This window comes from Nannobrachium achirus (genome assembly GCF_963921795.1).
Source record: "Nannobrachium achirus genome assembly, chromosome: 15".
Classification (NCBI taxonomy): domain Eukaryota; kingdom Metazoa; phylum Chordata; class Actinopteri; order Myctophiformes; family Myctophidae; genus Nannobrachium; species Nannobrachium achirus.
In genome coordinates this window covers 10,353,964-10,415,549 of record NC_137822.1, presented here as the reverse complement: position 1 = coordinate 10,415,549, position 61,586 = coordinate 10,353,964, and the positions used below count along the sequence as shown (strand labels likewise).

Sequence of the window (61,586 nt, the reverse complement as noted above, 5' to 3'; positions counted from 1 at the left end):
GTGGTCTGCCATTATACTGTAAAAAAGTTAATTTGACTCTGAGGTCATACAAATGGAACCAAATGGACCTGTGGTTCCATTTGTATGACCAGAGATTGACAGACCCAGGAGGGGTCCATTTGGTACACTGTCAGAATTAAATGATCTCTCAGGGTTTTACTGTGTATTACTCTACAACACAACAAGGCTGTCGCAACTTGGCACACTTTTACATTTGTTGTTGGTCCACTCCTGTTGCAGGTGTCTCCCTGGGAGCTTAATGAGAAGCATTTACTGGATTGCGAGAAGGAAAAAAGTTGACCACCTGTACTGTCAGTACATTAAAGCACAGATGAATACTATAGTAGAAATGAGTGTTAACACCTGAGATTCAAACTCCTATCTTCCGTGCGGGAAGGGTTCACTAAAGCAAACAATCTCAACCACTAGCCTAAGAGGGAATCCCCCTTAGCTAGACAAAATATTAGTCTTTTGGTCTCCGGCAGAGGCTATATGAGCTACACCGGCCCCCCATGCACCCACTCCTCCTCTGGGAAATTCAATCCGGTGTCGCCCGAGATTCAAACCTGGGCCCAAACATCATATCCACTACTGCAGTGTTTCCCAAACGTATCGCCCGGGACCCAAACTAGTGAAAATAGCAGATCTTCAAGCACAACGGTGCACTAGGGCAAGGGGGAGATATTACTAGGCTTTTGCTCCTCAGGCTCTGAGACACTTTAATTGTGTCTTTGTGGTGATACTGTGTGTGTATTGTCATATAAAACCATAAACAGATGATAGTGTTCGAGTCCAAAACCCATTGTCACATTATGTGTGCGCAGCAGGCACACCCAAACATTGGACAGATGCCACAACCATGCAAACACACTTTAACTTGCAGCACACAAAGTGGCATAAAAGGACAGAGACTGATACATGCACGCACGCGCACACACACACACACACACACGCACACGCACACGCACACGCACACGCACACAATGCAGCATACATTGATTTGGTACTGAGACAAATATATCCATGATGTACAATCTCATTGTGCTATTTTCGAATAGCCGGAACATAAAATATGGCTTAAATGTATAAACTGATCCTCATTTTGCCTACAGGACCGGGCACTGGAACCCCCATAAGGACTCCTGGGGCCTGGGGGGGTCCCCGTACGGCCGCACCCCACTTTGAGAACCAGTGCACTACAACTCCCGGTGGCATTCATTGACAGTCAGAGTGAACCGAGGGCCTGCCTGTCTCTGCATGGCTGATGGCTCACAGTGAGTTATGATTCAAGATAAGATAAGATAACCTTTATTCATCCCCAGAGGCAAATGAAAGATGTCACAGCATCTAACAGCTGCAGTGAAACACAGTTCAGCTTGACTGCAGCTGGCAGAATATTTTATTTTATTTGACACAGTGAGTGTGCCCCACATGAAGCAGATAACATTAGTGTTAATATATAAGGTGATAAGTCATGATGGCTGAGGAAGAAATGCCTCTTGAACATTTTCAAATTAGCCTCATGGTGGCGCTAGAAAAGGTTGATAAGTGTGATCCGTGTAAAACTTTGTAAAATGGGAACTCTCTAGAAGCCAAAGAAAAGAAATGTCTATGCAGTTTTCACATCTGCCATTTAATTACTCCTTCAGATTTTATCCAAATTTCCCGCAAATCGGTACACAGGATCTCTATAGGCATGTGATCAACGCACTGAACGCAGATCTGTTACATTTTTCATATTTCATCCTGATTGGCGAAGATTGACATTTGAATTGTTTGCAGGAGTGGCCCGTTGTGAACCAAATGTTGCAAATCATGAACGCGCCGATTGCGATGAAACTGCATGCGCATTTCCAGTAGCTTGAGGAACAAATGCCATCCTTTTCACATTTACCTGTTATTGACCACCAGCAGATCGCCTTTTGCAAAACATATTTTTGGATCAAAATGCCTGAAAACACGAATGCACTGTCCTATTGCCGTGAAAGGCAGAAGAAGACATGGCACCCCATTCACATTGGACTATTACTGTATATAACGCCACCAGGAGGCCACAATAACCTACCTGACCTGGCGGAGATCTGTGCTCGGAAGTGCACTGCTTCTAGTTATTTTTATTTGACATAAGACCCAGTGAGTGTGTCCCACACGAAGCAGATAACACTAGTGTTAATATATAAGGACATACATCATTCCCTGCCGATGCATTTGAAATCGACAGAACAACTTAATATCCCCCAAGCTGCAACAACCCCTGATGCCAAATGTGAGTACATTACCTCATTGGCCAATTAACCCATGATTGATGGTTTGTGACAGTTATCCACTTGAGCCTATTTAACCTGTCAGTCACCCCAGAGTTTATCATGTCACATAAAAATGATTTCACTAATACATTCTGAACTCTTGCTCCCTGTGTGTGTGTGTGTGTGTGTGTGTGTGTGTGTGTGTGTGTGTGTGTGTGCGTGCGTGCGTGCGTGCGTGCGTGCGTGCGTGCGTGCGTGCGTGCGTGTGTTTACACCTCTGCATGCAACATCCTGCGTTTTACTCTAGAGTGTAAAGATTGAACATGTTTTCCACTTTTGAGTGCGAAATGAGCCCTCGGGACTTTGTAGTACTGTACATTACACTAGTAAGACACCTCAGGGCGACATGCGACCTCGCCCGTGGCCATCTGGCCAGTGATGTATATCGGACCAGTTACCCATATATGGAGACCCCTGGTACCCAGATATGCTGTGAGAGCCCAAACATGCTTACTCAGTTATTCGTTATGTGAAAGTCCTATGATGTCATTGACATCTGACATCATACCCCTTTCTGCCCATACATGGAGATCCCTGTCTGTAGAACCAGCCATTAGTGTGGTATGTGGCCGATGGGGCCTCCATATATGGGCATTCCCATATGAAGTCCTTTTGGATATGGGCTTAATATTGATGACATCAGGGAACTCCATGTATGGGCATTGGGCATAAAAGGGATTTTGTTAGTGTGACATCCCAGTGAAGCCAGAGCGTGATGTCAGAGCGTGATGTCAATGTTTATTGTACAGTCAACAGTGCGTTAGGCTTTTGGGGCTTGTTAAGTGAGATTCGCATTCAATTGCTCCCTGCATTTTACTGTGCAGGATCATTTGTCACATGGACAGAACATGCAAAAGAGGTCCCCGAACCCAAAATGCAGGTTCAATTTGTAACAACACCACCCTATAAGAAGCCTATTCTTCCACAAATAGCCGACCTACAGGCTCACACTATGTCATGATGTACCGCATTGTTAGCTTGTAGTTTAGTTATTTTTAAAAGACACATTTTGACAAATGTGTACCCAAAATATAGGGACATTGGGTTAACATACATTTGTATTTAAATTGTTAACTTGTGACATCAAACTTAAATACCAAACATAACAGACAGTCTACATGTCCCTGAAAAAAAAGAAAAAGAAGTGGAATATTATCAAGATTGCTACACAAGCACAAACTGCATAAAAACAGATTATTACTCTTGCATGAATGCACTTTTCTGTTTTAATTCTGTAAAGCAGTTTATAGTCTGCTTCAAAGCTCCACAGAACAGCCATTCCAATCAAAAATTCCCTCAGCAAATAAAACCATTCATTCATTCATTCATTCATTCAGATCTGATTAAATGGACACATTGTACATCTAAACATCTCAGTGATATGCAAGTGTTTAAGTATACAGTTTGTGCACATTATGGCCTTTTGTCAAGTGCTCTAATAATAAATAATAAATCAACTATAGAACGAACTTACCATAATCACTTGTACGTAGTTGCAGTCTGTCTTCTTTCATATGTAGGTTACCTCATGGGTGTACCTCAAGTCACACCGACATGTTGACTGCTTTCTCCTGGAACCAAAATGCCAAATGCAGGATGGAGCTAAGATAAAAGTAGAAGAAGCGCTGCGTGGATCCGTAGGTATGTTAAAAAGTTGTAGTGTAGACAGGTGCTCTTTGGAAAGGGTACTATAAAGCTATAAAGACAGAAAAATCCAGTTCCATTCCAGTGTCAAAAAACATGTAAAAGGATAAGGTTGGGGAACTTAGAAAAAATCCAAGGCAGCTCTGTTATTATCAAAGTAGAAAAATGTTTATTAAATCATGGCAGCAAGATTAAAAAACGACCTACGCGTTTCAGCCAACATGTGGCCTTCATCAGGGTCCGCTAGAAATGACAGTGACAAACGTCATTAAATAGCGCCCAGTCATTGAACAAGACTTCACCCATCAATCAGTGATTAGTTGACAATATCCCAATTGAGTCATGACAACACCAATTCACATGAAATACAAAAAGAAACTACAAAAACAAAACAAAAATACAGTACATAAGGTTAAGCTATGGGGCCCCATAGACAAAATAAAAGGAAAAAAATATACCAAATGCATAATTGGAAGGATGGAGCTAGACTGACTTCTTTGTCAGCTTGTAGATCGGCTATTTGGCACGCGACACCACCACCGCAAAGAAGAATAAATCAGGGTTGAAGTTGACGCCTTGTGATCAGGCGACAATTTGACAAGTTGACATAGCGTCGTTTGTGCATTACTGTAACTGAAAAACAATTCAAAGGACAGTTTGTTTGTCTGTCCTACACTGATACAAAGCAGCCCTTTCAGTGCTGGCTCTGTGTGTAGGAAAGCCATGTTTTTTCTCCCTCCTTTTTCTCTCTCTACTGTTTCTGTCTCTTCCGGTAGGTTTTCTGTGTCAAAGTCTAACATTATGGTACACACAAACATGTTTATGTGGGTGAAAACTGGTTGCTGTAATTGGCATGGATCTGATGGCTAGAGAGTGGCAGTAAGATAGTAGTAGGTGAAAGAACAGCTGCATGCTTTTGATTGTTTCAACGGTTGGGAAAATCCCAATCAAGATAATAAATGACAAAGGTTCCTTTCAACACCTGTAGCACTGCAAATATTGTATTGAAAAGAGTTACCAGCACTGAGGGGGTCCATGCATTGGTGTAATGCAACTAAACTGTACAATGTACATGTACTCAAGTACTGTACAGTTTATAAATAACATTTTGAGGTACTTTTACTTTAGTATTTCCAAGTTTCTACTTTTACTTCTGCTCCACTACATCTTATAGACAAATATAATACTTTTACGCCGCTGCAATTGTTTAAAATGTAATTATAAGTTACTTTGTATATTTAGATTATTATTACAAAACACACATAACCTACTTCAGCCCTATATACATTTCAGCCATTTGAAAATAGCCGATCTACCGCATTGTGAGCTTGTAGAGCTGCTATTTTCAAAAGATGTTTATACATTTGAAAACTTGTGAAATGGGACATTCTGCACATTCTACATTCTACTTTCTATACTTTAAGTACATTTTAATGCAAATACATTTGACCTTTACTCAAGTACATTTTGAATTCTGGACTTCAGAGTATATCTACATTGCAGTAGGCTATTGATACTTTGACTTAAGTAAAACATGTGAGTACTTTTCCCAACACTGGGTGCATGTGAGTAAATACAGTATTCAAAATAAAATAAAAACAACAGACACACAAAGGAGAAAAACGCTTAGGTTAACACAGCTTCCCTGTATTAACTCCAGTTCGAAAACGAAAATATACAATCCTCATATTACACAGAATGCAGGAACTTAATCTCTCTCGATGGTGCAATGTAGAGAGGATGCTGTGTAGTCTATTCTACACAGTGCAGAATCTACAGTGAGATGAACAAGCTGTCAGATGGCCAGCAGATGTCACAATTGGTTTAATTTCCTGTAGCATAATATATAAAAAGGCAATCGGAAAGACAGAAAATTGTATGAATATCTTTCAACAAATAGGCTACACAAATGATTTTGATTTTGGTAAAATAATAATAGGCTAATGATCATCATCATCATCATCAAATAATAATAATAATAATAATGATCATATTGTCTTGAATCATAATCACAAGCTTTATATTGTAAAAAGCTATGATTTATGAGTTGTGCAAATCGTTCTCATATCATGACAAATGTTATTTGAATGTTTGTCATGTCACGTCATATCACGAGATTCACGACTGCTGAATTTTGTTTAGTATTATCTTTGGAATAGGAAGGCTAGGAACTCCCCTTATCTCCTGTCTCCTCGTTCTTCTCCCTCACTGCCCGGAGCTCAACACCTCCACAGGACACATTGCTTCTCTCTGAATTCCCTGGACACTATGGCATTCCACCAAGTCATATAGAACTCGTTGGTGTCTCAAAATCTAAGCTAGACTCCTGGGCAGCCGATTGGACCTCAAAACACAGAGACACTTTGTTGATTTCGATCTCTGAGCAGGAGGCCACCATAAAGCAGGCGATGAGTCAAATGCTCCAGTTAACACTGTCTGTTTTGCTGGCAGGCCTCTGTCTGACGAGGCATACCTCCACTGAGGGGGCAGGCCGGGTGCCAGCGTCCCATTTGAAGATGCTGTCGCTGGGGCTGTCTCATTTGCTGCGGTCCCTGGAAGAGAAGGAGGATCATCTGGCAAAGCATGGACAGCAAGTGGAAGATGAGCTGGAGCTAGACAGCCGGGCACTGGAGAGCCTGCGCACGCAGCCATTACTCACAAACAGAATCCACAGGCAGGTGAGAAAATGATCCATGATCACACTCAATGGAACAGGTATATGTTACCTGAGAGAGTACTCTCTATTACAGATCGTAAAGATAGAAATAAATGTTTGAGTTGCCTAATCAAGCTACAATTTGACCTGCATACTACACAGTAAAATCCTGAGTGTTAATTTCTCACTGAGCATGTCTAGCTAAGCCAACACTGATGGAAACCAGATGAATATACCATTGCAAAAATGCCTCGGTTTTACTATGTACAGCTCAAAACACAGAAACTGTGAACCCACAGGAAGGCAGAGACGATAAAATAGAGGTGAAAAGCAATGATGATTGCAAAGGCCTTGGCTTGGGCTGATACTGGCCCTCAAAGACGTCATCACCTCATGGACGCATTATGGACTAGGGCAAAGGGGCCACGCACTGCCCAGGGGCACTTGGCTACCAGTGGCCTTTTCATGTGGTTAAGCAGTAATGAAAAGACTATATAATCTTCCCCAGGTGCGGCGAGATCTCCAGATACTGAGCGCCAGAGGGGACCGTCTGGAGAAGGTGGCACAGGATCTGCAGCAGGGCCTGGGGGACCTAATGACAGGAGAAAAGGCCCTCGGGGCCCTGGAGAACAGAATGGGCCACATCCTCCAGAAAGAACCAGGTGTGACAGAACCAGGACTGAACATGAGCTTGATGAAGGTGGGACATAATCCTACGTTTACTGCAACGTGTCTCTGTGATGTAGGTCAGTCACTCACTCACTGACACCGTGACAAACTAGCTGCTTAGGACTAGATTTTGACACATGACTGAACAAAGTTGACAAGTCCTCATATGCATTACATACAACATATCGTCGTTGTCGGGTGGAAACCTTGTATGTCCGAAACCGTTCGTTTTGTATTTATCATTTAAAAAATTATTTAAACTAGTGAAAACAGCCGATCTACAAGCACACAACGCCTCGCGGTGCGAGGCGTTGTGTGCTTGTAGATCTGCTGTTTTCACTACTTTTGTGCGACGGCCTTGTATGATGAAGCAGGGCTTTACTTGCCGAAAAAAGGTTTACATTTGAAACTTGGAGATACAAGGTTTCTGCCCGACAACGACGATATAATATTGCTATCGTTCTATGTTAATCATCACAGACAGTATCAAATCTTGTGGAATTCCCTCCCCCAACACCTTTTTAACAAAACATTTTCTTAAATTTTCCTTGGGCCTTTATGTTGTTTTTTTACCTAGCTTTTAGTTTAGCCTAGTTGGGTCCAATGTCAAGGTTTGGTTGCCTATGCAGATTGTATGCCTTGCTTTTAAACCCTGTTGCACTAAGATTCGTTATAAAAAAATGCATAATTTTTGTGAATTCTAGCAAAGTACAGGTGTAGCGAGGAAGTGTATTGAGTGACCAACAGTGCATTAGTCCAATTTACCAAGAGGAAGTTTTACTGAATAGAACAGATTATGCAAATTATGTCTGTGTCACTGGAGACTGTTGTACAGTTCTTCCGGTCAATTATTTGCTACTATACAGAACATTTACAAATCTGGCCCATTTTTTCTTTCCTTTTAGACGGTAAATAATTTCATTTTATGAAAACGCAGCTGTTTTGTCATTTAGACGATCAATAAATCTAACAACCACTTGCCCACAGATTGAAATACAAGATATGATTAAAAGGGAGATATGATTAAAAGTTTGCTATGGCAAATGTGCAGCTTTCCATTATGTGCCATGTGTGATACACATTGACCTTTACGGGTGCATTTGGTCTAGATCTCATCGCTCTAGATTTGAACCACTTTAAACATAATTTATGCTTTAACTACTAAAAAAAAAATGTTTAAATCGTGAAAGTCTTTGAATATCTTTGACCCGATTCTATAAACGTCTCCAACTTTTCATGATAAGGACCCCCAAAATTACATGCATTTGGACGCGGACCACCGATCTCAAAACATGTTGTTCCAGGGAGCAAATATTTGAGTTACAAATGTCTTTTAAAATGATATGTTCAAAGACTTGCAAAAAGAAATCAAGATTTTTCAAAAATAGCAGAGCTACAAACTCGCAGCGCAGTACTCGGAGCCGTGCTGTGAGCTTGTATATCTGCTATTTTTCAATAGTTAAATGACCACATTGTACTGTGCAGGTCATGGTGGATCAGCAGGCCAGTCGGCTCTCCAGCCTGTCCTCAGAGGTCTCAGCCAGGGACACAATGATTGACAGGCACCTTCAGGACATCCAACATCTGGAGAATCAGGTATGCTTTTTTGTTCCAAACCATTCATTAATCCTTTGCTCCCGCAAACCAAAATATACTTTGCATACTTGGAGAAAATCACACGCAGTGTAAAGTGAGCATCCATTATATACATACATAATAATATAAATATAATATAATATAATAATAATAACATAACATTGGTACCAATTAGATTACCAGTATAAACTCTTGTGGAATTCCCACCCCGAACACTTTGAGAACCCTAGAAGTTGGGTATTGTTCAAATTATGTCGTTTTAATACCACTTTATCACATTAATTAATTGAAATATTGCATTATAGTTATTTGCAATCATAACACCTGTATTGGGGGAAGTATGGTTTATGAGCATACAACAAGCATGCTCGTGAGGACGCATAATCGCTCGCTCGCACGCATGCATGCATGCGCGCACGCACATGCGCGCACACACACACACACACACACACACACACACACACACACACACACACACACACACACACACACACACACACACACACACACACACACACACACACACACACACACACACACACACACACACACACACACACACACACACACACACACACACACACACACACACAGGCCTCATATAATTTTATGTTCTTTGTGCTTTATTACGAGTAGCCTACTCTATGAATACGTTTTACAGGAAAAGGAAGTCTTTCATTCTGGTTTCCTCAACTTCCCATATTTGCATTTACTGTATAGCTTTTGACTTCCAGTTGTTGACTTCCTTGCTTTGCAGCTTCTGTGTGCTTCATGCGCAAGAACAGATTACACTTTTATTTTTTTTGCTGCAATTTACATTTGTGTATGTATGTAATGACTATTTGACCTCTGAGCATTCAAGACTCAGTTTGATTGTCTGTTCTGATCTCTATTAGAATTATATATTATTTTGTACTTTAGCTCAGGTGGTTTTCCTATGTGGGACCACTATACTGTATGTCTTGATTAGTACATATCTAGATTCTATGTGTGTGTTTATGTGTTTCAGGTGTCTCATATGGGAAGGCAGAAACCTCCCTCAAAGGACTGAGAGGAGATTGTGACCATGGCTGTGGTCCAACCATGGCTGGCTAGAGCACTGGTTCCCACACACTGGGTTGGGACCCATTTGTGGGCCGCAGACCCATTTTTATGGATCCCTGAGTTTACCAGAAAAGAAAAAAACATTACCAGAAAAGAAAAGTGATTAAAAAAATCATGAATTAGAAAACAAATGTTTGAGAAGTAGTGAAAATAGCCGATATGCAAGCTCCATGAAATCTGCTGTTTTCACTTGTTTGGGTCCCGAGCAAACGCCTAAACCTAAAAAGTTTGGGAACCACTAGGCTAGAGTGCAGCTGCACAAATACACAGAGTCAAAACAAATCCACTTCGCACTACTACACACAGTAAAGTCCTCTGTGTTATTTTCACTCAGAGAGTGTACATTTGTACACTCCCTGAGTTACATTTTAGTCTCTCAAACTATCTTCCACCGAACAGCTGGAAATTAAGTTGTATAAATTGAAAGACAATAAAGCGGATGTCCTTCACTCCAAGATGTATAGTGGAGTAGAAGTAAAATGATTGGAATTGGAAACATGTTCAAATAACTCAAATTGTACTTAAGTACAGTACTTAAGTAAGTAACGTACCTATAGGTACGTTACTTACTTAAGTACTGTACTTAAGTACAATTTGAGTAAGTTACCTTATAGTTACCTTACACCACTGTGGGAGATAAACCAGAGTGCCATGCCTGAATGTCTTTTATCTCGACTGCAATCGAAAGATGATATGTTGAAAGCTAAAAATCTCCATTTTAATTGTGCCATGATGAAAATGTTATTTTCTTTATTATGGTGTATTATGTGTAAACTGGTGCAAGTCATGTTTATACCTCACAGGCTCGCACGTTAAAATGTGGAGAGTCAATTTAATGCTGAGAGATTACAAATCTGTACCCATAATGGTGAGAACCACACTTTCCTCCTTTACACAGTACAATCCTCTGCATGCATGCATGAATGTATGTATTTGTAACTCTGCCCATAAAGTTCCATTTGGTTATATTTCTACGTTCTCAGAGTAAGATTAAGACTCAGTATTGTGTTGTGAAGTCTATGCTATAGTCTACTTACTATGTTGGGAATGGAAAAACAGGCAGTGATAAGTATACAGTATATCCATATCAATTCATCTGTATATTATGATCCAGTATGACATCACTGACTGACATCACTACATGCCCAAATTTGGAGATGACATCACAGGCTGGACACGGAACTCCATACCTGTATATTGGCATAAAAGAGAGCCAGACAGCACTCTGTGCACTGTTATATACTGTGCACACCCCCAGGCAGTGGGGCACATGACTAGTGTAATGTTAATGACGTCGGTGTTGAACTCCATATTTGAGCTGTTAGCTGCCCACCTTTTACGGATCTGGAAAGAGTTAACACAGAAAAGAAAAAAGATCCCGAAATAATAATACATAGCGTTTACATCTAGGCCGGCTATCAGTGTAGGCACATCCTTGGGGACAAAGGCCAAGTCATATCCAGCTATGACAATGTAACATTTTTGAAGTCCTATGGTATCTGATGGCCTCAAGTGGTCGTATGTCATCTTATGCCTGTAGACTGTCCCCACTGCCTGGTGTTCCCAAACAAACACTGAACCGCATGAACTCTAGCCTACTTAGGAAGAGAGAGAGAGAGAGAGAGAGAGAGAGAGAGAGAGAGAGAGAGAGAGAGAGAGAGAGAGAGAGAGAGAGAGAGAGAAAGAAAGAAAGAAAAGATAATATTTTCAGGTAAACAGAAAGGCTATTCATGATACTTCCAAACATTACAATTTGTAATTTGTAGGTATGTGGAAGAAGGAGACAGACAGACATACAGACAGACAGACAGACAGACAGACAGACAGACAGACAGACAGACAGACAGACAGACAGACAGACAGACAGAAATATATTTTTTTATTTCACAGATTCTGAGATTCGAACACTTCCTTGACATGAGACAAATGACAATTACATTATGGCAGTGAGGTTTGGGGTCCTTTCTCAAAAAACACATTTGGAAAATTGCAAAAAACATCCAATTGAAAGCCTGCTAGCAGATGTCTTGTCATAAGAATCCCCTGGTTCCAGCGCAACAGCCTACTCTCTCCTGATTGGACGAAATTGCCAACCCACCTGGAAATGTGTTTTCTGTTTACTGAAGAGCTGGAGAGTTGTGGAGAGGACGCCCCATGGGACGCCCCTGTTTCTGAACACAGTTTTCAATTCAATTCAAAGGAGCTTTATTGGCATGAGAAAACGTACGTTTACATTGCCAAAGCAAGTGTCAAAAATAAAATAAAAACAGTTGAAAAGGGGGAACATAGGCTATATACAGTTGGAGGGTTTACAGCATTGTGTAAACAGAGCCATGTCAATTGTGTCATTTTAGACCTGCAGGGTATAAAGCTTTTGGAACAAATAGCAGCATTGTTTTTCCTCAGTACAATTTAAATAGAATAAGAAAGAAAAAAAAAAGACTCCGACGTAAAATGCATTTAGAAGTAGAGCTCTATACTGTATGTGCGGGACACCCTAGCAATGATTACTATACATTATCTATTATTAATATAGGTAAGGTACACTAATTAATACAAATCAGCCCACCTTTACCATCTGCAACAGTATAATTAAGTGATGAACATATAGGGATGGGCAATAAATGGGTCTTCAATATCGGTTTTGGTCGATGTTGGCCTATTCAATTAAAATGAAATATCGTTATCGAACTAATATCAAAATATATCTGTTTTAGCAGATATTTATTTTTAGATTCAATAATTATGAAAACAAATGAATAAATCATCTGCACAATAAGTTAGCTACAAAGTTTTAACCCATCTTAACATTTGGGAGTAGTGGGCGATTATTTTTACAGCACACACAAATAAGTTCATTAACATAATGTTTGTTTGTAGAGAGAGAGAGAGAGAGAGAGAGAGAGAGAGAGACAGACAGAGGCTTGAGGTGCGGAAGTGGTGAGAGAGAGAGAGAGAGAGAGAGGATGCTGCTGATATGCAGTAGTTCCACACAGTGAGGACGACAGACAGTAGTCTATGTCTATTATTTAGTTTTACTGTAGTATCTGCTGCCATTCCGATGACTGTTCACCGATAACGTCTGGTTGAGGTAAGAATGTTGTTGTATATTTCGCTCCAATAACTTTTGCCTTGAACTTGTATCCTCCTATCCGTCACGTCTAGCGTGGATAATGCTGCCACCTGCTGCCTGGCGCATCCTGTCAACTCCTCGTAAATCTATATTTATGTTTCTGTTGTTTACCAGAAAGTCTACAGTCTAAACTATGTTGTTAAGAGGATCATATTTTGGCTGATGGGATTTAATACACTGTTGACTAGCCTTGTCCTATTCTATGCGCGACGATGTTGCGTTTACAGGAACATGTTGCTTCGACACAGGAGGAAATCAGGTTGACTTCCTCACAAAATTGCGTTAATAACTGACATGTTTTGTAGTTATTGTGACAACTTCTTCAGTGTGTTCAGACTAATCAATGAGGTGCGTGCTGTAAAGTGTTTATTTATTTAATTGAAACAATACGTTTGCTTTATTTTATCATAAAGTTATATCATGAAAATAATCATTGTTATTGTTCAGTAACAGTCAGGGGTCTCCCCGTCTCTCCAGCTCTTTGATGAACAGAAAATACAGTTTAGATGGGAGTAGAGTGGGACACCATCACTGAGTTTCAGCCTAGATTTTATGCTATTACATTTCTTTACTCACCATCACTTCCGATTGCACCTGTTCATCCTGAATCCTGTATGAGTTATCTCTCTCCTGATTGGATGAAGTTAATATCCATTCCAAACCAATGTATTTTCTGTTTACTAAAGAGCAGGAGACAGGGAGACCTGAACAAGCTCTATAGCAATTAACACTAAATAATGAAAGAACATCACAGCACCTTTATAACCTCCTCTCCAAATGACTGGGCTACAAGTAATAACTTCATGTAAATAACTTAAGTTTACATGTAATAACTTTGCATGTAATAACTTTACATGTAGCCCTGGGCTACATGTAAAGACTTTGGAGCGGCTGTGGCTCAGGAGGTGGAGCATGTCGTCCAATGACCCATGGGTCGGCGGTTTGAATCCCGGCTCCTCCTGTACACATGCCGAAGTGTCCTTGGGCAAGACGCTGAACCCGGTGTCAGCTTGCCACCGTTTGGTCTGTAAATGTGAGAAGTGAGGGTGCTGGTGTTGACTGTTCGCCGCTTCACCTCCCAATGTATGAATGAATGAACCATTGTGAAGCGCTTTGACTACTTAGAAAAGCACTATAAAATGCAATTCATTATTAACTCGAGGTATTACAAAGATCTGAATATATAATCCATATGAGCGTGATTTTGTTTTGGTCCCAACATCAGCAGCTATAATACCGTCCCACAATCCTGTGTGTGTGTGTGTGTGTGTGTGTGTGTGTGTGTGTGTGTGTGTGTGTGTGTGTGTGTGTGTGTGTGTGTGTGTGTGTGTGTGTGTGTGTGTGTGTGTGTGTGTGTGTGTGTGTGTGTGTGTGTGTGTGTGTGTGTGTGTGTGTGTCCTGTTTGCTATGGTGATCGACTGGGCTTAATTTGCCTAGTTTCTGTGCCCTCAGCATATGTAAACAATTCTCCTTGCTATTGCAGCACCTCTCTTGCTTACACACACACACACACACACACACACACACACACACACACACACACACACACACACACACACACACACACGGTCATTTGGTCCTTAATCTGTAAACAAACTGGCTGCCCAATAACTGCATCATTGTTTTGATTGGAAGCCTTCCTTAGTTGTAATCTCCTTACCTAAGTAGAGTCCTCCTGAACAAACTGTGGAACTCACCCAGCACGTTTTGACACACGATATGCTGCAGCAGGTGTAGTTATGTCACTCCAGGGTCAAACTGAGCTGCTATGTGGAAAGGCTGAGAGCTGCACCCAGTCAGCCCAGTCCACTACTGCAAACCTATATTTTAGAGACAACAAAGACCGGGAAAGCATTTCTGTCATTTTAGATTTGAGCTAACCTCGCCTCACCATTCTTTCTGGGGGAAAGCCTGGTGTTCGTTCACAACAGGCCGTTTGGTTTCCGCCTAACGCGGCGGCGGAAACCACTAGAAGAAGCGGCGTCGCTTTTGTGTCGCTCGAGTAGCCTAGTGTAGTCTTGCCAGTCGCTACGAGTTGGACTAAAAGATGCATATGCCAAACACATTTTTCAAAAGCAAAACTACTCTGCATCAAGGGGTTTGTTAGGTAGGCCCTAAATGTATGTCCTTGAGCGCAAGGGAATTATTTTGGGTTAAAACTGTTTCCGGTTGGATAGTCTTTGAGTACTACAACATGACGTGTTGTGGTGTCCGCTCCCGACCGGATACAACCCCGAAAAGTGAAGTGATCCCAGACTAGATTTGAGCTACTGCTAGCAGATATACAACATATATATATACAAACAAAATATGTTGAGATGGGGGCCCGGTCCACAGCCAAATACAATATAATTTTATTTTGGAGGTCGTGAAATAGTTTAAGCACCACTGCGCTTTACAATGTGCATCACATTCACACACCGACTGCGGAGGAAATCATGCAAGGCAGCAACCTGCTCATCGAAACTTTGACACTAACCCAGGAGGAGCCAGTAAAAAGGATATGCAGTATATCTTAACTTGGCCCCTCTATTTTGGGCATGTCATTATAGGCAAACTTGTAAATTAATGTCACACATTTGTCGCTACAGTAATACAGTATATGTTGCAGGGACTTACTTGATGTTGTGTGCCAAGAAGGAAGACATTGGCTACCATTTTTACAGTCTTTGGTATGACTCTGCCTGGGATTTAAGCCTGACCTCCCAGTCTCAGGGCAAACATTAAGGCCAGATGTACCACTGGAGTACATGGTGTTGATAGTAATTCAGCCAGTACTTTGATATGACAGTGAGAATCGAAAGGTAATTTTGAACATTTGGGACAAAACCCCAACAGAGCAGTTTCATCTGTTTCCAATTTTGCCCTTCAGAGTTGAGCTTGACAGATTTCCACCTTCTCTGGTGCCACCAACCTGGCCCTGTCTGCTGTTCTCCGGATGTGTCTGTCCCACACATAATTCTACAGTAAATTCTCGCAGAAACAGGTGGATAGAGTCTTTCAGAGATGTACTCAGTGTGTCACTCTCATCATCAGTTCTCTGCCACTCACCACCATCTAATTTAGACTCTTTTGAAGGAGAATGAAATCCATATTTATAGCTGTACATTTTCTGTAATATAAATACTGTATCCCCTGTTACCGAATGTTTTCCGAAAGAGACATTTGCCAGTGAAAATATACAATTTATTAGAAGCACGTAACTCGCATCGCGCTCTGAGCACGTCAACCCATGTTCGGTAGAGATTTGGTGTATCGGGGAAAAAGGAGGGAAAGTATAGGCCCCTGCGGGACCCCAGACAACTAAGTAGGCCTACAGTATATACTACATATAGGGTTATCTCTTAAACTAGCTGAAAGTGTTTTCTTAACTGGCGTTGGCTAATTCAGTTTTCCCAGAGGAATGTTCCAAAGAGAGGAGATTAATTCGGCGGAGAACGCTCCTCCAATCCCTCTTAATTGGGATCAAAGGTCACGGTGATGGATCCCATCGGACAAATGCATAGTTTATAGACTGGAGCTCGCACACCGGGCCCCCTCAGTCACACACCACTCTGCTGCCCTGGACCGAAAGGTATACACACCAGCGTGGAAGCTTTGTCCAACTGGAGACTTAACAATTAAGGAAAATACAGGCATGGACACTCGCACAGGATTCATTCTGTTTCGTTCGCCTCTGTAATTGGATGTAATAGTTGAATGTTTTAGTTTGGACCTGTGGATTACGTACAGTAAGAGGACAAAAAGATTGGTTTTGAGTTTTGGCTTCAGTTGTCTCAACTTTAAGGTGGTTTAAGTGATATTTTCTGCTATAATAATGTGTGTTAAATAGCTCTATTCTGATGCTAATCATTGCAATAACAGAGTGTTTATTCAGTTCAGTAACAGGGTTCTTCTCCCTGTCTCTCCAACTCCTTTTCAGGTTTTTTCAATCAGGAGAAAGCTCACACAGGAAACAGATTAAAAAAAGAAAGTTAAATTGTATTTTCAGTTTACTAAACAGCTGGAGAGACAGGGAGACCCCTGTTACTGAACTGTAATCATATATGATTAATATCAGAATATGACTTTGTAACTTATTTCTTTTTACAAAAACATTTTTGTCTTAAAGAAAAATATATCACTTATAGCACCTTTAATTTAACTGAGAATGTACAAATGTAACAAAATGTACCCTTATGGGTCCATTTGGTTACATTTTGTACATTTGTACATTCTCTTACAATGGGATACATTAACATTGCAATTTTTACTGTTTAGCATTGCATATGGGTGTAAATGTGGAAAGAATCTGTTTGACAGGACATTAACCATTCCCCAAAAGTGGTTTTATTCCATTCCTGCTGACGTTTATTAAACCAGTATTATTATTTTTTGTATCATGTTTCATTGGTGCCGTGGGCTTTTAGCTGTTGTAACATAATCTCCAGTGAAATTCATGTCAGCTTCTGTTCCTTTTTTTTGTATCTTCTCTGTAGACGTGTTCCTGGGATATGCAGTTTCTGTTAAAATCCATTCAAGGTAAAAACAAATTTATAATAATAATCTGTGCAATCAGGAACTCAACATACAAACAGATCAACCACAGGCCTGTCAGTTTGAGGAACAAGGAGGAGGTCGAAACCTAATTGAGTTCTCTCTATCTAAAGGATGTCAACCGCAACAGTTAACAGTGCAGGATCCAGAAGTTCAAAAGTGTCAAAGCACCATAAAAAGGTAAGGCACTTTAATCTCTATCTCTAATTCTCTATTTTTAATTAAATATATATATATATATATATATATATATATATATATATATATATACCGGTGTGTGTGTGTATATATATATATATATATATATATATATATATATATATATATATATATATATATATATATATATATATATATATATATATAGTCGTTGACGGGTGAAAACCTTGTGTGTCCAAGAGCGTTCGTTTTGTATTTATCATGTTAAAAATGAACTAAACAAGTGAAAATAGCAGATCTACAAGCACACGTGTGCTTGTAGATCGGCTGTTTTCGCTACTTTTGTGCGACAGCCTTGTATGATGAAGCAGGGCTTTACTTGGTGAAAAAAAGTACAAGTTTGAAACTTGGAGATACGAGGTTTCTGCCCGACAGTGAGGATATATATGTGCTAACAGTGTTATATATACAGTAGCACTGTATGATGGAGGCTGTAGATAAACAGAGAGCCTGGGATTACGGATGTAAAATGATTAATTAAATACAGTATATTAATGATAATGACTCCAGTTGAACTCGTGGCTCATTCAAGGAGTACAGGGAACAACGTGGATTCTTGAGAAACCCAATCAGATATCTTGGGGGTATCAGCATTGTGTCTGTGAAATGGATCGTGTACAGTGATATCTTATTCTGTTCAAAACTACTGTATAGTCACATATTGTAGTGCAGGGACCTGAGCACCTGAAAAAAACGTATATCGAACACAGGATATCGAAATATTGTTTTTTTCCAGAGCCACGAAAAGGAGCCAAATCCATGCAAGGAACAGTTGGTTTTGCATCTCCAACATACCGTCACTGTCGGGCAGAAACCTTGTATCTCCAAGTTTCAAATGTGTACATTCTTTCTTAAAGTCCTGTTCATCTAACAAGACTGTCTCATAAGACTAGTGAAAATATCAGATCTACTGTGCTTGTAGATTGGCTAATTTCACAATTTTAAATCGTTTTCAAAATGATAAACACAAAACGAATGGTTTTGGACATACAGGGTTTCCACCCGACAACGACGATACTGTATGCTGCACGTGACATTATTGACGCCCTTCCTACAGTATATTCGCACGTTCTAGCATGTGACGTCACTGTAGCTAAAACAAGCCTTAGATAAGAACGCTGTACAGGCTTCCCCTCTCGAGGAATGCTGATAAGCCGTCACATGGAGCAATGGCAGGTGCCAGTGAAGCAAGAAGTACTCAAATGTTTTACTTGAGTAAAAGTATCAATACTTAGTAAACAATACTTTGTTACAAGTAAAAGTCCAGAATTCAAAATGTACTTGAGTAAAAGTACGAAAGCATTGACATCAAAATATACTAAAAGTACCAAAAGTAAAAGTTTGTTACAAATGAATAAAATGTATAAATTGTAAGCTTGTAGACGGGCTATATTCTAATAGTCAAAGTTAAATTTTGGCTGAAGTGGTTAATGTATGTTATGTTTTGTTAATAATAATTCAAATCTAACCAGTATGTAAAGTTTTCAAATAATTGTATTGGAGTAAAAAGTACAATGTTTGCCTCTGAGATGTAGTGGAGTAGTATTTAAAATTGGAAACACTAAAAATTCACTCAACTAGAAACTAGAATGAAGTCAGCTCAAACACGCCCTAATGACAGCGACCCAGAGATCAAGCAGGGACAATTCTATATAAAGCTTTTATTTAACCACATCATGAAACCTAGCCTCCGTCATTCTGTGGCAAACATTTGTTGCAACACATCAGGGGTTGTACTGTTGGTCGGCCGTTTCGGCCAAGAGATTTATTGGCGTGGAGAGAAAAGAAAAAGATCAGACCAAGCATAGAGCCCTGGATGGAGCACCCCGGACAACTAAGGGGAGGAAAGGGGAGACCTTTGTTAGTCCCGTTTCAGCTTCACCCAGCTGTTGGCTGCTCAGATGGTTATGATGAGCGCTGAGGGGGGAGCAGTGAGGGGTTATGTGTTGCTCAAAGCCACTTTCAACATATGCCTGTACCTGTCGCAAAGCGAGGTGCTCTGAGCTAATAAGTTCTGAGTTCATAATAGTTATGAATACAATAACAATTCAATATATAATTAATAAATATGAAAAATAATTCAATGAAAATGTCCGAACATTCTGTGAAAATAGCAGATCTTCAAATTCACAATGTGTCACAGCGCGACGTGTTCTGAGCATGGGTTAGGGGTTGAACGGGAGGAGTAGGACAGAGATGCAATGTCCTCTCGGTGGGGGCTCCTCACTGGCAGGTGAGCCAGTAGGATACAACTGAAGTGGCGACACAGAAAGGAATAATTGGCATAACGACTAAATTGGTAGAACAATCGGGTAACAATTTGCTACTCTAAACTTTGGAGAAAGAAAAAATATATGTATATTTTTTTCATTGGACCTAAACTCTTCAGACAGAAGATTGAAAGTATATACTCTTTGTGGTCACACAGCCCACCTCAGGTGTCCTGAAAGATGCCATCCAGTTGGGCATTGGTTATGCTGTGGGCAACCTGAGTTCCAAGCCAGACAGAGATGTTCTCATGCAAGACTTTTCTGTGGTGGAGAGTGTCTTCTTACCCAGGTACAGTACCATAATGTAACCTTTTACTTACAAATAGAAAAAAGCATCTTAATCAACAAGTAATAAACTTGAAAAAGAGAAAGAGGCGATCCAGGCACTCAAGGTTAAAAGGAGGAATAAGCCTTTATTGCATTAAAAAGGCTACTGCAGCCTAATTGGTTTTCCATTGTCATGCTATTTTTGGTGTGGGACAACATTGTATAAAGTATAAATAAAGCTTTTAAACCTACCTACTTACTTAAAGGAGTAGTTCACCCCCCAAATTACGTATTTTATATTGATTACTCATGCCATAGAGACTTGAGTTCAATAATATGTTTTAGTTCCTAAGACAATAATTTAATAACAATAAATCTACCACCATTGATTCTGGATGGGGACACAAATGTATTTGGGTCCCCAGCTGGAAACAGTGGCGGTAAATTTACTTTTTTTTGTCTCAGCAATGCAACAAATACAACAAAATATAATTGAATTCAATTCTCCATGGCGTGAGTAAACAATAGATTCATTATGACAAAAAAAAAAGTCATTATGGGGGTGAACTACTCCTTTAAAGATGGGGTTCCATGATTTTTTTTTCCCTCCCTAAAACAACATTTTGCAAATTATAACCACACCTGGCAGTCTATTAGAGTAATGTTAACTCCATAGACACATACAAAACAGAAAAAGTACAAAACTATGGCACCAGCATGAGACCTACAGTTCTCATGCTGTTGTGTTTACCTCTGAGTGGGCATGTTGTGTTGTCTAACCTTGTTGTAAAAATCACACCCGTGTGAACTGAGCGGTGGTTTACCCACCAACCCCTAACTGTACTGTATACTGTACTCTACTGTACCTAACTGTACTGTACTGTACATATTCTGTGTTCTATATCTATGAATTCGATGTGTTCTAGATCTATGAATTCTGTCACCTCCCCCCCCCCCCCCCCAGGCTAGTCTCAACAGCACCCTCTTACCCACCAACCCCTCCCCCCTTCCCCCCTGTGTGTGTGTGCCTGGCCTGGCCTGGCCTGAAAACAGCGCCCCTCCCTTAACATGTGTGGTCATAAAAGGTACTACACCACAGGCTTGAGGCTACATACAGACCCACCCACCCACCAACATACATACAAACATACCTACACACACGGCCACGCTATGGAGACGGTGTGACCACCGCTCAAAAATAATAATGTGTTTATTCTCTGATGTGCAGCGAGGGGAGTAACCTGACTCCAGCCCATCACTTCCCAGACTTCAGGCTGAAAACCTATGCACCGCTGGCCTTCCGTTACTTCAGGGAGCTGTTTGGAATCAAACCAGATGACTATCTGGTTAGTATGTCAACATTATGCACACACTGTAGTCAAACACACACAGATTGCACAGATTATAAGTGCATACAGTACTGTATATACATTGCACACACACACACACACACACACACACACACACACACACACACACACACACACACACACACACGATAACAACGATACACAGACAAATATCTCCATCATTATTCATTATTTCAGCGAACATTCTCAATTTTCTCTGTTTTGAGATTTGGTTTATTTGTTAGGCGCCGTACAGACATTTGCGTGAAACATCTTCTCCGTATCGTCTGAGAATGGCCACTGGGGGCGCCATACTAATGCATTGTCAATGGAAGGTTGTTTGGTGTTTTGTCGTTGCCGTGTCTCTTGGCCAAAAGACAGGCTGCGGTTGAGCTAGAGGCACGGCAACGACAAAAAACCAAACAACCTTCCATTGACAATGCATTAGTACGGCGTTCCCAGTGGCCATTCTCAGACGATACGGAGAAGATGTTTCACGCATATGTGTGAGTCCAGCCTTAGGGGATCCCCATTAGCTGTGCCCTACAGCTGTTCATCCTGGGTCCACTTTTAAAAAACAATACAGACATTTAAAAACACACATTTCAAGACAAAACAGGAATCAATATTTGAAGACAAATAATACATTAAATGTTCCAGTGTTGTACAAATCCACAACTTTGAGAACATAAATGTAACTTTACAAATGGCAAGCCATGAGTATGTGAAACCCCACTGCAGACTCTCTCAACAAAGTCCCCAGCTAAAATGCTTGGCATCCTAATATGATATGTTTCTTTGCTTGCTTTTAAACAACATAAACCCTAGAATCCCTATTCATTCAGCAAAAATAGAAGACCTACAAGCCCACAACACATCGCAACATGACACATTGTGAGCTTGTAGATCGGCTATTTTCGGGCAAATGGATTTGGGTTCGAGGGGAAAAAGGAGGTTACCAAGTATAGACCCATGGGAGACCCCGGTCAATGAAGTATAATAGTGCTTAAGTGGTTACATATTGATTGGTACCACTCAATACAAAGTGTTCCACCTCTGTATGAATTGCAGTTAGGGGTGGGCGATATGGAAAAATACAATATCACGATATTTTCCCAAGCTGTATCACGATACACGATTTTATCACAATTATTTTTCACATTGGTTTTTATGGTTATTTTTCAAGTTACTTGACAACAACTAGACTCCCTGGGTTCCTTTTGGGAGGTCTAATTTGAACTTTACAAGTATGTAACTCTGACAGCATGTGACAAGTATGTAACTCTGACAGCATGTGACAAGTATGTAACTCTGACAGTTTACAAGTATGTAACTCTGACACAAATGAAACCAAATGGACCCTTACAGGTCCATTTGGTTTCATTGGTATACTGTCAGAGTTAAGTGGAGACCTTTACATTTTAAAGTTTGAGAACTACTGATTTAGACCAAAATGCAGGTTTAAATTGAATTCTGCAATTAATCTCTGTATTAATGATTGAACAGGATTTCTTACAAGGCGCCATCAATTGTATCACGATATATACGATACCTCTGAAAAGGCATATCATGGAGACATTATATCGTCTCAACGATAATTATCACAATATCGCCCACCCCTGATTGCAGTACTCCATCTGTAACGAGCCACTGATCGAGCTGTCCAACCCTGGGGCCAGTAGTTCCTGGTTCTACCTGACGAGCGATGATGAGTTCATCATCAAGACCGTTCAGCCCAAAGAGGCAGAGTTTCTGCAGAAGCTGCTTCCTGGCTACTACATGGTGAGTCCCGCCCCACAATGCAAACACAGCGCCGGTCTCTCCATTCACTTGACCACGGCAGCTGTTGGGAATTTACATGTCATGTGAGAGCAACTGCGGAACTATGCAAATGCTGTCAACTCTGCAATTTGTCTTCTTGCTATGGTAAGGTAGTACATAAAGTAGAGACGAGGATGCAGTGAAATATGTTGCAGTTAGCAATAATGATTCTTTTTGTCCGTATTCCCTAATATAAATAGTAATAAAATGAGATATTACAGAAAGAAACATCATACATACGAAAGAAACATCATACATACGATCCCTTGTATGCCCATACATGGAGTCCCTGTCTGAACCAGCCACACAGATATGGGCTGTCTTCCTCCATATATGGGCATTCCCATATGAAGTCCTGTTAGATATGGGATTAATATTGATGACATCAGGGATCTCCATATATGGGCATAAAAGGGATCTGTTAGAGTGGTTCCCATGACATCACAGTGATGTCAGAGCGGCAAACCCATAGATTTAAAAAAAAAAGTGTACACGTCCAGACAGACAGACAGAATCAGCATGTGCCATTTCACATACTAAACTGCGACCTTCGTTTGCAACAAATGCCTAATTTAGACCTGGGCTGTGGTCTGAAGTGTAGCCTGCTGCCTGACAGCACATCACAGGTTCAAGTCCCATCCCCAACCATCTCTACTGCTTGTCTCTTTCCATCTCCCTCCCCTGTTTACTGTCTGTCTGTCTCTACTGTAACCTATAGATAAAGATAAAAAAGCCCCAAAAATATTGTATGAAAAAAAATCCTAATTTATACTGTCTCTCACCGACAATAGCTACAAGCAAACTACAAGCTCACAAGGACGTGATGGTATTGCTAAATAACAGATATGTTGAGAACAGAGCAGAGTGGTTGCGGGGAGCGGCCCTTTCAAAAGAGTCTTCGTCCCCTAGGAGATAAGGACAGTTTCACATTCCAACGTCAATGCATGGGAGATAAACACTGTCTCAAGTAACACTTTACAATACTGTGAAGACTATACAGTACATACACAATGCATGCAACTGGTTGCATTCTTCTCAGAAAGTGTTTAACTATGACTTGCAGTATGTCAACTTTAAACTTTTAAAAGTGTACTGTATACGTTTATTGCCACATGAGAAGTTTACAGGTATGACATGTAGAGAGCTTGTTTGAAAAGATGATCATAAGAAAAGGAAAATATAAAGAAATGTACCTCAGTCTGTTGTACAAGTAAGGAGCACATATCAAGTATGTATTAAATGTGCAGGAATTAAGTATTATTCAGAGTCACATAATACAGAGTATATAGAATGTCTATGATGGCCTGTATAATATTTTTCCAATACTTTTACTTTACTCAAATATATTTATTTGAACACTTTAGATACTTGTTACTTTGTAGATTTCGATTATTATTACAAAACATCCATTACCCACTTCTATTCAGCCATATATATATTTCGGCCATTTGAAAATAGCCGATCTGCTATTTTCAAAATTTCTTTTATACATTTTATACATTTGAAAACTTGTGAACTGGGACATTCTGCATAATGACTACTTTCTATTTTTGGCACTTTAAGTACATTTTGATAGCAATATTTTGTAATTATACTCAAGAACATTTTGAAATCCAGACTTTTACTTGTAATAACAGAGTAATTCTACTTTACGTTATTGATCCTTTTTTTTAAGATTTGTTTTTGGGCTTTTATTGATAGGACATAGACCGACAGGAAATGGGGAGAGAGATAGGGAGTGACACACAGCAAAGGTCGTCGGGATTGGAACTCTGCAATTCCTGTTAGCTTGGATTCCCATCAATGATGTCACTGGCAGATGGATTTCTAAACTGCCCATAGCCCTCCTATGAGACACGGACAGAGTAGATTTCTTTTTTGCTATTTTATCATGATCATTAGTGAGAACCAATTTCACGAAGATAGGTTGAAAAGTGGTGAAGTCGTTAGGGCTGTCTAATCGCATACATAATCGCGATTATTTTTCATAATCGTCATAATCGTTTCCATATTGAAAAAAAATCATATATTAAAAAAAAGTCAAAAATATTGGAAATAGCAGATCAACAAGCTCACAACGTTGTGAGCTTGTAGATCGGCTATTTCCACTATCAATGTTCTTTTTTAAGTATATAGTTGTCAAATATGTCAGTAATTTCTTTGTATATTTAGGTTATGTGTCATATCAAAGCCTAAAAGCCAAACAGAAATGTCATTGTCAATGACAAAAACACAATTAAACCGTTAATCGCAATTATTTGAGTGACAATTAATCGTCATGTAAAATGTCATAATCATGACAGCCCTAGAAGTCGTCCTTTTAAGTACAAAATGTGGATACTTTTCCCACCACTGCAGAACCTGAACCAGAACCCGCGGACGCTGCTCCCCAAGTTCTACGGCCTGTACTGCATCCAGTGCGGCGGGGTGAACATCCGTGTGGTGGTCATGAACAACGTGCTGCCGCGCGCCATGAAGATGCACTACAAGTACGACCTGAAGGGCTCCACCTACAAGCGGCGCGCCTCGCGCAAGGAGCGCGCCAAGAGCTCGCCCACCTTCAAGGACCTGGACTTCCAGGAGATGCACGAGGGCCTGCACTTTGACCCCGACACCTACAGCGCCCTGATGAAGACCCTGCAGAGAGACTGCCGAGTGAGTTACAAACTATATGCATGTCATGTGATGACACTTTCTGTTAGATCAGGGGTCTTCAAAGTGTTCAGGCAAAGGACCCCTTAGCTGAGAGAGAGATGAGGCAAATTTTCATCGATTTCATAGATGGATTCATAGACTTGTTTGACAGCACTGTCATCAGTCTATTTTGGATTCATGTTAATGTGTATTTTCAGACATTTAACCACTTAAATCGTCGATAACTTGACCTTTCACTATGTACTTGGTCTGCTCTTTTTTACCTCTACACCAAACTTATTTGCAGAAAATAGCTGATCTACAAGCTTTCAACGCCTCGTGCTGCGAGGCGTTGAGAGTTTGTAGATCTGCTATTTTTGTCTAAAGTTATCCTCGGAATACGGATGCGAGGATTCAAGTTGTTAATTTAAAAGCATTATCCTATCACACAAGGATTTGGCGCTCCCCCTGTAGTAAGGCTAAGGACCCCCTAGGGGTCCCGGACCCCCTGTTGAAGACCCCTGCGTTAGATTATGGCTTTGGAATTACAGTAGGATTTATCTGCGGTACAGTATGTGTTTATATAAGATGTATGTACATATAGATACAAGCACATGCATTAGAGCTTAGCTTAAAAGCTTACAAGAAACAACCAAGTACATTGCACAATTGATATTTTCTTTTGCCCTTTTTCACAAATAATTAAAAAAGGTAATTTTTTTTGTATCTTCCACAGCATTATGACAAAGAAATAACATTGAAGCATTGAACCACTTGAACGCTAGCATCCCTATTCTGGGTAGGGCGAATATTCTGCTAAAATAGCCTTCTAAAATCTCACAACGTGTTTTGAGCTTGTACAGTAGATCGATGTAGAGGGGAAAAAACTGAGGGGACCCAGTACAGAGCCCTGGGAGACCCCAGTCCCCTGAAGTAAAGGTTCAAGGTTAAAGCTTTCATTTGACTCTGCCTTAACTGGTGAACCGTGCACGCCTGGCCTGTTATGTAAGCGCAACACCTTTCGTCCTGACCATGAACAATTGCCCTCTATCCCCGTCTCCCTGTAAGCCCTTAAGAATGACCTCATTAGTCCGGCCCGTTGTTTGATTAGTGGGAAAGGACCGCGAAAGGCCTCCTCCTCAGTCCTCACCCAGGATTACCAGCAGCAGAACAAAGCACCTGACTCATATTACTGCCTTTAACATGTGGACTCCGTCAGGAGCCCAGAACACAGTACAGTGTGCTGTCTTAGGGTGTGATGTAAGACAGTCAGTGTATTAGGTAACAAACATGAGGAGAATGCAGTGTCCTGCATTCAGAAGTTTACTTGAGTCAAATAAAGTACACAAATTAAAACATTTTGAAAAATCGGATTGTATATTAACTCTTTTCCAATAGCCGCAGAATATTTCCTCTGAGACGTAGGCCTAGTGGAGTAGATTATATATATATATATATATTATATATATATATATATATATATATATACGTATATATATATATTTTTTTTTTTAAGATTTGTTTTGGGGCTTTTATGCCTTTATTGATAGGAAAGTAGACTGACAGAAAATGGGGAGAGAGATGGGGAGTGACAAGCAGCAAAGCAGGTACGGGATTTGAACCTGCGACACGCTGTCAGGCATCAGAGCCTATGTGGTGTGCGCCTGGACTGCTAGACCAGCGGGCGCCCCGGAGTAGATGTTTAAAGTATTAAAAAATGGAAACACAAGTGAAGAAAATATACTTCAAAATTGTACTTACAGTACAGTATGTAAGTAAGTAACTTTCCATTGGTCTAGTTGTGATGTAAGCCAGTCAGTGTATTGAGTAACATGGGAGAATTTAAAGCTTTAGGCTTTGTTTACAAAGAGTCCTTAACATTCACATTGTCAGACTCAAGTTGACAGTGTACTTAATATATGCTTAGTTTCCAAATCCAGGTTTAGTCCTTAACTGTAACTTTCCTTCCTGCATGTCTACCAAAGGTTGAAGGGTTAGTTGTTCAAGAAATTACCTAAGAATGTGGTAAACTAAATTCACGTACGCGCTGCCATTTTCTTTTCTGAGGGGGTTGCAGAGACATGCAGTACAGAAAAATATAATACATTTTAAATACAGTACATTCATACAATGTAGCTCGAGGTGCCTTAAACATCCAACATAAAACAAAATAATACATATCTCAGCACCACCAACAAAGTACATGCATAATACCCTATTACTGTAACAAAGGCATTGCAGAAGACACTTCCAGACAGGAAACAAGGGCAGACAGATGCAACTAATGTAATGTTACTTCATGGCTGTTGACGGTTTCAACATTCAGTTGTTACTAAAGTCTTGTTAGCATCCTGTCAGCTGTTCACACACAGCAATTACTGTTTTGATGAATTAGTTTGATAAACTGTTGCACCGGTAGATAGCTCTTTCTCGGTTTGCGCTGGGTTTATGTGATTTCCCAGGCCAAAGGTTACAAACCAGTAGTGTTGTAGTTCAGGGGTTCCCAAACATTTTTGTCTCAGGGCACCCCATAAATATTGTTTTAATCCAAGGCACCCCTAACATTATAATTTTCATTCCTAGCACCTTATATTTATAGCATATCGTCGTTGTCGGGTGGAAAATTTCCAAAACCGTTCGTTTTGTATTTATCATCTATAAAATGTACTAAACTAGAGAAAACAGCAGATCTACAAGCACACTTAGCACACAAGTGTGCTTGTAGATGGGCTGTTCAGAGGTCTCTGCCTGACAGTGACGATATTTTAGTGATTATGTTGCGAGGAAAATGTTGAGATAACAGCCATTTTGGTTAGAACTGACTGAAAATAACTTTGTAATTCAAGTTTTAAAATGATACTAAATATTTTTTAAGTGTCCAAATAAATTCCAAATATCATCAAATTATCTTGCGGTACCCCTGGACTGCCGTCACGGCACCCCAGTCCCCAGGGTGCCCCGTCACCCACTTTGAAAACCCCTGTTGTAATTGAGTCCACTCAAAGCGAGTCCAAGTCAAGACCAAGTCCAAGGGGGGGCGAGTCCGAGTCAAAACCGTGTGGGAGGGGGTTGAGTCCGAGTCGAGACCGAGACCAACGGGGGTCGAGATATCCATGTGACATCATGGGGTTCTCAGGACATAATTTAACATCTTGAAAAGTTTATACTATATTTGTATCAGCAAACCAGGATCGTTCGCAAAGATTATTGTTCACAGTCTGAAACCGCAATGGATTATTCATGTGTGGCAGGTCCTGGAGAGCTTCAAGATCATGGACTACAGTCTGCTGCTGGGGGTCCATGTGCTGGACCAGAAGGTGCTGGGCAGAGGAAGCCGAGGAGACAGTAAGAGGGGACAGAAGGTCCTCTATTCCACTGCCCTGGAGTCCATCCAGGGGAACGTCAAAGGCCCCGAACCAGCAGCTGATGACGACACGTGAGGAAACTAGATACTAAGTTCCCAAACATTTCAGCTCAAGACCCAAAAGAGAAATTTGCCTGGGACCAAAACTAGTGAAAATAGCAGATCTACAAGCTCACAACGCGTCGCGCAGCGGTGTGAGCTTGTAGACTGGCTATTTTCACAACTTCTTAAACATTTGTTTTCTAATTTATATAATTTCTTAGATTTTTCTTTCATTTCTTCATGAAATTACTGAAAGAAACATTTAATTTGTTATTCATTCATGAAAATTTTGCTTTTTTGGGAATGTTTTTTGAAAATGTTTTGAACTAATAACAACACTAAAAAAAAGGAAACTAAAAATTAAAGGACCCCTAGAAATGTGTCCGTAACCCACTAATGGGTCCCGACCCATTGTTTGGGAAACAGCGTTCTAAGCAAGTGGTCCTCAAACATTTTCATTTGAACGACCCCCACTTTGATGCGGCAACCCAACCCGCCAAACCCAACCCAATTACCACGAGTTCGGGCGGGAGCGATTGATCCGCTTGGCCGAACAACACGCAATAATGGCGTCTGAAGCTTACCTGAACCCACCCGACCTGCAGGTTGTGGGTCGACCTTTACATCACTTTACACACTACACTGTTGGTTCTCGAAGTGGGGTCCAGCATGAAAATACTAGAGACTTGAGACTCCACTATGGCCAAGAAGAGACAGACATGGACCACCCATGATCATGCCATGAGAAACAGTTCCCTGACCTGGTGACCTAAGATGTAGACGTCAATGTAGTTGCCTGCAGTTATTGGGAAGTAGAACTTCCGCATAAAAGCCTGCCTTTTATGTGGAAGGGGGAAGTGTACCGGATTGCCTTAGTTATCATTATTAGGAAATGTGCCCATGTAATAGGGTGTGTCTGTTCACTCATACAGAAGTTACAATTCAGTATATCTGTTAATATGAGTTTCAGAACCGGGCCTTTAAGAAAGCCACAATGATCGGGCCCCCAGCCGCCAGCCTCCCCCCCCCCCCCCCCCCCCCCTCTGCTCACTAGCGTAATATTCCAGTCATTATTTCAGAACATGGACAATTGGTTGAGAATCAATAAAGGGTTATGCATATTTTAGTTTGTATAACTATAATCATACAGTGTTATAAGCTGATTATAATGCATTATAGACCAAAAAACACTAATCTTAACAGTGGTCCCCTTGTTGATTCTTAGTCAGGCTGGTGGTCCCTGGTTTTTCAATCAGTTGAAAACCCCTGATCTAAAAGATTGCAGCTTTTTTATCCATTTAAAGCTATTATCTTAGGCACTATTTCTTACCTTTTTTCTTACCAGGATGGGTGGAATTCCTGCCAAACACAAGGATGAGAAGCTGCTCATCTTTTTAGGAATAATCGACATACTTCAGTCATACAGGTGAGGCGTTTACAACAATGTAATTTATCAATTACATTGTAATATCCTGAGTGTTCATTTTAAAGCCATATATTGTGTAATCTTCTCATTGTATATTTTTTGTTGTTTTAGTGGACCGTCACTCAGTGTTCATTCAGCCGGCTACACCAGCCTCACGGAGAGCATGAACCCTGGATACGAATTCCCTAAAAATAGGATTGGTTCTATTTTGTACGCGCGCGTATGCGTTTTGTACACAGACTCCCTGGTCTCCCGCACATATACTCCCTCCTTGGTGTAGCCAGGGTCTTTTCGCACACGCACATACAGCGCGCGTTTTCTGGTGTAGCCCAGCCGTCCGTTAGGTTATGTTGTTGTCAGCTCAGTGCCAGTGGCCTTGTGGTTAGAGTGTCCGCCCAGCGATTGGGCGATTTGGGTTCAATCTCTGGCCGGGTCATGTCAAAGACTATAAAAATGTGTCCCAATGCCTCTCTTCTTGGTACTCAACATGAAGCTGCCTCACACAGGAAAAACAGGAGATAGGCTCCTGCCATATGGGCTACATGGCTCTGCAAGGCTTACTGTATGTTGTTGCTGTCAGGCAGAAACCTTGTATCTCCATATTTACAGTTTAGGCATTTAGCAGACGCTTTTAATACAAAGCGACTACTTACAATAAGCAGATAATACATCACTATAAGATGATATGTCAGAACATCAACATCATCACTTTTATGTTTTTTTCCCCCTAAATGAATGCCTACTTCATCATACGAGATTGTCGCACAAAAGTAGCGAAATTAGCAGATCAACAAGCTCACAACGCATTGCATCTCGACACAAATATTTTCACTATTTAAAAACATTTTTTAAACAATATAAAAAAAGGAACAGTGTTGGACATACAAGGTTTGGACATACGGTGTGATAAATTAATGGGCGTTCGTCGTTGCCCTCGGTAACGAGCCACGGGCCGGCTCCATGCAACAACCACCGCCCAGGTGATGCACATCACCACAACGACCAGTGTGCAGCAATACATTCATTGTAATGACGGTGGCATGATGATGTTTCCTCAGATTAATCAAGAAAATGGAACATTCTTGGAAAGCTCTTGTTTACGATGGGGTATGTACCTCTATATATATATGTGTGTGTGTGTGTGTGTGTGTGTGTGTGTGTGTGTGTGCGTGTGCGCGTGCGTGAGTGTAAGGTCTTCAAGGGCCCACTACATCTGCCAATGTGTGTGTACTAGTGTGTTGGCTTACATAAAGCACTGATATGGCTAATTCTCAAAATAAAGTTTGGTACCCAAGGCTAAAATCCATCGTTAGGTCCTAAAGAAGCCTCAAAAAAAGTTTGTCGCTTTTATCCAATTTGTTTCGATAATTTTGTTAAGCCAACCCACTAATACTAGTGTGCTAGTGTGTGCATTCTGTGCATGTTGTCGTGTTTCACATCTGGCAGTGTGCGTGTGTCTGTAATACGGTTTACACTTTTGTACCTGTGCACAAGTTTTACTCTTTTGCACCTGCGTGCACGTGACAGTGTGTGCATTCTGAGCATTTTGTCTGTGTCTTTCAGGATACGGTGTCGGTTCACAGGCCTAACTTCTATGCAGACCGATTTCTTAAGTTCATGGGCTCCACGGTCTTCAAAAAGATTCACCGTAAGTCGCTGATTAACATGCCTGTATCTATCTCAAATGTTTCAGTCGCCTCTGCTTTCCAGGATACAAATTGACTACTTGAACCCTAGCGTCCCTATTCCGTGGTGAACATTCTGCAAAAATAAAGATATTTAGTGTAGCGGGAGAAAGTAATGGGGCCTATACAGTTAGTTAAACCCCTGGGGAACTCCAGTCAGTTACTGTAAGTACAGGTACTGTATAGGAGTATAGGGTATTAGTGGTTAAAATGTTTATGAAAACGAAAGGCTGTGGGCAGCATGTTGACATAGATACATGCAGTAACTGGTTTCTGCGGGTTGGATTAACCACTTTCAACCTGCTGTCCTTATTCTGGTTGTCATTACCGGCAAAACCCTTTCATAAACACATCTACAAGGTCTACAAGCTCAGATCTCCAGCATCACAACGGGTCATGATGCAACGCGTTGTGAGCTTGTAGACCGACAGTTGCGACAAAGTATGAAGTGGGGGACCGGTTATGTGGTTTTAAATGCTAGTAATAACAATAACATCATCATACTGTTATTTCTTTGCTATGTTTTCTTGTTGTTTGAAGGGCTGGAACCCAATATAGTTATTCTTTGTTATGATTTAGACTTGACATGCTCACGTACGTTTACTGTACGTAAACATATAGATATATGTGTGACACCACGGTCAGTGCTTTATCTATTTATCTGACATGGCCATGTGATACAAGATGAAACTATTGAATTATGACCCCTTGTAAAACATTATGACATCATGTTTTATTGCATACTTACCGGTATTCATACCATACTGTGTTCCTGTCAGTTCCTTTCTCTTACAACTCATATTTCCTGGTCATGTAATGAGACCAGTACCATATAAACATCGAAACAGAACGTTTGGAAATTTGTGTTAGATTGTGTCTCTGTTGTAACACAGCTGAATTTGTGGGTTGCGCCCATGAAAAATTATGACTTATTTATTTTTTTAAAGATATTTATTGATATACAGTAGGTTGACAGCAAATGGGGAGAGAGATGGGGGGTGTGGCGCGCAGCAAAGGTCGTCGGGATCGGGACTCGAACCCGCGACACGCTGTCAGGCCGGATTACCAGCCTAGAATTATGTCTTATTTATTCCTTGTTACTGATAAGACTACAGATCCACCAAACTACACTAAACAAGAGTCAGTAGTTTGGCATTGGCAAAGAAGATTTCACAATCCACATACTCCAGATATTAGCGCGGAATCTCTGTGAAGAACCTGCATTTCTAAGGGGCGGATAGAAAACATTCTTCTGGTGGTATAGACCCGCCCCATATCTGCAGAATGATTCTTTTGTTTCGTTGCACTGGCAGATTCAACTGGTTTCCAGGCTAGTGTTATACAGCCAGGTGTCATCTTGTTCTCCACAGAAGCACCACACATTAATAAATGTAGGGTACCACTTGACTAAAGGGTCCCCTAAATGAAAATGATTATTGTAACTTGTACCTTAGTGTACCTACTAAGTACTCAGTGCAGATTGAAACAGTCCACCACCTCACCCCTGCATGCATTTAATTCAGAGATATGGAATTCTCTCCTCCCTTTCCTCCCTTTTTCATTTGATACCTCCTCTCTCCTAGCCCTTAGAGGAGCGTCTTCTAAGAGGAAGAGGAATTCCCTCCATGCCGCAAAGTCAGCCTCTCAGGAGTTCCTGTCCCCCCTCAAGGGGGAGCTGAAGCAGGAGAAGAAGACTCAGAGTATGGACCATCTGGATGGACCCTGTAAGCATGTCTTCATACTGTTACTAGTGGCAGACAAAGGGAATCACAGTAACATTATTGTAACAAACATATTTACCTGTACATAAAAACAAGACACAGAGTGTCACCATGGCGTACCCATACAATGTTTAGCCACGAACAGCAATTTGCTAGGTGTGTAGTTTGTGAACAAAGAGTTGGCTTCACATATAGGCACAGTGAAATGTCAATGAAAGAAAGAGAAAGAGATTCTTAAAATTTACAATTCAGGCATTTAGCAGATGCTCTTAATCCAGAGCGATTTACAATAAGCAAGGCAAATACGTCAGTACAGAAATAATAATCTAAGAAGAAAAAAAAAGGTAGACCAAGCACCTATTCAGCAAAAACTTTATAAAATCAAAAAACATATCAAATCTAAATTACATTGAGGGTTGGCAAGTGCTATTGGTAAGTGCTATGGGCTAAGGTTCTTAACCACTTAAACTGCAGTATCCCTATTGTGTAACTTTTGCAGAAAATAGTAGATCGATTCTGAGGTTATAATTTCATGTTTTCTTTTAATGGTTGCTATAGGCATTCATTTATTCAAGTTGCATTTTATTCAACAGTTTTTAGCTCTTCTAAACATCCAGACCTAGTCCCAAGATCTCCTGGTGTCAACCACACTGCTGCTGTTGATCCTAACAAGGACCGGTGTGATCCTGAAAGCAGGTAAATTGATGCTGTTCAGAACAAAAACTTGTATCCCCAAATAAGACTAGGCATACAATAGCTTACCCAGCCTCTCTGTCCGTCTGTCTGTCTGTCTGTCTGTCTGTCTGTCTGTCTGTCTGTCTGTCTGTCTGTCTGTCTGTCTGTCTCTTTCCTCCCCCACATTGCCTCTCAAACGGCCTCCCCCTCTCCCAGAAATGTGCAACTATATGTACGGTACATTATTGTTTTATTTTACCATGACTTATCCAATGGAGCCTATTGCTCCATTGGCCAGAATGTCATTGAACATGCACACTTACAAAGAAAGAAACAAAACCACAAGTACAAGATACTGTACATTTATCAGCACATACTGTAATAGCAATGTTCTGCTGATGATGGCTGATCTTATCCAAATATGGAGTTCAACATATTGACATCAGCGATATGACATCATGAGGTACAATATGACATCTTATTTCTCTGCTCAGAAGAACGGCGGTGGGTTGGCATGCAAAAGAGGACATTTAGCTACCTTTGATTACAGCACAGACTGCTCTGTTTACGAAGAGTCATTGGCCCCAGATCTAGGTCAACTGTATCACCTTCGCATCATCGACATAAACACCCAACTCAAGACCATGTTCGAGGCTCGCTTGGTCCAGGGCTCCATCCTGAAGAAGGTCCTGGAGGCGGTGAACGGCCTGATCACGGAGGCGTGTTGGGACGTCAACTCGTCCGGCATCTCGCTCCAGAGCATGGACTCGGCCCACGTCGCCCTCGTCCTGCTGACGCTCCGGAGCGACGGCTTTGACTCGTACCGCTGCGACCGGGACCTGGCCGTGGGCGTCAACCTGGGCAGCATGTCCAAGATCCTGAGGTGCGCGGGCAACGAGGACGCCGTCACCCTCAGGGCCGAGGACGGCTCGGACACGCTCTCCCTCGTGTTCGAGACCCTCGGCCGCGAGAAGGTCTCCGACTACGAGATGCGGCTGATGGACCTGGACGTGGACCAGCTGGGGATTCCCGAGCAGGAGTTCAGCTGCGTGGTGAGGATGCCCTCGGCGGAGTTCGCCCGCATCTGCCGGGACCTGTCCCAGATCGGCGAGGCCGTCACCATCTCCTGCGCCAAGGACGGAGTCAGGTTCTCGGTCGCCGGAGAGGTGGGCACCGGGAACGTCAAGCTGTCGCCGACCGGTCACGTGGACAAGGAGGAGGAAGCGGTGACCGTCGAGATGAAAGAGCCCGTCCAGCTCAACTTTGCCCTGAACTACCTGAACCTGTTCGCCAAGGCCACGCCTCTGTCCAAGACGGTCACCCTCAGCATGTCTGCCGATATCCCCCTGGTGGTGGAGTACAAGATAGCCGACATGGGCCACGTCAAATACTACCTGGCACCCAAGATCAACGAAGAGGATTTTTAAATGTGCTTACGCGGTTTCCTCACGCCAGTCCGGGGACCAACAGGGGGGTCCAACTCCAATTTGATGCTTATGATTCTGTAACTCTTATGGCTCTCTGAGCTAAATTAACACTAATGCAGTGTTTTCCAAACAGTGGGTCGTGGGACACAGACTCATGGGTCGAGAGTAAAATTATAGTACAAAAATAAGTGAGCGGTTCAATATCTCGGTGCATATCTCCTTGTATGGGCCTTTCTGTCCGTGACGTCAGTTATGATCATGGATCTCCATTTATGGAGATCTGTGCTCATATCTTTTTTTGGCTAATACACAAAAGGGAAACATAGGAGCGGCTTGCCCAGCTCAAAAATATTTGAATGATCCTTTCAAACTATTTTCAAAAATAAAAAGATTTTCTTGAAAAAAAAAAAAAAAAAAAAAAAACTCTAAACCAATTCCATGAATTAAAAAATGTGAACTAAGAAATTGTGAAAAGTAAGCACCTCAAACCAATGTACAAACAAATCAATAACTAGAACTGCACTCTGTCGAGGTGCCAACTAGCACCTTGTGCGCCAGCAGAGCGCGCCATGTGGTGCGCTCTCCACTGGCATCACCAGTGGTGATGCCAGTGACATCCCCACTGGCATCACCAGGAATTCTGGTCCCTCATTGGCTGTTAATGATGACGTTGCCAGAAATGCTGGTCCCTGATTGGGCTACGGGCTTAAACACACACAGCTACCTATCTACATACTGTACATACGCAGCCGAACTCAGTACTTGCGCGCTCTGCTGGCACAAGTAATTAACCACAGTCTTTCCTGTGTCACAGTGACGACCGGCGAGCCTCCAGTGCCACCGTGGCGTTAGATGACGCCACTGCTTCCCTCTCCAAAAGCCAGTCAGATTCTGAACTCGATGTCTACTTGGTAAGAAGCACCAGGTTAGCATGAACCTTAAAACCGGATCTTATCTTCTATTAGATCAGAGGCAAGAAACAATAATCTCTCTCTTTCTCTCTCTCTCTCTAGTGAGGAAAGATGACCCCATCTATACCTCCTCCAGCCAACTGTGCCTGTACAAGATCATTATCCTTGACTGTGCAACCATCGCCTGTGCAAGAAATGCCCCAAAACAGATAAACGATGAAGCATTGTATCAACCATATTAACAGGGCAGTTTTTCTCTCGCATCATTCTCATACTCCCCTGTATGACATGACAGAAGAATGGTCAGTGGTCTGTCACAGTACACTAGGTGATTATTGTGTCCGTAGGAGATGCCTTGTCGACTCGCTCGCTTTAGCTCACTGGGCGGTGCCTCACGTGGCTCAAGTACGCTTGAGATGGCGCACCTCCGTCGTCTCCACCGAAAACAAACGCTCATCTCCTACGGAAACAGTAATAGCGTACAGTAGCCTTGTTCTAAATGGCTCTGCAGATCGGTGGTCGCAGGTTTCCGAAAGGTGGCACGCCCGTTTCCTGTTCCTGTTCATCTCCCATTGCTTTGTTTGATTGGCTCCGTAGCAGATTTGAACCGGAAACACATATCGTCGTTGTCGGGTGGAAACCTTGTATGTCCAAAGCCGTTTGTTTTGCATTTATAATTTAAAAAATGATTTAAACTAGTGAAAACAGCTGATCTACAAGCACACAACGCTTCGCACCGCGAGGCGTTGTGTGCTTGTAGATCGGCTGTTTTCACGACTTTTGTGCGACGGCCTTGTACGATGAAGCAGGGCTTTACTTTGCGAAAGAACGTACAAATTTGAAAACTTGGAGGTACGAGGTTTCCACCCGACAACGACGATAATATGAAGGTGAGATATGTGTTTCCTGTTCAGATCTGCTGCAGAGCCTGCCACGGGCTTGCCACCTTCTGGAGACCCAGGACAAAGACAAACTGCAGAAACATGTCCTTCTTGCTGTACTGTCTGTACCCATGTAACGCGGGTGCCCGGCTGCCCCCCCTTTGGGAGACCAGCAGTAGGTCTTGAGTCTATTAATTCCAGCTGTGAAGTAAATGGGGTTGTGAGATGAGGGGATGGGGGGCAGAGAGAGGCAGCCACGTCCACACAGGAGGCCATTTTTGTGTACCATTTCATACCTAGTGGCGAGACATGGGATGGCGTATCTTCCTAAATTAAGGATCTCTGCCCAGGACTATACCGTTGTGAACAGAGCTTATATTCCTGCAAGATCCAATCACTGTGTACTCAGGCAATGTGTGATGTGTAATGAAGAAATCTCACACAAAATGGATGGAGTCTCTGGCTTTGTGTATGGAAAAAAAAGAAAAAAGATGTATATGCCAATACTTCTTTCGTGTATCATCGTCCTGTACATGACACTATGGAGTAGCTTAATCTCCTTATACTCTCAACTTTGCTGCTAATTTAAGAACATTGTGAGTGCTCATGAAAACATTGTGCTTCTTCGCTGTGATTTGACAGAGATCTATTTTTAAATGACTTTCTGATTAACGGTGCAGTGCCACGTCAGTGTGAATTTCTCAGCGGCAGGATCCCTGAAAGACTAAATGCATTTTTATTATTAGATAATAAATACGTGGTTGATGCTTTCAAATCATATACTGTACTACTAGAGAGAGAGACGAATCAGATGATGGCGGCCTCTCTGGTTTTGCTTAATAGAACGGGAGAGTGGGTGTTACATTGACGCATTGTGCATGTATTGTGTTTATGCTTAGTGTCATGCAGTTGTGATAATATTGGTCTTAATGTATACTCTGTCCTACGACGGTGCCGTGCGCCGAAGATGCCATTCTATGAGCTCATAACCCGCCGTGAGCTGGAAAAGAAGTAGATTCCCAACTCAGACATAACTGTTTGAGTACAGCCACACTGTACCATGTGACTAACATCTCATATTCAGAACATGCAGTTAACCAATACCTTATGTCAAACTTCTGTGAGAAATGCATCTTACAGTACCTATCATTGTGTGTGTCCAAATCATGTCCAAACTGTACTTGTTTTTATGAACGGGGCTCCAATTTGAATGAAAGCAAACAGACGAGGGTTTGGAATCAAACTAGTGCCATACTCTAGTCTAGATGGATTCATGCCTTTCATGTGTGTTTTTACACTTTTTTGGAGTAAAACAAGCTCTGATGTGTGCATTGTAAAACATGTATTTTATTTACAATGCTGGAAATAAAATACATGTTTTATTATTATTCTGTGACTTTGTCAAGAGAGATACTCTTGACAAAGATGACACTGAATAATAATAAATAGGGAGACAAAATGATCAGTTAAGTGTAAAACAAAGGAAGAAGTGATTAAAATGTTTTATAAAGTGTCTTCCACTTTTGCCTTCAGTTCACCTTGTGAAATATAGCATTTCAAAATCAATGTATAATACTGTATTATAGAAAGTAGTGTTTGTCAAATAAACAGTTATTTTATCTAATTAAGTGACTATTTTTGTACATTATAATCTCCAGAGCAATGTTGTCACAGGTGGGCACTATTGAGTAAAAAAAATAACTATGTGACAGTGCTTTGCACTTAAAACTAGGAAGTAGGGGGGGGGGGGGGGGGGAAACATGAACATGATTGACAGAGACATTATTATTGATTGTTTGTTTCGAAATGTATGTCAGATGAGTTTTCTACTATATAAATAAGATTCAGTTTGATATAGCAGACGGCCTGTCAGTAATTCTTACGGTAGTTATTTTACATGAGTAGCATGAGTCTGTTTAGAGAAGTTTGTAGAGGAAGATGATGGACAGGTGTACAGATTTGCAAATGATGTGGTCCCCAGCTAAGGCCTCATTTACACTGGCAGCCAAATCCAGCCTGATACAGATCTGTGCCACATCCAGATTGGAATCTGATTGGTTTAAATGGTCACATGGAACAAATCAGATTCCAATCTGGATGTGATTCAGGCTGGATTTTGCTAGCCTGATACTTCAGTCCGCACATCACCACCCCCTGTTGGTGGGTGGTGTGTAGTGAACGAAGTGTGTGATTGAGTCTGACGCTAGCAGTCAGGCTAGGACAGGGGCGGACTGGCCATCTGGCATACCGGACATATGCCCGGTGGGCCGCTAGGCCAGAGGGCTGGGGGGCCAAAAAAAATATTTTCGGGGAGTAGTGAAAGTTACAGGTAAGGTGAGTGCGATATGAAACGTAAGCTTACCATAATCACAGTAATCCTTAATCATTTTCAATCATATTCAAGGGCTTTTGGAGAAATTAGACAGACACAGAGCCCTGCAGAGGGGAGGTGATTGTGTCAGACTCTGTGTCCAGCTGGCAGCTGATGCCAATAAGTAGTAACTGCCCCTTGTTAATGGATCAAAGGAAGGCAATTATGTCTCACTGCACTGTCAACTAGCTGCTACAGATACATACTTTAAGCAGACTGGTTAATTGGTTCTTAACTTATTTTGTTTCAACTTTAAGGAGTGCATTTCTCATAATAATAATAATAATAATAATGGTGGTATAAGAGCAGCAACAACACTAGTTACTAGTGTCAACCTTTTCTCAACCTTTTTTCTGCCAGGGCACACATTGCCAAAAGATCCCAGCTTGCTAATGCTAAGTTGTTATTTGCCAATGTAATGTTCATACTCCCCTTGTTGGTGAGAACTGTACGCTAACTTATACAATTTATGGATTGTGTAGTTGCCTCTGGGTTGTGTAGTTATCATTTATGTTGTTCTGTAAAAGTTGTGGTATTAAGAGCTTGTGTATTTGTATGTGCCTCGACCGGATGAGTCGGTAGAGTATCTGCGCGCGCGCTGGTTGTGGGGGCTGGTCTGGGCTAAGATACCATTTTAGTCCCAGTCTGTCCCTGGGCTAGGATTTGGCTGCCAGTGTAAATGGGGCCTAAATGATGAATGAGAGTTGGTAACCAAATAGACCCTTGTAGATCTTTAACTCTTGAGAGCATAAAATGAAAAGTTTCAGCCTAATATTTATTTGGTTATTACACACTGACACAGCTGAGTCAAATGCATAATTGACCAGCTTTTTAGGCACATAAATCAATTCTATTTTAAAGGAGTAGTTCACCCCCAAAATAAAAAAAAGAATCTATTGATTAGTCACGCCATGGAGACTTGAGAAAAAAATATTATTATTGGCTTAGGAATGCGACAAATAAAAACAAATTGTATTGAACTCAAGTCTCCTTGGGGTGAGTAATCAATATAAAAAAAGTCATTTTGGGGGTGAAGTCCATGTCCACATGCCCCATGGTGTGGTTTAAATGCTCTGATCAAAGCTGTCAATAATTTCATCCCCCAAAATGCATTAAAAGAAGCCTTTTTTCCTTTTCACTATCTTTGTTCTCATTACCATACTTTTTTGTTTTTGTTCTTATCACAATGATTTGCTTGAGCTATTGCTTCGGGGCAGTAATACCAAATTCAGGGGCGTCAATTGGGTATGGCAGGGGTATGCAGATGCCATACCCTGGGTCCAGGGGGGGAAATAAAAGTTACTTTTAAATATAAATCCATGAATGTATCTTTGTCTATCTGCGCAGTAAAATAACTACAAATGCAAAATGTAACAAAATTGTCACTGTAACAATGTATTATAAGTATATTCTCCACACTTGTATTCTCCCCATCTTGACAAAATGGTATATTCTCAGGTTCCGCAGGTCAGCTGCACAGGTGCAATGCATTATTTAATTGTGGCACGTTTACTAACATGTCAAGTTTAGCTGCACTTGATCAACCATTTCAGGCTGCCATATCCAGCCCAAGAAACCATAGAAACCTGTGTAAAGAAAACGTACAAAACTAGTTTTTTTCACCCTTTGTCAGCCTTCTGATTGGTCCCTGACTGGCCAACCAGTAAAATCATTCACTTTTGCTACCGGGGGCGGGCACTGCGAGGCGTTGTGAGCATGTAAATCTGCTATTTTCACAATAGAACCGTGTTATACAAAATGTAATGCCTATTTTCCACATCTTTGCCATATCCTAGCTTTTGCTGAACTAACACCACTGTGTGTGTGTGTGTGTGTGTGTGTGTGTGTGTGTGTGTGTGTGTGTGTGTGTGTGCATTTTCAGTCCCATTTGTATTCAGTCTTGTTTCAGTCTCTTGTGTTGCCCACCCAGAGGGGAGCAGTTTGAAGAGGTGGTCGGTCACAGTTGGCAGGTGACGTCGGAGGCCCCGCCCCCAGCCTGGTCATTATGCTTTTCCAGGTGTATTGAGGATGAGGACCCTCTGTGGAGCTTCCTGGTCCTTCCTGGTGCAGATGACAGACCCCCGTTGTGATGCACTACATTTTTGGACACTGATCCTACAGATTTTGCCCTAAAATGACGCAAACCGGTACACGGTACATCTCTACAGTCATGTCATCAACATGGATCTGTCCCGTTTCCCATATTCCCTCCTGATTGGCTACCATTGCCTTCCAAAATTTGTGTATGCGACCTGACGGTCGCTTATCTCCCGATTTAGGGAGTCTTACTGGTTGTATTGTTCTAAATATGGGTTAGTCGGGTGGCGAGATTGAAAAAGCTCAGGTTTCTTAACCGTAAGACGGAATTCATTTGTGTGGTTGCCATTCATGGGTTGCATTTGTAGTCCTACACCAGCCATTTTGAGGACCAACACAAGTGTTTTGATTAACGTAGAACATTGGTTCTATGCCAATCAGACAAATTGAACACCTGTGTTGGTCCTCAATATGTGGAACACAGCCAACACACAGCCAACTTTCAGCCAACATTCCAACTCATTACTTTTATCAGGCTTCCAACAGCTTTCTGTAAGACAATGCATGAGACATGATGCACTCTAAGACAGCTATACTGCATATGGGCACCTCAAAGGAAATTAAAATGCTGACCACCACATCACCAACATGAGCATGATCGCTGTCGGTCAGAAACCTTGCAACTCCATAATCCAACTCTCTATGCTGTTTGCTTTTTTGTACATGAATGCCTGACCACTAAAGTAGCAAAAATAGACGCTCTGCAGGCTCACAACACGATGTGATGCAACGCATTTATATTTTTTATTTCATTACAGTTTTGAGGATATGAGGTTCCTGGGAATTATAAGGATGATTAAACTGTCACACAAGGAGTGCTGGCGGTGGGGACTTATTTTGTCAGAAGCTAATGAAAGGCTGGTTGTGTGCGTTGTGTGTTCATATGTGTTGTGTTGTGTGTTCTTGGGTGTCTTTCTGGAGTTTGTTGTGAAGCGCCAGACAGTCACTATTCAGCTTAAACAAAAACATAAAAGTTTATCGTCACTGTCGGGCAGAATCCTTGTATCTCCAAGTTTCAAATGTGTATGTTTTTTTGTTTTTTGCAAAATAAAGCCCTTCATCATACTACGCACACGTGTGCTTGTAGATCGGCTGTATTCAAAACAAACGGTTTTGGACATACAAGGTTTCCACCCGACAACAACATTATGAGGGGTAGAGGTAACATAGGCAGGAGGTTAGGGTTCAAATAAAGGAAGGAAACAGTGCTTTCACTGTCTGTAGGTTTGCCTTACGTTGCCTGTGCGAAAGTGCAGCCGTGAACAAACACAAGAAGCTACCTTGTTAAAGCACAGAAGGTTGGAGAACCAAGTAGCCTACATTTAGATATTTCAGTAACACTTGCTATGCATATTCTATATCTAATAATTCATTATAAACATACTTGTTAATGCATTCTAAACCATTCCATCCCTGTCGGTTTGGAACACGGATGGTTTGCTACAGGCATGTGCAAAGATAGACATCAAAGGGGGCTTGAGACCCTGCCCTTTTATCAGTCTGTAAAAAGTGCCCTCTCCAGACCATGCCGTTTATACTATGGTGAAAGAAATGCAAATGCCCACTTTCCATACCATACCTGAAGGCAGCATTCAAGAGAATTGCCTTGTCCAAACTCTCCTGAACTTGAATGCAGGTGTAGAAATCCATGCTGTTACGCCACATTTCCAGTATTGACTTGATGATGCTTAGTTCCGTGTGCCGTGTGGTATTACGCACAGAAAATAGCCGACCTCCGACCCGTTGTGAGCTTGGAGGTCTGCAATTTTCGATATTTCAAAAGGCCCTTTTAGAAATGTCAGCCCCTGCCTATCTAACATTCTCTGCACGTCCCTGGTTTGCTAGTTGACATGCGAGGCCAGTGGGCGATGCTTGGCAAAGCCACTCTGTGTAGCATTCTGTGTGTGTTGTGTGTGTGTGTGTGTGTGTGTGTGTATATGCATATGCGTGTGCCATGTGTGCGCGTGTGTGTGTGGTTGTTCTGAGGTGCAGCTACCAACTAAGTGGTGTTCAGTGTTTCTTTCCAACAGAGGCACATCAACAGCGACACCAATCTCCATCCAGGCCAGCTGATGATTGCCATCAATGATGCACTTTTGCACTCGACTTGCCCATCAAGTCGCTATTCACTGGCGCCCTCTGTGCTGATTGTTCATCAAGTGATTCTCCCTACCACCATATTTGATATAAACATGCAAAACAAAGACGTAATGCATACAATAAGAATAATCAGCGTACGATTTGTTAAATACTACTTCGTTGTCAGGGACGGAGCGCCGGGAGGTAGCACCTAAACCTAGCCTTAACCCTAACCCTTTACCCTCAGTAAAACAAACACTGAAAATCTAACCTGCAGACGCAGGTGAAAAGCTAACCTGGTGAATTGCTAACCTGGCGATGCTCTGTCCTCCCGTTGGGGATGCGTCCCCTCCGTAGTCCCGAGCTGCGGGCCGGGGCTAGTGAATGCTAACTGGCGCTCCATCCCCATGGAGGGGCCGTGCTGGACGGGACGGGGACACGAAAAGAGCTCTGCCTTGCTGGATCTACAAGCTCATAGCGCAGAATTTGCCAAATCCTTCCAGAAATTCACAATATCTCTGTGTGCTTGTGAATCAACAAACAAGCGATTTGAAACTCGTGTGCATATTGCAGAGGACAAAACAGTGATGGGAATCTGTCGGACGTAAGTCGGCCACAAAAATGTATTGTACCCTGATGTCATCAATATGACGTCATTCGACATTCATATGGGCACAAAAGCGTACAGAGATTTCCATACTGTATATGGGCAAAAAAGGGACACAGACCGACTGTACAGTTAAAGGGATATTACACTTTCAAAGTCATTTTATCGTCTAATCAGGCTTTTATGAACACCCTGAACAGTAATTTGCTTGATTCAATATTTAGATATTTGATGTAAATGTTACCAGGCCCGACACGCCCAGGCCCTCTTCACATACACACCCATTGTAACTTCAAACTCCATTTTAACCATGATAGATTCATTAAAAACACCCGTTGTTTTTTCTGTTGACTCATACTACCCTCTTAATACGTGAGCAGGCCGTCCTTTTTCGATAACTTTTTTCATTCATTTTTAATAATTATTTGGGAAAATGAAAAATATTTAATACAAAAATGGATTATTAAAAATAAATGAAAAAAGTTATCGAAAAAACATGGCCTGCTCACGTATTAGGAGTTGACAGGGTAGTCACCAGAAAAAAATAATGGTTGTTTTTAATGAATTTATCACGGTTAAAATGGAGTTTGAAGTTACAATGGGTGTGTGTGGGGAGAGGCCCTGGGCCTGGAGGGCCTGATAACATTTACATCAAATATCTAAATATTGAATGAAGCAAATTAAAAACTGTTCAGGGTGTTCATAAAAGCCTGATTAGACGATAAAATGACTTTGAAAGTGTAATATCACTTTAAGTTTCGGGGAGCCAGACGAATCTGCCATTGCAAAGTAAAATTGCCTAGCTATGCGAGGCTATAGCTATACAGGTACCCTGACAACATTTCTTAAAGATGGGGTGCCATGATTTCTTTTCTCCCCTAAAACATGATTATGATGATCAGGTATTATGATTAATGACTACTAGGAGGAATATTAAAAATCAAACCTCGGTTCGAAGTGAAGCGGTGGACAGATAAACATATTCTAGATGTACAGGACATATAAAGCCTATTCATTCTGAACTGAAATGACCATATATGGACATGGGACACACATTTTGCTTTTTGAAAAAGCCTATTCATTCTGGACTGATATTTTACACGTACGGGACAGGAAAAACCTGTTCATTCTGGCCTGGAGTGACCATATATGGACATAAGGTAACATACATTGTGTTTTTGAAAAACCCTGTTCATTCTGGACTGAGATCACCATAAATGGTAATTAAACAGACATTCTGTGGGACAGGAAAGACCTGTTCATTCTGGCCTGGAGTGACCATATATGGACATAAGGTAACATACATTGTGTTTTTGAAAAACCCTGTTCATTCTGGACTGAGATCACCATATATGGTAATTAAACGGACATTCTGTTTTTGAAAAAGCCTGTTCATTCTGGACTGGATTGACCATATATGGGCGTGATACACACAAATCCATTCATTGGAAGCGGTTTTCACCCGCACCGCTTGAAAAAAAATGCACAGAAAGAGTATAAATTGTGTTTTATGTTTGCCAGACCCATGAAATGGGTAGGCCTACATAAGCAAATGTCTGTCCGGGTTTTCTATATAAAGGGTATATATGATGATGACATGATGATGACATACCTACAAAAGGCATGATGTCATAAATGATGATGACAGACAGGGGGTCTGGCACAACCAGGTTGACCTGGTCTAGTTTTTATATGGTGACCCAGCTGAGGTTAGTCACACCCACAGTGTTGGGTCAGTGCAGTGAATGGTAAAAGGGGAGGGGATGAGTATATGATGACATTTAATCTGTGTTTTTCAGTTGTCCTTTTGACTCAGAGGCTTTCAGCTCTCAGGATGTAAACAAAAATACACCGGGAAGACAAATCTGCACACATGTGCATATCTCTTATATGGGCCATTCTGTCCATGACGCCAGTTACTTTGTGTAATCCTCAAATCCATTACATTGTCCAATCAGAAAAGGGAAAATGGTTGCAATTTTCTCCATTTTGCATAATAAAATGGGCAGTGTATCAATGACTTATTTTCACCACATGGACATACACACAAAGTCATATATTGGAGCGGATAACACAAAAAAATAAAAAATAAAAAATGAATGAAAATAAAAAAATAAAAATAAAAATGAAAATGAAGAATAAAAGAACATGGGTGAGTTTTGACTTTTTAGCTGGATATGTTTTTGTTATGTCATTAGTGGTTTTCATAGGGAACCCACTATTGTCCAAGATTTCTTTGCAAGCAAAGTGAAGCCGCTTTTTGCTAACCTTTGCACAAAGTGAATCTTTTGGTCATGCCACAGCCACACTTGACATCACAATATATAATATGACATTTTCCAGTGGATTTCTCGTGACCGGTGTAAGTGGAGCCACACTGCAATTCCCCAGAATTGCACCTTTCTGGTTCAGCTTATTGGCCGAAGGTTTTATTATCAACGTATTAGCTAATAACGGTGTGTGGCGTTGGAGGGCCTTTTCTCGCCGATCACAAGCTGCTCATACAGGCTCAAATGCCTCCAAAAAAGCCAGTCTGTGAAAGTGTTATGGTGACTTGTGACAGGTTGGCATCTTCACCTGCACAGCCCAGAATGTAGCGGCACAACACCATTTCCACTTAACGCCCAGGCAGGCAAATGTTTACTATCTGACTGAGTATGCCACCAGTGCAGTCTGTGTCTGGGATCTCTGGGAAATAATCGCTCATTCTCAGTGACTGACAGCTGGATCTTCTTTTTTTTTTACCCCTTTTTCACTATGATGGTAATTGATTCCTCCCCACACGTCTCTTGTCACAGCTGTGACTCAGGTGTCGAACCAGCCCGTCTGAGTAGGCTACATGTAGTGACAATTAGGGCTTCCCTCCCTGAACACGGGCCATCAAGGGCGATCTCTATTGGCGTCCCCGTCCCCACACATAGGGGACGCAGGTTAGCATTTCACCAGGTTAGCGTTCACCAGCGTCGGCAGGTTAGCTTTTCAACCGCGGGGGGGGACGACGCACCACGGGGGGTCGACGGAGCATCGTCAGGTTCGCATTTCACCAGCGTTAGTTTTACTGAGGTTAGGTCTAGGTGTTACCTGACAGCGCTCCGTCCTCCCGTCTCGTGGGGACCAGGGACGGGAGAATCGCGTCCCCGTCTTCAGGTGCTATGGCAGGTTAACACAAACAGTGCCACCTTTAAAAATCGACTTACCCATTGCCCTGCTGTTTTGTCATGTTTTGGCTATAAAAGGCACAGCTCGGGCAACTCAGGCAGTGGCAGGCCCCCAACGCGATTGCTGCCGTTCTGGAGCTTCCCGATGAGTATAATGGTGCACATCAGGTCTGTGGGGAAGATGGCCAGGAAGATGGCCATGACCATTTGGCCCCCCCAGATGGCATTTGCAATGGCTGCAGGGCAGCTAAGCACGACGTCCAAGTCCGTGCTGGGTTTGGGGCATGTCTGTTTAGCCGCATCGAGTTCAAAGCCCCCTAATCTGGGTTCCCAGAAGTTTTTCACTTTTTCGCCACTAGGGGGCGTGTAAAAGCCCCCCAAGAAGCCACAGCAATGGAACTCCCGATGGAAGAGCGTGAGAGCGGCGGCGTTGGCTGGGTCCTCCTCGGCCAGAACGTCATAGTACAGGGTGGTGTAGAGCTGCAACACCTTTGCCTTATCGCTTCTGGTGTAGGCGAGCACTCCGAGTACCGTCAAAGACGCAGCCAGGAAGGCCAGCAGAACAGCGAACACTTGGAGGGCGCGTCGACTCTCATTGTAGGCACTGAAGCCTCCAAAGAGAACCACGGCCAGCAACACTGGACCCAGTGTGATCAGGAAAGTCACACCGTTGACAAATGCACCTGACTCGATCATAGTGGTTACGATGTCATCCTTAGATCTCAGCCACAAGCCATGAGTCAACATGGCAATCCCCACCGAAAGCAACAATGTGTTGATAATGATTAGCATCCATTTGCAAAACTTGACATCTTCGTCCACTGCCATGATGATAAAGAGGTCTTCTTTTCTTCTCCGTCTCCTCTCAGTAGCTGATCTTTCACTATTACAAGAAAAAGCTTCACTTTACTAGAACAACCAATACTCTGGAAACCAACTGTAGGTCTTGCTTATTTTACTTCCATTTTATAGGGCATGTTGTGATGTCATTGCGTGATTATGCGACGTCATACCCAACCGATACACCCATAGATATAGGCATCTATGGAGATCGAGTTGTCCAGAACCACCGATCCGACCGCTATGTCCATATATGGGCAATTTGGGCATGCCCATATATGGGAAATGAATTCCGTCTCACTATTTATATCACTGCTTGTAAATAGTAGCAATACCACACATTTCTGCATGAGTTCAATGGAGCTTTTCCATTGTTTTCAGAGGGCCCACGCAGTTTCTGCAGGAACTGCATTTCTAGTTTCCACCTGCCACCCTTTGGACCTGACTTACATTAATAATTGCATCAGTGCGAAGTGAGCGCCGCAAACACGACACACGTGCATATCTCCTTGTATGGGTCGTTCTATCTGTGACGTCAGTTACTTTGTGTAATCGTCAAATCCATTACGTTGTCCAATCAGAAAAGGGGATTTTCTCCATTCTGCATTTAAAATGGACAATGGTGTATCAATGACTTATTTTCACCACATGGACATACCGGTACGGTACACACAAAGTCACCGCTCAAAAATAAATAAATAAAGAAAGAAAGAAAAAAAAAGAAAGGGAAAAAAAACATGGGTGAATTTTGACTTTATAGATGGATTTTTAGTTTTGTCATTAGTGTGGTTTCTATAGGGAACCCACTATTGTCTTTTTGCTAACCTTTGCACAAGAGAAAAGTGAATCTTTTGGTCATGCCTCACTTGACATCACAATATATAATGAATGGTAATGGTAAAAATAAACAATCCAGTGAATTGCTCATGACAGTGGAACCACACTTGCAATTCCACAGAATTGCACCTTTCTAGTTCAGCTTATTGGCAGAAGGTTTTGTTTGCGACGGTGCGACCATCAGTTACTATGAAAAGCTCCACCGGCTGTCCGTCCGTCTGTCTGTCACGTAACGTCACACTTTTGCCCTACTCATATCTCCGCCACAGTTGCCCCTATCCATGCCAAACTTTGCACACACACTCCTAGGTTAGCAAACCACAACCCTTCTCACATGGCCCTCTTCTAGCGCCACCATGAGGCCGATTCTTGCAAAACACAATTTTGGACACTGCTCCAACAGATTTTGCCCTAAAATCACATAAAGCTGTACACAGTATCTCTGAAGTTGTGTCATCAACATGGATCTGTCCCATTTCCCATATTCCCTCCTGATTGGCTACCATTGCCTTCTAATGTTTGTGTATGCGACCTGACGGTCGCTTATCTCCCGATTAGGGAGTCTTAAGGCATCTCCATACTTCGACCGAAATGTTCGGTGAGTTCTGTTTCGCGACGTGCAAATTTCCGAACTCTCGTTCGGTCCAATGCTTTTCAGAACTCCCGAGGGATATCATTTTATGGTAGAAAAGGACCTGTTGACCGAAAACGGGAGTTTCGGTCAAAGTATGGAAAGGCCTTTACTGGTTATCAACGTATTAAGGCCTTTCCATACTTTGACCGAAACCGCCGTTTTCGGTCAAAAGGTCCTTTTCAACTATAAATTTTAATTCCTCAAACGTTCTGAATGCTTTTTCTCTGAACAATAGTTCTGAAATTTGCACAACGAGATGTTGTCACTCGCCGAAATCAGGTTCGGTGAAACGGCAAACGTGATTGGTCCCCCCAGCTACTGTACATTGGAAAGCCTGGTGACGCGAGGCTACTGTACATTGCTTTTGTTTTTGCTTTGCGACCCGCGAAAACTACTATACTGTGTGTCGGTGCATGCTCAATGAGCGGCGTGACACGACGCAGAAGGTCGTCAAAACGACTGGCAGACATTCTCATTATTGTCTCCACCAGCCGAAGGCTGAGATGGAGAGTATGTTTTCGCACCTGTCCGTCCGTCCGTCCGTCCGTCCGTCCGTCCGTCCTTCCGCCCCCCCCCCCCCCCATGGCGTCACCAGAGATATGTTGACGTCACTCAATACTAACAATGCCTTCGGCTGGTGGAGACCTGTGCTCGGAAGAGCACTGCTTCTAGTTTCAAAAGGGAAGGTTTCTGTGGAAGAGGTTTTCAACGATGGAGAATAGGGCACAAAGTTGTTTGGTACCCCAGGCAATGTTGAAAATTGTCGAAATCCACTTGTACTTATTTGTGAGCCCTTTCACCTTCTTCATCTGCAGGATCACTGAGGCTGTTGAGTTATAACATTGTTTTCAAAGTATCAGATCAAGGTAACTTTATGTAAAAGTAATATTTAAAAAAAACATGCACTGAGATTTTAGAAAGGTGTGTAATAAACGTATGTTAATTTAATTCAGTTAGTGTCAGTTAAATATGATTGTGAATTAATGATTGTGAAAATAAATTCTGAAGGGTCCAATATAATGTTCTGATAATGTTTTTGATGGCTGTGTGTGTGTGTGTGTGTGTGTGTGTGTGTGTGTGTGTGTGTGTGTGTGTGTGTGTGTGTGCGTGTGTGCGTGTGTGTGTGTGTGTGAGATCTTTAACTGCTAACTTCTCTGTATTGTGTAAAGCAGGGTTCTTCAACGTTTTCAGGCCAGGGACCCCCAAACTGATGGGGAGATGAAACAATGTAGCGTGGGGGTGGGGGCCGTGGGGCTAATATATTGTATTATGTATACTGTAATGTAAACGGATACATACTGCATTAGTATTCTACCAGCAGATGGCAGTACAACGTCAGCCTACAGTGCAGCCAGTACAGTACAGACGGACAGACAGTAGCTCAGTGACTAGCCGTCAGTCATACTGCTGTATATTTCATCTGTGCACAAGTTTGGATTAAACTGAACAGAACTGCAGCCTTGTTCTCCTGAGTGTTCTCTTAATTTTACATAATATACCATTGTGTTTCATGTGTATAAACATATTGTGCATTCAATAATATGCTATTAAAAGAATAGATTGATATATTCATGCTTTTATTTTAAACATGCATGTACCACCGCCATTTATAACTGTTACTGACAACTGTCAATACTATCAATCTATCACTAACAATCTGCCAATAACACAATATTCATGTATACGAGCTATTCAAAAGAGGTAGATATTTTATATTTAAAGACAAAATATTTTTTCTTTCTTTTTAAAAATACAATACAGATATAGATTTTTTTTATAATTATTATTAGCAGCTGTTTGTTTAACCCATTAGCACTATGGGTTAGCAGCTCTGGACTGGTCCAGGGTCTCCCTCACGCTCTGCAAGGAAGCAGCCTCTAAGGTCAGTGTATTTTCTGGCCATTCATGATTCTGTTTTATATGTGTTACATTTAAATTCAGAAAACAGTCCAAAACAGTCCAAAACAGCCCGTTTCTGAATACTGTTTGGAAGTTGCAAAACAAAACTTAGAATTAGGTATTGTAAGAACAAAATAAGACCCGGTTCCAGATACTCATTGCTGTGGTTCAAAACAGAATGAAGAAGTCCCTGCCCTGGTCCGAGCGAGAAGCAATCGGTTTTGATGCACGCTGGCTGCTCCTAGAGGTGGGACGTTCGCGAACGAATCAAGTCTTTTGAACGGCTCTTTGAAATGAACGATAGGATTCGGTGCACAGTAGGGAGACGTTCCTTTCTAGGGAACAGTGGTGGGAAAAGTACTAAATGTCTTTACTTAAGTAAAAATATCAATACTGCAATCATCCAGATAATTTCTCTAGGAATAGTGCCCGCCGAGGGGTGCTTAAAGGTGGGTACTCGGGGCCCAGCGATGGGCCTGGTCCCTGGAGCTCTGGAGGTTCCAGGGACCCCCTGGGTCTGTCTAAACCGACCCCCAGAAGGGTGTCCCTAGTCGGGCTTGGGGCGGCGAGGGTGGTCCCTGGAGCTCTGGAGGTTCCAGGGACCCCCTGGGCAGGCCTTCCCTGTCCAGGGGGTGGTTAGACAGTCTAACCCAGGGACCCCCTGGGTCGGTCCAACCCGACCCCCAGAAGGGTGTCTTAACTCGGGTTTGGGGTGGCGAGGGTGGTCCCTGGAGCTCTGGAGGTTCCAGGGACCCCCTGGGTCGGTCTGAACCGACCCCCAGAAGGGTGTCCCTAGTCTGGCTTGGGGCGGAACCAAAAGTCCAAAAAGTCCAGAATACCCAGCCGGGCGGAAAAGTTTCAAAGTCCAGAGTATCACCAGGTCCCCGCGGAGCTTGCGGCGCGGGCCGCAGGCCAATAGTGCCCGCCGAGGGGTGCTTAAAGGTGGGTACTCGGGGCCCAGCGGTGGGCCTGGTCCCTGGAGCTCTGGAGGTTCCAGGGACCCCCTGGGTCGGTCTAACCCGACCCCCAGAAGGGTGTCCCTAGTCGGGCTTGGGGCGGCGAGGGTGGTCCCTGGAGCTCTGGAGGTTCCAGGGACCCCCTGGGTCGGTCTAACCCGACCCCCAGAAGGGTGTCCCTAGTCAGGCTTGGGGTGACGAGGGTGGTCCCTGGAGCTCTGGAGGTTCCAGGGACCCCCTGGGTCGGTCTAAACTGACCCCCAGAAGGGTGTCCCTATAGTCGGGCTTGGGGCGGCGAGGGTGGTCCCTGGAGCTCTGGAGGTTCCAGGGACCCCCTAACCCGACCCCCGTTCAGGCCCAGAAGGGTGACCCAAGTCGGGCTTGGGGCGGCGAGGGTGGTCCCATCCAGATATCCTAGAAAGGAACGTCTCCCTACTGTGAACCGAATCCTATCGTTCATTTCAAAGAGCCGTTCAAAAGACTTGATTCGTTCGCGAACGTCCCACCTCTGGGAGCAGCCAGCGTGCATCAAAACCGATTGCTTCTCGCTCGGACCACGCATGGACTTCTTCATTCTGTTTTGAACCACAGCAATGAGTATCTGGAACCGGGTCTTATTTTGTTCTTACACTACCTAATTCAAAGTTTTGTTTTGCCACTTCCAAACAGGATTCAGAAACGGGCCGTTTTGGACTGTTTTGGACTGTTTTGGACTGTATTCTGATTTAAAAGTTAAAACATTTAAAACAGATTCGTCAGTGGCCGAAAAATACACGGACCCTCTAACACAGGACCAAGAATTCAACTGCCCTACTAGCGCTACACTCTAGTCAAAATAAACTAGACTACGTCGCAACTCACAAAAACAAAGGTTGTTTTGTGTTGTTGAAAGTGTATTCTCGAGAGTGGGAAACCTCTCAGCACCCCATCCACGCTGTTGGTCTATTTGGTAGAAATAGGTCAACAATACAAATGAAGCTAGTTTTGTGGATTCATCTATTTTTAATGATTGGGCCATGAGCCCCTGCCAAATCACCGGAACTACTTTATATTCATCTAAAACTGACCAGAACTCTGACCATGGGACTCTGGTAATCAGTGGTGTAAAGTAACTAAGTACTTTTACTTAAGTACTGTACTGAAGTACAATTTTGAGGTATCTGTTTTTTACTTGAGTATTTCCAATTTCTAATACTTTTACTTCTACTCCACTACATCTGGGATCCAAATATTGTACTTTTACTTCGCTACATTTTTTGAAAACCTTAGCTACTAGTTACTTTGCAGATATACATTATAATATAAAAAAACATATATTATCCACTTTAGCCTTATTTTATCCCTTGGCTATTTGAAAATAGCCGATCTACAAGCTCACAACGCGTCGCGATGCGACGCGTTGTGAGCTTGTAGATCTGCTATTTTCAAACATTTTGTACTTTTACTTTTGGCACTTTAAGTACATCTTGATGCAAATACTTTCATACTTTTACTCAATTACATTTTGAATTCAGGACTTACTTGTAATGGAGTAGTTCTATATTGCTGTATTGATACTTTTACTTAAGTATAAAATGTGAGTACTTTTTACAACACTGCTGGTAATCAATTAATATATCTGTAACCACTATTTTAATGGCAAGTATTTCACACAGCTTCATGTCAAAAATAGGTGAACTATCACTTTAAGTACTGTACTTAAGTACACTTGAGTTATTTGTACTTTATTTCTGATTTCCCAATCAGACTCACCTCACCGCTACTCACCAGTTAAGAGTGGGGTGGCTCAGAGTAGATGACAGAGTACAGCAACTTGCAATGGGCCTGGTGTACAAGATACACTACACCACTATGATACCCAAGTACCTGTCAAAATACTTTATAAACGTTAAGGATGTCCATAATTACAACACCAGAGGCAGTGCCACAGATCACGTTCAACCCAGAGTCAACTCAAAGAAAGGGTCGAACTCGTTCTTCTGCTACACCACAAAAATGTGGAATGCCTTACCGAAGGCCATAAAGGAGTGTGGATCACTAGCATCCTTTAAAATTGCCCTAAAAAACCACTTACAGGCAGCAGCCGTTCACAACTGGTAAAAACCTAGCCCAACCCTACCCTCCCTGCGGCTTCCTTGTATATACTGTACATACTGATTGTTTTAGACTTACTGTTACCTGCCCCCTCCTTGTATATATTACTGTACTTACTGATTGTATAGACCTACTGTTTTCTTTTTTTTCTTTACATATCTACTGCATAGTACTGTGTTCTATTTGTCTGTCATTCAATGTTATATGAGATACTTTAATGGTTTCCTGTTGAAATAAGCTTAGTCTTTTCATGGATCTCCTTTTAGTAGACCTTGTACCAGTGAACTGTACCGTCATGAATCTGTACATTTTCCTATGCAAACTTCTAATAAAGCCTTCAATCAATCAATCAATACTTGAGTAATTCCAATTTCCAATACTTTTACTTCTACTCCACTACATCTCGGTTCCAAATATTACACACATTTATTTAAAAACTTTAGTTACTAGTTACTTTGTAGATTGTTATTGTTTTTACAAAACATACATTAACCACTTCAGCCATTTGAAAATAGCTGATCTACAAGCTCACAATGCGTCACGATACGACACAATGTGAGCTTGTAGATCTGCTATTTTCAAAATATTTTTTTATACAATAATAACTTGAAATGGGACGTTCTGCACGATGAGTACTTTTACTTTTGGTACTTTTAGTACATTTTGATACCAATACTATCAAAAAGATTTGGAGCGGAAGCATCTCTGTGCGGAGTGATATGCCGGCCTTCAGGTGAAACACGGCGCTGTCGCTGAGTGAGGCGAGGACGGAGGTCGAGACGAGAGGAAGAGGAGGTCGAGACGAGAGGAAGACGGGTGAAAAAGGTACTTTTCTACTTGTTAAACATGAAATGTTGTACTTTTATGTTAGTCAAATCAACCAATGATTTGAAACCCTAACCCTGTTCAACCAAGTCTTGTTTACGTAAGGGAACTAGCTTGTTCTGTCTGGTTGAAGTTATGTAGGCTATGGACCAGAGCTAGCTGCATTGCTAGCTACCAATCATAGGCGCGGAGCACGTGACGGACCCAGTGGTGGAACAAGTGAACACGGGGCCGTATGCGAGCCACAATGACCGGGCCTCGCGACCGAATATTTCCCGGTGAACCTGTGCGCAAAGATGGGGGCCGATGGGCAAGGAGGGTTGCGAGGCGAGCTGATGAGAAACAACTAAAATAAGACCTTAAAACCTGGCGAAAACAGTTGCGTGCATTAGCACAAGATGACGATAAAGGAAATCATCTAATGAAAAACATGACATTAACTTCTGAAAAGGCTTCTCTAAGCCTACACTATATAGCCTACTAAAAACTAGTTAATCTTGCCACACGTGAATAATTGTGGTTCAGTGGTTGTAAACAATAACACATAGGTCTACAATAGTATACAACATTGATTGATTGATTGAAGAATTTATTAGAAGTTTGCAATAGAAAAAAGTACAGTTTCATGACAGTACAAATCACTGGTACAAGGTCAACTAAAAGGAGATCCTAGAAAGCCGAGGCTTATTTCCACAGGAACCACACTTTAAGTATCTCATATAACATTGAAAGACAGACGGATAGAACATAGTACTTTATCTAGGATAATATCAGTTTCAAAAGCATAACATCAAATACAAAAGGCAGAATACAAAGAAAAAGGGGGGGGGGGGAGCATGGGGGCTTAGTCTATTTACAAGTCACGGGTAGCTGCTGTCTGAAGGTGACTTTTCATACCAATTTTGAAGGAGGCTAGGGATTTGCTCTCCTTTAGGGCTTGTGGAAGGGCGTTCCACATGTTGATGGTATAGCAGGAGAACGAGTTAGCGCCTTGTTTAGTGTTAAATCTACGCTGATGATGATTAGTGGAGCTGCCTCTGGTGTTATGATCGTGAACATCCTTGACCTTTAAGAAGTAGTTTGTCAGGTACATGGGAATCTTGGAGGTGTAGTGTATCTTGTACACCAGGCCCATTGCAAGATGCTGTACTCTGTCAGCTACTTTGAGCCACCCCACGCTTTCGTGGTGATGCTCGGTAAGGTGGGTCAGAGGAGGGAGACCAAGCACAACCCTAATTAGTTTGTTTTGGGCTGTTTGGAGCTTTAGCTTTAAGGCAGCTGGGGCGTCGCGATACCAGACAAGGACTCCGTAATCAATGAGGGGCCCAATAAGAGCACCTCCTAGTGTCTTTCGGGATTTAATATTGATCAGTGGGGCAACTCTTTGCAAGAAGCGAATTCGTTGATTGACTTTATTGATTACCTTGGTGGTCATTTTTTCACTGGATAGGTTAGCCTCCAGGATGCAACCCAGGTAGCAGATGTGGTTTTTTCTTTCTATCACAGTGTCACCTACTTTAATTGTGAAGTTCTCAACTAGGCTAAGTTTCTGACTAGATCCAAAGAGGATACATTCAGTTTTGCCTAGGTGAATTGAGAGTCTGTTGTCATTGAGCCAGGTGCAGATCTTGTTAAGTTCACAGTTAAGGGCCTTTTCAACCTGCAAAATGTCTCTGCCTGAGACTAGGAGAGCCGAGTCATCCGCGAACAGAAACAGATTGCAGTCACAAGCAGATGACATGTCGTTTACGTATATTAAGAACAACAGTGGTCCTAGTATACTCCCTTGAGGTACTCCACAGTTTACTGGGAGGGGGGGGGACAGGGTTCCGTTGACTTCCACCATCTGTTCCCTCCCCACCAACAGTCGGCGGTGGTGTCTGCCTTTATGCCATGTTAGGCTATACACTACGGCTCCATAGCGTGTGATTAAGGTGAAATAATAATAATAATAAAAATATAATTTGATCCTCTGGGCATGGCTTCTAAAACTTGCCTTTATGACTCTTTGAAGCACCTGTAGCATTGCTTCTAAGCCAATCTCATCCATTCATAGAGGCTGTCTAAACGTCTTCTGACAAGCACGCTGACTAACCGTATTCAAAGAGGGTGGATTTGTTTTGTGTGGCTGTGGAATATGCACCAAGCCAAGGGTTAGGGACATCTGGGCACCTTGATATAAAATCGGATATTTTGGCAAGGTAAGACTTGATTTAACTGTGCCCTGTGCCACTGCCCAGCCATTTTTCTCCTTGTGTGAGTGTGTGTGTTACTGTATAGGTGCACTCTTCTCCCTTGTTTCAGGTAAATATGTGGAGAAAAGTTATCCCATGAAGGATACATAATGTTCCATGCTATAATTGCCCTGCAGACTGCAGTCTGTGTTTTGAAGAAGAAATTACATCATTAGCGTTTGTAGTGTTTTCTCACTGTAAACACAAAATATTCACATTAGCTATAAAGCTAACGTTGCTGTCTACTAATGACTGGTACACTTGAGGGTATGGAGAAAACATTTTGTGGATACTAGTATGCACAACTCTAAAGGAGATCGTGCACGAATGTGTTGGAGCGCCTCAGTGCGGCTGAAGAGTTGTATTTCCTCTATGCATTTGATGTATTGATGTTGATGTATTACCTTGCTTATTGTAAATCGCTCTGGATTAAGAGCGTCTGCTAAATGCCTAAATTGTACATTTCTAGTGTGTCAGGGTCACCATGTCTGCTTGTCTGCAAAGCAACTCTGTCTACTAATGACTGGTTACACTTGAGGGTTTGGAGAAAACATTTTGTGGATACTAGTATGCACAACTCTAAAGGAGATCGTGCACAAATGTGTTGGAGCGCCTCAGTGCGGCTGAAGAGTTGTATTTCCTCTATGCATTTGATGTATTGATGTTGATGTATTACCTTGCTTAGTGTGTCAGGGTCACCATGTCTGCTTGTCTGCAAAGCAACTCTGGCCTTATCTTTCTGGTGTGGTGGCTGTGTTTTTATGGTCTGATATTTTTTGAATTTGTATTGACATGCGCAGCCATGGTGGAGAGTTTAGCCTATTATTTTGTACTCGCTGATGATCGTTTTATTGGCTATATTGTTGTTGGTGCAGCCTCTGTGTAACCGACTGGCAAGTTCAGTGGCTGACTCAGTGGCGGCTCCTGACTTTTCCTCCAGGGCATACATGGGCAACTGGCGGCCCGGGGGCCACATGCGGCCCCCACCTTCACTTAATGTGGCCCTCAGCAGGTTAATATCAAAACAATCATATTATTGATTTCAGCTGTTACAATTCCAAACATGCAAACATGACCCACTTAAATTTAAAGGACCAGGTCACCTCTGGGACAACCAGATCTTATTTTATTGTTGTGTGGGACACGATCAACACAATCCTGAGTTATTTTTTGTGTTCAATCTGTGTTTTTAGATATGTTAGTATTTCAGCCGATTTCAGCATGCTACAACTGGTCATATGATGCAAAATGCATCATATGACCAGTTGTAGCTTGCTGAAATACTAACATATCTAAAAACACAGATTGAACACAAAAAACTATTCAGGATTGTGTTGATCGTGTCCCACACAACAATAAAATAAGATCTGGTTGTCCCAGAGGTGGTCCTTTAAGTCTATGGTATAGTAGGTTTCCCTCCGTAAGCCACTCCAAGGCCTGTTTGGTGTTTGAACACCTTTCTTGCAAAACTCTATGTTTTGGAAACAGCTTTTTTCCATCCACGAATCTCCCGTTTGAGTCCATTAGGAGTACGATCTGAGGACTTTGTCCCGGGTTGTTTTCCATGGGCTCTGTGATCAAGCTGGTAGATGGGACCTGGTCCTCTTGGGACTGAGACTCTTGGTCCACTGTGAGTTCTGGGGGGTTTGGGGTTTCAGAGGTCTCCTGTTCTGTTTCCACTAGGCTATCGTGTTGGTCCCTGTTCTGATGTCTTGCCTCCTCTAGCTCATCAATCAGCTCACATACCTCAGCTCTGAGCTTTCTCACTTGATCTTCAAGTTGTCCTTTCTCCTGTGCTAAGCTCTCTTTGAGTTTCACAATATCTTCCCTGATCTGTCCCCTTTCCTTGGCTGAGTTTTCCACCCATATCTTGGCCTCATCTTTGAGCTGTTTTCTTTCCTGTGCTGAGCGCTCTTCTAGTTTCTTCACTACAGCTGCCAGGTTTTTGAGTGGTGGTGACCGCTCCTATACGTGGCTGTGTGGTCCTGTCTGTCTGTGTGTCTGTCTGTCTGTGTGTGTGTGTGTATGTAGCATGACTTCGACACGCTACTAGTCCCACAGTTTTGGCACCACACACTCGCGCCATATGTCAAATCGACCGGCTTACTCGGGAATAGTCGGCTAGTAACTTGCTAAGAGAAGGTTCAATAGTTTAATTGATATTAATTTATTAGTGAATGAATTTTTCCCATTGACTTATAATGGGGATCGCAAAAACTCACATTCAATTATTTTTTCTCTCGCAAACCATAGGGGCTACAGTTTCAAACCTCGGAGAGGACATTCATAATGATTTTAAGAATGAATTGAAAAATAATTACATCACTCGGCCTCATGGTGGCGCTATAACGGCCCACTTTACGTTTTGCCCTGTAACTCTTGAACCGTAGGTCGGAAAATTAAAATCTCCCCATATAGGCCACGCCCATTTGCGCCAGGATAGATTTTCCGCCATCTTGAATTTTCTCCAAAACACACTTTTTGCTCCTTTTCCTGCATATTTTCTTCAAATTGCACAAAAAACGGTACACATATTCTATGAACCCATGCAATGAACATACTCAAGGGATATTGCGATAGTCCATTCCGTTTGTTCGTAACGGGCTTCCAAATTTAGCG

At 42.1% G+C, this 61,586-nt stretch overlaps 2 protein-coding genes across 2 annotated transcripts; both read left to right on the top strand.

Moving 5' to 3' along the window:
- Nucleotides 1-17,758: 17,758 nt before the first annotated feature.
- Nucleotides 17,759-42,797, top strand: LOC308299594 (phosphatidylinositol 4-phosphate 5-kinase type-1 beta-like; the record flags this gene model as incomplete). The annotated part of the gene is made up of 13 exons (XM_080743389.1): nt 17,759-17,824; nt 20,292-20,422; nt 21,629-21,746; nt 23,379-23,531; nt 25,929-26,225; nt 29,456-29,640; nt 30,956-31,036; nt 32,095-32,143; nt 32,600-32,684; nt 34,305-34,445; nt 35,036-35,138; nt 37,359-37,469; nt 42,638-42,797. 13 exons carry the CDS (start codon nt 17,759-17,761, stop codon nt 42,795-42,797), a joined length of 1,680 nt encoding a protein of 559 aa, XP_080599515.1.
- LOC308299052 (proliferating cell nuclear antigen-like) lies at nt 35,762-36,544 on the top strand (the record flags this gene model as incomplete). The annotated part of the gene is made up of 1 exon (XM_080742778.1): nt 35,762-36,544. One exon carries the CDS (start codon nt 35,762-35,764, stop codon nt 36,542-36,544), a length of 783 nt encoding a protein of 260 aa, XP_080598904.1.
- Nucleotides 42,798-61,586: the final 18,789 nt, after the last annotated feature.